The following is a 72,089-nucleotide window of genomic DNA, read 5'->3' on the forward strand; positions in this document are numbered from 1 at the left end:
CTCATTTTTTTCTCTATATTTCTTAAACTTATTCTGTTCAATTTCTGCAACAATTTCCTCCCATGTTTTTATTTATTTTTTTAAGAAAGTGCATTGAAAAAATATGAATAATATCTTCATAAACATTTCTATCCACAAAGGCATTTTGGTGCACTTTTCTCATATAAATATGTTTTCCAAGTTCCTAACCCTATAAATCCATAATCAAGATGTGCAAAACAAAATTTAAGCCAAGCAATCCTTTTGAAATTGCTTCCTACTGCACAGCCCATTTCTAAAAAGCATAGAACATGGAAGAAACCTTGGAGGTCTTCTAGTTCAATTCCCTGCTTGAGCAGGAGACCCTATATCATTGCAGACAAATGACTGTCCGGTCTGTTTTTTTGAAAGCCTTCTGTGATGGAGCACCCACAACTTCTGAAGGCAAGTTATTCCCTTGGTTAATTGCTCTCATGGTTAGAGAATTTCTACTTAGTTCTAGGTTGCTTCTCACTTTGGTTAGTTTCCAACCATTGTTTCTTGTGTTGCCTATTGGTGCTTTGAAAAATAGTTTGATCCCTTGGTCTTTGTAGGAGCCCCTCAAATATTGAAATAGTGCTACCATGTCCCAACTAATCCTTCTTTTCATTAGATTAGACATATCCAATTCCTGTAACAGTTCTTTGTACGTTTTTGCCTCCAGCCCCCTAATCATTTTTGTTGCTCTTTGCACTCTTTCCAGAGTCTCAACATCTTTTTTGTATTGTGACCAGAACTGGATACAGTATTCCAAGTGTGGTTTTACTTGGTAAAGCAGTACTAGGACTTCACATGATCTTGATTGTATCCCTCTATTATTGCAGCCCAGAATTTCATTGGCTTTTTTGGCTGCTGCCGCACACTTAACTCAAATTTAAGTGATTGTCGAATAGGACTCCAAGATAGAATAGGATAGAAAAGAGAATAGAGCTGGAAGGGACCTTGGAGGTCTTCTAGTCCAGCCCCCTGCTCAAGCAGGAGAACCTATAATGTCTCAGACAGGTGAATGTCTAGTCTCTTCTTAAAAATCTCCATTGATGGAGTGCCCACAATTTCTGGGGGTAAGCTGTTCCACTGGTTGATTGTTTTCACTGTCAGGAAGTTTCTCCTTAATTCTGGGTTGCTTCTCTCTTTGATCAGTTTCCAGCCATTGTTTCTCGTCCTTTATTCTGGTGCTTTGGTGAACAACCTGGCCCCCTCTTCCTTGTGGCAGCCCCTCAAATACTGGAATACTGCTATCATGTCTCCCCTATTTCTTCTTTTCTTTACAGTAGCTAAACCCAAGTCCTGTAGCTGTTCTTCATGTGTTTTAGTCTCCAGGCCTTTGATCATCTTAGTTGCTCTTCTCTGATTTTTTTCCAAGATATCAAAATGTTTTTTTTGATATGGTGACCAAAATTGGTTGCAGTATTCCAGGTGTGTCTTACTAGCGTTTTATGAAGCAGTACTAATACTTCATGTGATCTTGATTCTATGCCTCTGTTTATACAACCCAGGATTGTATTAGCTTTTTTGGTTGTTGCTGCATATTGCTGGCTTATAATCAAGTAATCATCTACTAGGACTCCAAGGTCCGTCTCACAACTGCTATTTTTAAGCCAGGTTTCGCCCAATCTGTATTTGTACCTTTGGTTTTGTCCACATTGAAACTCATTTTGTTGGATAGTGCCCATTGTTCAAGTTTCTCATGGTCTTTTTGGATCCTGAGTTTGTCTTCTGGAGTGTTGGCTACTCCTGTCAGTTTGGTGTCATCTGCAGATTTGATGAGTTCCCCTTAAATTCCCTCATCTAAGTGGATGTAGTGCCATTGAGGACTACTCGTTGAGTACGGTTTGTCAGTCAGCTACAGATCCATCTGGTGGTGATGTTTTCTATTCCACCTTTTCCTAGCTTACCAAGGTGTAGGTTGTGATCTACTTTGTCAAATGCCTTACTGAAATCTAAGTATACTACATCCACTGCGTTTCTCTGGTCTCCTAGTTTCGTCACTTTATCGAAGAATGAGATATGACTGGTTTGGCATGATCTGTTTTTAACTAACACGTGCTGCTACTAGTTATGACTTTGTTTGCTTCTAGTTCAGACATGTCAAACATAAGGCCCGGGGGCCGGATGCGGCCCGCAAAGTGGTTTCATGTGGCCCACGAAGCCATCTTGGAAATAATGAGGGAATGGCTCCTGCTGCCTTGGCCCTGGCCCAGGCCAGCTGGGAGGAAGCCAATGTACAATTTTGTGGTGGCCATCTATGCCGAAATGCATTCAGTCTTAGCTCCACAAGGCTGTCTGGAAACAGTGAGGAACCAGCCCCTACGTCGGCCCCACCCCCTGGGTGCATGCTGGGGAGGTGTCACCCTTTGTTAGAAATGAAGAAATGCATCATCACCTGAAAGTGGTCCTGGTCCCACACCCTTCTGCCAGAGACCCTCAGATCTGTCCCACTCTGGCCCAGCCCCCCACAGGCACCATTGACATGAACGATGTAGAGTTGGCCATGCCCACTCAGTAGGCCATGCCCACTCCATCCACGCCCACTCAGTGATGAAATTGAGTTTGATACCCCTGTTCTGTTCGCAGATCTGTTTTTTGATTATCTTTTCTAGGATCTTCCCAGGTAATGATGTTAACTGATTGGTCTGTAGTTTCCTCGGTCCGTTTTTTCCCTTTTCTTGAAGATAGGAACAACATCAGCCCTTTTCCAATCGTCAGGTACTTCCCCAGTGCTCCAGGATTTATGAAAGATGTGGTGCAACAGTTCTGAGATAACATCTTCCAGCTCTTTCAGAACTCTGGGATGTAATCTGTCGGGTCCTGGTGATTTATATTCATCAAGGTTGGATAGGTGTTCCCTTACCATTTTCTTGCTTATTTTAATTTTTGTTTCTAGTATGTCCTTTGCAGTGTTTTTTGGGGGTGTGTTGGGCTATATTTTCTTTTTGTGTGAAGACTGACACAAAGTATGAGTTGAGCAGCTCTGCTTTCTCCCTGTTGCCTGTAATTTCCTTGCCATCTTCTCTCTTTAATGGGCCTACAGTTTTCTTGACTTTTTTCTTGTTGTTAATATGTTGGAAGAAACTTCTTTTATTATCCTTGATTTCTGTTGCAAGTCTTTGTTTGTTCTGAGCCTTTGCTTTCCTGACTTCATCTTTGCATGTTCTGGCTGTCTGCTGATAATTGGCCTTAGTTATGTGCCCCTCTTTCCATTTTTTGTATTTGTCCTTTTTGTCTTTTAGTTTGTTAGAGAGAACTTTGTGCAGCCATGCTGGTTTCTTCTTGGATTTCTTGTTTTTCTTTCTCTGGTATCATGCTGCTCTGAGATTTTGTGATCACATTTTTCAGAGGTTCTTACGCTTCTTGGGTTACTTTCCCCTTTAGGATTTTCATTCCATGGGATCTTTCCTACGTGCTTCCTGAGTTTGTTAAAGTTGGCTCTTTTGAAGTTTAGGACATTGGTTGGATTGTTTTCTATTAGTTTGCATTACATTAAATTCCAGTATGATGTGGTCACTTTCACCCAAGGTTCCGGTAATTTCAATTTACTCTTATCATTTCTTCTCTATTTATAGGGATTAAGTCCAGTATAGCTTTATGTCTACTTCCTTCCTCCACCTTTTGAGTGATAAAGTTGTTGGCTAGGTTGGTTAGGAATTTCTTTGATCTCCCACTTACTGCAGTTTGTCTCCCAGTTGATATCTGGATAGTCTCCCATTACTATTGTCGTATGCTTCCTACATACATTTGTTAACTGGTTGGCAAAGAGTTCATTTATTTCTTCTGATTGGTTGGATGGCCTGTAATATACACTTATGGCAGGGGTAGGCAACCTTGGCTCTTTTATGACTTGTGGACTTCAACTCCCAGAATTCCTCATCCATGCATGCTGGCTCAGGAATTCTGGGAGTTGAAGTTCACAAGTCATAAAAGAGCCAAGGTTGCCTACCCCTGACCTATGGTAATGTTACTTTTTTTCTCTTTTATATTGACCTATATACATTCTGGAGAGATTTTATCTTTGATCATGTGCATTTCTGCAGATATGTACTATTCTCTTATATATAGTGCAACTCCCCCTCCTCTTTGTAGACCCGTTTCTTTTGAACAATTTGTATCCATCCATCAGTTCATTCCATTCATGGGTTTCATCCTCTTACAATTACTAGCGTTAAGCCAAGTTTCACCTAGTCTATACCTATATAGTTGGTTTTTCTTATTTAAGTGTAGAATCTTACTTTTATCTATGTTGAATTTCATTTTCTTAGATAGGGCCCAGTGCTCAAGTCTGTTAAGATTTTTTTGGATCTCGAGCTTATCTTCTGGGGTGTTGGCTATTCCTGCCAGCTTTGTTATTACTTTATTTGCTTCTAGCTGTTTGCAATTTTGTTGCTTGATTATCTTTTCAGGATCTTCCCAGGTATTTATTTATTTAGTCATTTATGAGACTTATATACCGCTTTAAGTGCAAGCACTCTCTAAGCGGTGTACACCAGTAAGCAATGTATATATATATATATATTTACATTGCCCCCAGACTGATTGGTCTGTAATTCTGCAGAACTGGCAACATTGCTTTGCTTTATTTTTGGAGAGTTTCTAGATACTCCATGTAGTTCCAGAAATTAGATGAAACAGAAATTAGAATCAGCGTTGCACCCCAATGAAGTGAATTATCCAACATTCAAAATCACCAGCATGAATGTTATCCTCACACTGCTCTGTAGTACAAGGGTTCCTGTCCTAAAACATGATTTTGGCATAGCTGTTCTTTTACTATTCACATCTCATGAATTCTGAACTGTGTAGTACAAGAGTTCAGAAAAATATCGATATTAGTCTGTAAATCCCAAAAGTGCAGATTAGGTAAACTTACTGTAAAATATAAACCAAATGCATTTCTTCTCAGCTTATTAAATGAAGAAATCTTCATAGGGCCTGAATGAGAATCTTTTCAATGCCAATCCAAAATAAAAAATAAAAATCTTTGGGCTCCTGTCTTAAACCCACAGTTCTAACATGAAACAGAAATTAAAAACCATCTATTTTTACCTTTGCAGGATAATGACTAGACCTCTCCTATCATATATTTCACTGTCCAGTGTTTTCAATCATCCTGCATTATGAAAATCCCAATTGAAAAAAAGTGTTCTATCTATTTTGATGTTTTCTTCTTGTTCTAACCTCGGGAAGTTCTATATAGCCTTGTGTGTGGGCTTCATCTTACCTCCCTGAGTTCCTGAGTTCTGGAATATTCACCTCAGGAAGGAAGAAGGGGTTGCTCAAACAGAATTAGGATAATGCTAATCCATGACAATTTCATTCTTTGTTTGTTCAAGTCAAATATAAATACTATTTATTTATACTTCTACTTTAGAAATAGTGATTACTGTAGTAGAGTAAGATTTTTTTTATGCAAGGTGTATTTCTTAGCTAACATGATTAAGTCAGAGTGACCTTTGACTTGTATTTCCAGAGTCCTGTTCTGTTATTTTTTCTAAATATTTGATGTATATTCCAAAAGAAAAGGAACCCTTCATTTAGCACAATGATGGTGAACCTTTTAGAGACCGAGTGCCCAAAAACTGGCCCTTCCCCCATTCCACCCCCTGCCCCACCCCCATTCTGCCCCCACCCCACCTGCCCACAGGGCCACTCACCGTATCCAGGGCCTGCCGTAGATCACCCAGGCAGCCCAGCAGCGCCATGGTGGCCACATCCTCTGCCCGAGCCCCGCAGCATCAATTGTGCGTGATGAAGTGTAAGGGCAGAGTCTTGTCTACGCTGCCTGGCTGCCATGTTCTTGGCTGTGCTGCTCCGTGTAGGCCATACTCGAGGGTGACTCTCTTCCATGGAAGCTGCTGATGAGGGAGTCGCGGGGGAGGCAAGGCTGGGGCAACAGCACATGTGCCCACAGAGAGGGCTCCAAGTGCCGCCTCTGGCACCCGTGCCATAGCTTCGCCACCACTGATTTAGCAAGTTATTTAAACCAAACCTTGCACTTAGGTCCAATATTCTATACATATCCACAAAATATATTCACAAAGGGAACCACAACATTTATAGGACAAGTTATGTAAAGTATCACAATTCTTTAGTTTTTGTGAATATAACACATTCTTCCCTATTTCTCACTTTAAATCTTGAGAATGATTTCTGTGATATAGTCCTGTATGGTTTCATGATCTGTCCTGTTCATTTTGTAAACTATTTGATGTATTCTCCAGAGGAAAAGGAAGCCCTCATTAAGCAGGTTTTTTTTTTTTTAGAAAAATAGAATACTGTACAAAAAGAAAGAAATGGTGATAATCCAATGTGTAAAAGCAACAGAAAATAATTAGAAATAGATATACATAGCAACTAAGCAATTAAACATTGATTATATGGAATAATATTATTCAGTCTTTATGTCAATAAAGATCCATTTCAAAAGCAGAGAATAACATGATCTTCAGTTCAAGATTTTACATATAGCAATATCTGTCAAAGCTGAACAGTCTTTTCAGGTACACTTTTTCATCATGAATCTAAAGGTCCTCATAAATCCATACATTCCAAGATTCAATATTACATCAATGTTTAAGCCTTGTTTTCACCAAATCATTTTACCAACAGTATGAATATTAAACCAAATGAGACAACCACAGAAGAAACAGAAATTATCTTTGTGAAAATCCCCAATATATTATATTATTGTGTTTCCCCGAAAATAAGAGCCACCCTGAAAATAAGCCCTAGACTATTTTTGGGGGGTTGGGACTAATATAAGCCCTACCCCAAAAATAAGCACAAGCAGTAGCGAGTGCATGGGAGCTGATGATGTCTGGCAGCAGCTGCAGCTTGATAACCCCTAGTGCAGCACAGGTATGTCCAAGCATGGAGGCAGAGATGGGGGGGAGGTAGGCAATCTGAATGCGCCATGCACTTTTCACCCAGAGGGAGACTGGAAGCTTTTTCTACTTGTGAATGGAGCGCTTAGAAACTGAGCGATTCGCTCTGTCTCCAAGCGCCTTATTTGCAAATGGACGAAGCTTCCAGTCTCCGTCATTTCTCCATCCAGGTGAAAAATGCTTGGGTGCCTATGGGGCATTTGAAAACAGACTTCTTCATATCTTAGAAGCTTCATCAGTTGTATTGGATATTGTGGGAAATGGGAGGACAGTTATTGACAGTTGAGATGAGTTGGTGGAAGGGGGAATGACAGGTTCTGACAGGATGGTGGTGGTGGTGGTGGGGAAATGGAAAGATTGTGTTTTCTTTTGCAGTCAACTGGTCTTAACACTCTGTGAGAGCCATTGTGGTTACTTGGGGTTTTATCTGTGACCTCAGGGTCACCTGAATCAGAGGTGTGAAATCTTCTTGGAACAGCCAAAAGGATTGCATTGTAAATTGGGGATAGGTGGTGTCATTGAAGTCACCTGGAGGTTTATCTGTGTCGTCAGGGTTGCCTGAGTAGTGCAAATGGGAGTGGAGCCTTCCTTGAACTGTTGACTGTGTTGTAGATTAGAGATAGATGATGTTGTATCCCCCTCCCCCTCTGTTGAGAGAGGGCTGCTCAATGTTAACATGTTACCCCTCTTTCAAACAAATGGTCCCCTCTATCCAAGAGTGACTCTTGGCTTCCGGTTCTGGGTCGCGGTGCTGTGGTCGTGCGAAGAGATTCGTCTCTTCGCCAGCCGAGTTTCCTCCACTGGTGGACCCTTGATTGGGTGGAAAGTCGCCCTGGAGAGGCGACTACCATTGAGAAAGCTCCTCGTTTGACTGCAGAAGGGCGTCGTCGTCTTCTGCAGTCTGAGTAAGCTCCTTTGGGCTGATGAAATAAAGATCGGTCAGTAAAATGGCCGATCACTTAGCTGCACCAGCCATAAGCCACAAGAACATCTAAGCGAAATAGAACCACTGTGGAAGATTCAGTGAGACCTTTCCTTGCCTCTACTTTTCCTATTTACTCCTGTGAAAAGCCTTTTTGGAACTATTTCCCTATTTTGTTAAAGTGGCGTTGTTGATGGGGGAAGAAAAGCATTGGAACAAAAGAAAAAATAATTTCTACTTTTTAATGGTTGATTTTATTTTTGGACATCTGAAGTTCCGAAAAATCCTGTTATAGAGACTTAATATGCTAGTTATTTGGAGAATATTGCTTTCTTTTATTCTTTACTATTTTGTTAATTGAAGAAAAGAAGGAAAAGAGGAAAGAAATTATTTTTACTGGGGGTTTGGAAAGATTGAATAACTGGTTAACCCTTTGGGGACATCTTGTGAAATTACCCACTGCAATTGTTATTTCCTTTTCTTGGACTCTAAGTTTGACTTTGACCTTTGAATTATCACAAAAAGGAAAAGATAAAGAAGCTGTACAGCTGGGTGGGGGCGGATACTGACTGATTGTTATTAAATACAGCCTCCACCAAAAGAATAATGGCTCTAAACATTACTGAAATGGAGGAACCCTGCCTAGACTTTAACTACAAGTATATATTGGATAAAATTCTTGAAAATACTGAGCTAATAGTTGCCTGTACAAAAGAGATTATTTTTCAATGACAAATTAAAGCACAAGGTATAAATGAGCACTTTGCAGGCCAAGAAACAGTAGAGGGGTTATATACCCAAGAGACCTGTCCTCAACTTTACTTACAACTTACTGAGATGGAGGAATTAAATTCACATCTGGATTATCAACCTACATCCTCAGAAGGGCAAGCTGATGTGCAGAATCCAACTGATTTCTTGACAGATAAAAAATCAACAGAAGAAGAACAAAATAACACTAAAAAGGATTATACATCATTTTATATACAATCCATTCAGATTTTGGATGATTCAAAAGTGACTGCAATTAAACTACAGTACATGCAACTTCAAAAAGGATGGGGATTGAGGTCCAATTACGAGCTATCAAAAATCACTACAACTTTGTTACTAGCCTATTAAAATGGACAATGGGAGACTCTCCTTTGGTTTACGTATTACGGCAAGAGATGAAGGGAGACTTATTTGTGGATCTAGAGTCTTTATTATGGAAACCTGTTTGGAATAGAAAGAAAGCTAGAATAAGATATAAATATGGAATTTAAGATTACAGTTATGGTTTGCAAAGGCTTTATAGAGACGTGGATGGATTTGGATTTGGATTTTTAAAAAGTGTTATTAGGATAAGATTTAGAATTTAGTATTGAAATATAGTAAGAATATACTCTTTGGAATAATAGATCTTCCTCCTTTTCTCTTGTTTCCTCTTGGTCTGTTTCTTTTTTACTATTTTTTTCTATTTTCTTATGTTTTTTTATTATTAGGCATGATAATTAATTTGTGGAGCTATAATGAGAAAAAGATTGCAATAATGGAAGAGATCAAATTAATAAATGAAGAATTACTGAATAAGAAACAGAGTATAGTTGAGAAATGTAAGAATGTAATTATGGAAATAATATGTTTAAATAAGAGAAGTTAGAGACACCCAAATGGTAAATAATATGTATGTCTAAGGCTAAGTTGGATATGGTATTTGGAAATTAATAATAGCTAAAAACAGGATTTTGATTTAGATAGGTAATGAGTTGCTGATAACTTCTATTGATTAATGGAATTTTTATTTAGGAATGTATTAACAAATGAACTTCATTTAGAAATGTATTAATTTGACTATATTATTCTAATTGATAGAGAGGGAAATTTTAAAGAATATTATTTGAGCTGTATATTTATGATGTTATTATATTCAGCTGATTATGTTGGTTCTTAAGCATCTTGGTGCAAAAATGGAAAAACCAATAAAATTGTTTGGGAAAAAAAAGAGTGACTCTTATCTTTCAAATGCAGATGGTCCACTGAACCTTGCCCTGATGGGTTGGATCTCCTATGTTGTGCCATGGGCTTATGAAGCGGTTGCTTTGTTTCACCAGTGTACAGATCTGCACACGTCTCACTGCACTGTGTTGCATATACCACATTACTCAGTTTGTATCTAGGTGTTTTATCCTTGGGGTGGACAAGTTTCTGCCTTAATGTATTCTTGGGCTTAAAAAGTACAAGTATGTGATGTTGGTTGAAAATCCTCCTGAACATTTCAGATATTCCAGCAACATATGGAATAACAACTTTGCTCTATTTGTTATTCTCCTTCCTTGTCTGTAGTACAGGAGCTCATGCTGGGTCTTTTTTTTTTTTTTGCATTTGATAAGGGCCCAGTTAGGATAGTCACAAGTTCTGAGGGATTCTTCATGTGTCTTAGTTCTTTTTCTTTTCCTTCTTTACTGGTAGGCAAACTTTCAGCCCTGTGGTGGAGGGTTCTGATCACTCCCAATTTGTGTTTCAGTGGGTGGTGAGAATTAAAATGCAAATATTAATCAGTGTGGGATGATTTTCTGTAAACTTCAATGTTAAGGCCTCTGTCTTCCTTAATTGTGCACAGCACACTCCAGGAAACCCAGATAGTTTTCCTTAACATTTTCCCATGCAAACCTAATGTACAGTATCTGTCCACAGAGTTGATGTGTTGGTGAAGGATTCCACTTCCTGTGTTTTAATCTTGAGCCAAGTATCATCCACATACCTGTACCAGTGAGTTGGTGAAATTCCTGGGAATGAGTTTAAAAACCATTGTTGATACAACTATTACCTGGATGACTGAGAATCTTCATAGACATTTCTCCTGAATACTTGTTGAAATGTGCAATGAGCATGAAAAAGAATCCTTAGTTGAAATTGTTCATCTTAAAATCAAAAGATACTGCTATTTTAGATCTGTTAAAACAATATTCTAAAGTTCTTGGAATTTCAATATTGACAACATTTTTGCTGTCCATAAAAATGAACTATGAAAATCTTCCCCAACATGTTTCTAATAATACAATAATTTGTATATAATTACTTATGATGTCTATAACTACTTAAGTTATTGTTTACACATTGGGGCCAAAAAAATGTTTTAATCAAATGCACAACCATTAAGCAATACTAGGCAGCCCCAAATTTTTCAGGTAAAGATAACATTACCCTAGACTGGAACTTGCTTCTATCTTCTCTTGCTATGAGAAAGTAATGATGTGTTTATTAAAAAAGGCACATTGTCTTATCTTCTATAGATGAATAGAATATACAACTTTTTTGGTCTCTGAGACTAAATGTTGTGTCTAAAATTCCAAAGATCTTAGAGGGCAATTCTACATGCATCATGCATGGAGCCATGTTTCACAGAGTTGTAAGTAGATTTGGTCTGATTTTACACACATTTTTTCTTCACGTTCTTGCAGTGATCAGAAGCATAAAGCCAGGGAAAGTGACCTATTTTGAAGTCTGCAGAAGGAAGATATGCATGACTGAAGCTGCGTAAAGCTTCCAGTAATCTCTGATAGCATGAAGGATAGCAGCATCAATAAACCAAGTAAGACTTTTCTTACAAAACGAGTTTGGAAAAAAAAAGGTGTTTGGCAGAATAACAAAGACATCATAGTAGGAATCAAAGGGAAAAATATTACAGCTGATGGGACATACTATAGAGCATTGTTATGATTCAATGAATCAATTTACATGAATAGAACTATGAATACAAGTCTATTTTAAGGTGCTTTGTTAATCCACTAACTTATTCTTTGCTAATAAAAAATCATTTCAACTATAATACTGAAGTTGGAGAAGGATATATTCATAATCTAAGTTTCTTCTTGATAAAATTTAATCTTCAAAATACACATAGCCCACGCTTGGAGAGGCAGGATGGAAGAATGGATATTTTTACTATATTAAAGGTTTCTTGTTGCTGGAAGTATAAGAGAACTCAATAAATAGCTTTGCAAAGCAAGGTTCTTCAACTTGTTGCTCCTTAGACACACTGTCATCTTTCTCATCCATTGTTTGAAACAATTTAAGTTTGATTTACTTGGATTATCATCTTTGTACAGCCACTACATACAGTCAGCTGCTTCACCATCCAAGTCCCTTCTCTTTATTCTGTCTGTGGAGAACTCCATATTCTCTCAATAATGGACATTGATTTCCAGCAAAAGTGACTTTCATTTTCTGTGACTTGTGCAATGCTTACAGGTATGTAGCATATTTACCATTTAAGAAGATGGCTGAATGGTCTTTTCCTAGTGTTTCTCTTCTAGTTGTAAGTATCTTATTAATGTGAAAGTCCCCTCCACTTGTTCACTCACTAATTACTGCATGTTTTGAATCCATTAGATCAAGGGTTTCAAACTGCCGGCCCGTGGGCCGGACGCGTCACCGGGAAACTGCGCCCACCCCATTGCCGGCAATAGGGAAAAAGTTCCGATACATTGCATGACGTCATGTGACGTCGCAAGTTTGACATGTCTGCACTAGATGTTCCACATAATTAGGATGGACCAGGTTTTGTTTTATTTTGATCAAGGTCAATATTTTTACAAAAATAATCTGTTGAGAAACACACTACAAGTTGGGTGGCTGGGTCATTATTCTACCTGACATTTTTTCCCTGTTATCCCTACTTCTTCACTCTAGCAACCTTCCCACTTCCCCCCCCCCCGCTAGTTGTGAAGAGGCAGATCAGATTTTTTTCATTCAATAGTTGATTTCTTGTAAAAGATATCTGAAATTGGACTGAAGACCATATAAAAGCTAACTGACAGCTGCATTTGTATCTAGATCCATAGAATGTCACTCTTGTAAGATAGAAATGCATTCCCATGCATTTCTTGATACTGTCTGAACTTGCTAGTTTTCTTGCAGATTGTTTCATTACCAAAGTAGGCAGTATCATCAGTTCTAGCAGGGAGTGGAGTTTGCTCTTATTTCGTATTCTGGAGGCTTGTCCTCTCAGGGTTGATGAGACTGGTCTTGGTGGTTGTTTGGTTAGCTGTTTACTGTTAAATTGTTTAGCAGTCCTTGATTGGGGTATTATTTATTGATTGTGTCTACTGTAATGCATTAGGAATGTTATGCATTTCTGTATTACGGCACATCTACACAGTTGCTTTCCTATACTTGCCTACCATGCCATACTATTTATGAGAATATATATGGAACATATTGGAAGTTTGAATGTGCTTCCCCACTCCCTCCCTTTATCTTTTGTGAACTAGGGAGGGGCTACTATGAAATATTAACTCTTACCTTGGAGTTGGACCTCATTTATTTGACCTTTGTCTTTGTAGCAGCTTTTTCTCCTGTCCTAAAGGCCAATCCCTCTACATTCTTTGGCTGAAACTCATTATAAAGCCAGCCAGCCAGCCACTGGGCTGCTCAGGAAAGTTGCAGGAAAATTATGTTTTGTTATTGTGGCTGCAAACTTCTATTTAGCAGTGATGAAGATCCCTCCTTTCTCAAGCTAGATCTAGCAATAAGCCCCTTTCCCCTTGTTCCTTAAAAAGGAACAGAAGCTGGTTTCATTCCTTTGTGCTCAAACCCTTCTTCCCATTTTTCCTCCTGGAAGCAAAGATCTTCAGCTATTTCACTCTCTTGTTCTCCCTGCCCCCATATGCATGTGTTTTCTTCCTTGCAGAAGCCAGCTGGCTGATTTTTGGACCAGTCATAGTCTCTCAGCCCAACCCACTTCACAAGGTTTTTGTTTTGGGGAAAATAGGAGGAAGAAGTGGTATTAGATATGTTCACCGCCTTGAATTATTTCTAAAAATAATAATAAAGGAAGGATATAAATAAATAAACGAAACAATGAAAAGGATGACAAATCTTAAAACCTTGATTTAAGTTCTCATTGCTGTTCAGCATAGCCAGCCCAGCCAATCTCAGTGAACCTTCTTTGATTCCACTGTCATCTGAGGGAGTTTCCACTGAATAGATTGATCAATTGACCTTTTATTTAAAAAAAATTGTTATGGAGAGTAATTAGCTGCCAAATCAGCCAAAATTGGCTTAGCATGGACACAGCTGCAATAAATAAGCTTATACCCTCTGATGAAGATCAATTTTATGCTTTAGAAATTTAACCAGAAAAAAGAGAAAATATAGCAAATAGAAAGTCAAAAAAGATAGTAGTTGAAAAGCAATGTAACAAAAAGTAGTTTGGGGAGAAAATATACCTTTTTTTTAAAAAAAAAATAGAAGTATTTAAGTGAAGCATTTTGAAAAAAATGAAACATCTAGCCCAAAGCTGTTGGCTACGTACCACTGGAAAGCAATGGTCCTATCAAGAACAATAATTATTGTCATTCTTTTCTGCACAGAATACCAATGGCACAATGGCTCTTTGAACAAGCCCTGTCAGCTGCAATTGATTTAATGGGAACAATACCAATAAAAGACATTACATCCACATCACTTCTCTAGGTGACAGTCTCCGGAGAAAACTGACAGTGCCTGAGCTGATAAATATTTTAAAATCCCTTTTCTGTGCAGGCATTCTGAAACTCTGCAAGCAACAATAGCAAGGACTAGGGGAAAGAGGCTCTGCATATCAGAATAATTCTATAAAGAAATCTTTGAGAAAGAATGTATCTTAATTTAAGCAAACATGAATAGGAGGTACAAGAGGGGTGGGGTGGGGGGATTTGAAAAACCACTATAATAATCTGTTTGCCTGAGATTCAGACTTTTGCTACACACATATACAGTATAATATTAGTGCAGGTCTATCTGCTCCACACAACAGTAAAATTGGAATAAGAGCTTTGCCCTTGCAAATGGGACAACATGAAAATATATAAATCATGTCGAAGGACCTATGCAGTGGATTCTTCTCATGGTTCACTCCAATAGTCACAGGGACACAATGTTGTAAGGCAGGTATGATCCTAGGGTTTCTGACATGACCCAAATGCAACAACCTTGCTGATTGCTACACCTTTATAAGGGCTACATGCAATTTTATAAAAGATAGTCTAAACAACTCTTAAAAGATAATGAAACTCTGGATGGCAGAAAGGGGCTATGGGAATATACGTAAGTAATAACTTATTTACTTATTTTGGTCTGAAAAGCAACAGTTTACTCCCTGTATTCTTTCAGAGTTTCTTTTTCATAGGCAGTATCTCTTCCCATCTATTCCCAAGGTTATCCACATACCTTTTGGAAGGTTTGAACTAGAAGGAATCCAACTGTCATTTCAAAAAGACTTTTGACTACAATAAAGGCTTTTGAGCAAACTGAATTGCTGGGATTACAGGACAGGATCCTTCATGTTTTGGCAATTGGTTAAAAACTAGAAAATGAGAGTAGAAATAAATGAGCAATTATGAAAATGAGAAGTTATGCATGATGTCCCACCCCACTGCTAATTCAGACTCCTGCTTTTTAAGTATTATGCCAATGATGTGGCGTTCGAACTGAGAAAGTAGCCATGATCCCCAGTAATAACAAATCAGCCATAAATAAATTCAAAATAGGATTGTGGAGAGTTCCAGAATTATCTCTCCAAACTCAGTGAGTGAACTTCAGTGACATATCCAGTTCACTGTAATCAAGTATAAAATAATGCATTACAAGATGAAAAATCCCATTGTTCTCCTCTTGGAGTTAGCAGGAAAGGGATTTTGATAATTTTGGCCATTACACCTTAAGGATATTCTAGAACTGAAGAAGGTGTAAAAAGGGGAGCCAAAATGGGAAGGGAATTGGAGCAGATGGAGTGTTTTTCTTAGTTAATTAAAATAATAAATTGGAAGTGGGTGGCACCTAAGTCAAACTAAATAACTAAATAAATAATACTATAGCAATTAGAGCTCTTAATTGTAGAATTAAGGAGGGTAAAGGAAGACATGGAGAAGGTACATTAAATCTTGAATGACATAAGACACAGCCAGATGGCTGCATTAAAGTGCTACCTAGGAGTTTTTGAGCTGTCGTAAAAAATATATCATATAAAATTTGTTACCGTTATTGTGGGTCCCAATTTTGCTACAGTAGCAAGGCTGAGAATCAGTGCTATTTTAATGTGGGATAGTTAAGGAAAATAACTGGTGAACTCCAGTTTCAGTTCCCCTGAATCAAGGGTCACTTTCTGATAGGAAAACAACTACTCTTTGTTCTTGCTAATAACGAGTGGGGAAGGATTGAAAAAGTGTAGGTCAGGCATGTCAAACTGCCAGCCCACGGGCTGGATGCATCATACTAAAACCGCACTTACCCCATTGCTGGCAATGGGGAAAAAAGTTGTGATACATCGCACAACGTCATGTGACATCACGGGTTTGACATGCCTGGTGTAGGTGGATGCTTCATTGGAGTATTTAGCTACTTGTCAAGTTTCCTGACTAATAGGATATAGACACAGAAATGTTCTGTTTCTCTGACTTGTCAGTCAAGCTATTTCTGAACATGGGTCCAGCATTCTGGGAAAGGGACCTAACCTTGTGCCCAGATTAGCTTTACTGATGGAAAACATGAGGTGAAATGAGAAGGAGTTGCTGATAAAAAATCCCATTGTTCACTAATACTATAAGGAAAAAGTAGGGCTGGCAGTTAGAATAGTTCTGTCCTTGAGATGGGCTCCCATAGATAAGTTTAGAACTGGAATGGAATAGGCAATATGGCAGCATTTCTTCTCCATCAAAGTAATAATTTGTGAAATCCCTTATTTGCAGAAGCAACAAAAAACATGTAGTTTTCTACATTACACAATTGGACCTAGCTTTTTTCCCAGTTCAGCTTGATCACAGACTTGTGATTGTTTAATAGAGCACTAAATCTGTGTCTGCATATTGCCCAATATGGAAAGCAGAATAATTTGGGAAGATGTCCAGTTGTCCTGCAACCCAAATCAAAATGGTCAGGGAGAGTTGTGACCAGGTACCATGGTACCTGTAGCTACTCCAAGTGATCAACAGAAACTGACTAGATCGTAGCTATGTCAAAACAAAAAGGCAATAAAGAGAAGTGGTAAATATTTCAATTGGAACAGCTAAAGATGATTAAGCCTCAGCTGTGGGAATAAAGGGCAATAAAGGCAAAAATCACCTAAGTTAGTGGAACTTATTCTGCCTTGGTTTTTTGAAGCCAGTTCCTTTAAAAAAAAAATGACCAGACTTTTGTCAGTTTCATTTCTACAGTATTCCATTTGTTTGGTTTACTGTTGAAAAACTGCAGACCTGTCAACTAATTATACACTTTGAACTCTAGGAACCAGAATTGAGAGGTAAAACAAAATTATTTTCAATATGGATACAGAGTCAAAACAAAGACTCAAACCACCTTATCTTCATCACTTTAGCTGATACACAGAGAATACTAAGCAGAGAATATGAACAAATTCCAAGACTTCAGTCCATCATTTATTACATAACAACACCATACATTTTGTGAGATTTCACAGCATAGTTGACCTTTATTATTGTTTATTGACTCTTTAGGTTTGCAATCCTATTTCCATTTTAAAGTAGAACTTAGAATTTACTTGACATATGCAATAATCCACTATAACTTCTATAACTTCTCAAAACAGATTTCTCTCTTATATTTCCCATATCAAACTAAAAACATTACCCATTAAAAAAAAAGACCAAAACTTGATTAGATCCTCTTAATCTTCTAGGACAGGGGTGTCAAACTGCCGGCCTGCAGGCCGGATGCATCATAGCAAAACCTCACCTACCCCATTGCCATCAATGACAAGTTGCGATACATTGTGACACATCGTGATGTTGCGAGTTTGATACCTCCGTTCTAGGAGTATCATATGAGGGTGGGGAGAAAGACACTTCACAAAGAGCTTTACAAGGATAAAGAATATTCAAAAACAAAATAGGAGAAACTAAAACATCAAAAGACATTTGACAACATTTTAAGCTTGGTATGGTCAAAAGCCATGCACCCTGCTTAAGTGTGGCCAGATAAAACTAACCATGTTTGTAAATATAATTTTAAATAATGAAAGCCTGAAATATGACAGACAAAAACATTATCTCATAAAGATACCTTGCTAAACTTTTAGACAGCTGCTATTAAATTACTAATTACTAGATGACTGATGTATTAAAATGGGGGTCTTTAATTATAAAGATCCTCTATGTGTTTTATCTTAAGGTTTCTTTAATTATCTCCTTCTGTTTATGCACAGAGCAGGAAAACACTTCATCTTACTTTACAGTAGCTGTGAGCAAACACTGTTATCTCAGAAAGCAAAGCATCTTGTTTGGTGATTGACATAATGATGCAGCACCTAATTGCAGAAAATATCCACTTCATTAAATGAAAGTGTTCATCATCATGACAAAAAAATATCTTCACTTGACACACACTATATCAGACTCAGACTTTCAGGGTGGGGAGCACTTGGCATGTCAGAACTCCTACCTTGGATGAGAACCAAACTAGGAGGACACATTATGGAAAAAAAAAATGGAGGACTTAGAATGATTCATTTTAGACTTCTTTCTCATAAACAAGATGTCCTTATAACTGTGTTTTACTTCACTAGGTAGGGGAATTAAAATGAGAAAGATGGTAGTCACAGGACCACAATAAAAATCCCTTTTGTTTTGTACAAATGTGGTTGTGGCACACATCCTTGCCTTGACCCTGACTTGTGCTCAGAATGATTTATATTCAAACAATAAAAACAGTTAACCTGTGTAACAACAAAAAGTGCATGAGGGCTTTTTAAACAGGTGGCAAAATAACCTTTCACACTATTGGCTGCTCCTTTTAGGGAAGTTGATTCTCACAAGATGATGTCACTTCATTTTACTACCTGTGGCTTCTATGCAAAAAAAAAATAAAAAAATGAAACCAATTCAGAATGAAGCCAATAATTATTCAGACTTCCTTGCCACTCCTCTACGTTTGCTGTATTTGTTCTTAGTGACTTTATCCCAGAGACAGATTTGATTAAGTAAATCCAATCTTTGTCCTTGAGATAAAGTGCAGGAGCTAGGGAGGAGGTTTGTTTTAATGCAAAATCAGCTGATCTGTGTTGAGTGAATTTTAAAGGAATACATCTGCAGTATAAATGATTGCTAGGGTGGGACTATGAGGAAGCATTTCAGTCAGAAATTAGAAAATACAATCTGTTTCAAGGGAGATCTGAGGATGGGGAAAGTGCCTGTATCAGTAAAAATTCTTGAGTGAGAGGGAATGCTTTCATGCAGATAATTGAAAGAAAGAGCTGGCAGGTTATTTTTTTCTTTTATTTTTCTCTTTTAATATATAAAGGTATTGGGAATGTTGACTATAATGGTAAAATCTAATGCAAACTAAAGAGATGAGAAACAATAAAACTGCAAGGAAAAAAGAAAAATTGAGAATATAATAAAAAAACATAAAAGAGTGACTTCCAACCTTCATCACAAGCATAAATAAATTTAATGATTCTTCACCCTCTGTATGGTAAAGATTACCAATTGCAAAACAATTTCTTCTTCATCACATCATCATAAAATTACTTCTCTTTTTTATGTCTTCCAAAAAACTCCAAAGATCTATTTTTCTTTTTTTTTTTAATTAAAGAGTTTTATAAATTTTACAAAAAATAAGAAACAAATACAAAAACAAAAAACAACATATACAAATAAAAAACAAACATTACCCAACAAAACCTCCCTTCCCCCACCCCTACCCAAACCCCCCTTTCCCCCCCCCCAGGACCTCCCAGAGCAGAATATAGGCTTAATTAAAGAAAAAGTTAAAAAAAATTATTAAAAAAGAATATAAAATAGAAAATATATATATATATATAAAGTTAAAAATTATGAAAAAACTATATATTTTTTTATATCAAATTTAAATTGTATGAATTTTATCCATTTATCCCAAACAGCAAGAAATTTCTCTTGCGTTTGTCCCTTTAAGAAAGCCGAAATCTTTGCCATTTCCGCCAAATGAGACACTTTAAGAAACCATTCCTGCAATGTAGGCAAAGATTCCTTCTTCCAATATTGTCCTACTAACAGCCTCGCAGCTGTTATCAAGTTTAACATCAATATAACCTCCTTTGTGTCACAATCAGTAACTATACCTAACAAAAATAATTGTGGAGTAAATTTTACCCTCCTTTTAAAAATTCTCTGGATATTCCACCATATCTTAATCCAGAATGCTTTTATCTCTCTGCACGACCACCAAATATGATAATAAGTAGCATCCATACAACCACATCTCCAACATTTAGGTTGTAAGTCAGGGTACATAAAAGACATTTTTTGTGGATCAAGGTGCCATCTATAAAACATTTTATAAAAATTCTCCCTTAAGTTCTGTGCTTGTGTAAATTTGACATTTCTCACCCAAATAATTTCCCAGGTGTCCAAAGATCTATTTTTCAAGATAATCTGCTTGTTCTTTATGCTTAATTCCAAAATTTTGCTATAAAAGTTTCAATATTCCAAATGTAGCTGAACCTTTAGTCTGTTATAACTCTTTTAGATCAACATTTTATTTAGTTTTTGGCTGTTATTTCAGAATCTTTAAGTTATATTATAATTTTTTATTCAGAGTTGAAGATAAATACTTTCAAATCTGTTCTTCTGAAGGTCTTTACTACTTTTAAAATGATTAATAGGCAATTTCTGAAAGTGTTTAGAAAGTGAGGTTTGCAAACCTAGTGTTCTTTAAAGTGCGCCACCATGTTGTGAGAAAACTCTACTCTCAAACCCATGGAAAGTCCTGCAGTGTCCTCATGAGGAACAGCCATCCAGAGCACATGTAGATTATTTCTCATCCTCTCCTTATCCAGAGAGATTTCCAAGAACTTGTCTACTCACTTTTTCCTTGTCTCTGAGGGGCTGCCACAAGGAAGAATGGTCAGTCTATTCTCCAAAGGACCTAAAGGCAGGACATAAAACAAAGGATATAAATGAATCAAGGAGAAAACCAACCTAGAACTAAGGAGATATTTCCTGACAATTAGAACAATTAATCATGGAACAAGTTGCCTCATAAGTTTAAGATTTTCCTCCCAGGGTTAATGCATGATCGGCTCAGTGCGATTGGCTACCTCTGTAAGAATAGCTCAGATGCTCTTACCAATCACAGGAACTGAAGTGAGAGCCCTTACTTGTAAATTTTCAAGTACCCTTTTGGATATTTGATAGCCACAAAAGAACACACAAACAAAATTATGGATTTAAAAATAATAAATATTTGTCATTTCCACCATCACATTTATACATGTGATGCATTTATAGGTGCATAACTATAAATATGATCCTCTGGTTGAAAAACTGAATGCTGGCAAACACATTTAACCTTAGGATAAGGAAGTATTGCTGTCTTAATCAGTTTTGAACATTCCTCAGAGTCTTTATGAAAATCTGAGGTGGAAATGAATTTCTGATTTTCCTAAATTCTTATTACCATTCCCAATTAAGATCCTTTCAACTAGAGACCTTCCACATGAGATCTCTGCACCAACCTGGTACCAGTTTAAAACCTATGTGATTAGTTGGTTTCAATAGCTGAGTCAGCCTCATCTGTTTCTCTTGAAAGTGGAGCAAAGCTGATACTTTTTTGGCAACCTGGCTCTACTGACTTTATGAAGGATCTTTTTATCTATTTCCAAGACACTCGCTTCACCCTTTTTCAATTCCTGACTTTCAACTATTCAAGCAGGTCTTTTGAAAGAAGGGGTGGCTTGACTGCTTTGTAATTCTCCTTCATAAGAACTTATTGGATTTTTGTAAGTATGGGAACAAACTGCAGTTTCTCGAGAATGGAAGTAAATTACAGATTTGGGAAGATGTGGATCATTTTTTACTGCTTTTGGGGAGTAGAATTGGTGATTGTGTAGACATGCCCTCAGTTGGTTAAATCATTCCTCCTTGCCTATTCAGACAGACACTTTCCATCTCTGTTGTGATATACTATTAGATAAAACATTCTGTGTTTCTATAGAACTATAAAATATACTTTCTCCCAGCTTCTTCCCTTCACAAATCACATGTTCTTAGTTCTGTAAAGCTTTTCACACTTTTTTCATCTGGATCAGCAAGTAATGTTAGGTATCACTCCTTTATCTCACTTCCCCTGCAGCAGAACTTAACTTGTTAAAAACATGGGTGAATAGCCTCCTAAATATTTATAAAGAGACGTGAGTGGAAATCTCCTTCAAATATAAACCAGATTATAAAGTGAAAGCATAAAAATGTTTCAGGCTGTTTCCAAAGCCCAAAACTTCCACTTCAGATACAAGCTGCCTTGACAAGCCAAAAGAAAAGTGAATTCTTCATTACAGGCCTGGCAAACAAAGGTTTGACAAGTGTGTAAAGAACTCCATAAATATATATTTGCTGAATGTATTATGACTTTATTTGATTGAGACAAAGTCTGTCAATTAAAATATCTAAAAGAAAGCTGATATAATGCAGCTGAGAATTGTAGGTCAAGGTTGTGACACAATTTCTCTCTGTCATTATGTAAATTCTTTGATGTTGCCTGAAGCAATGGTACAATCCCCTCATCTTCTGAATGTGATAGAAAGACATTGTATAAGATTTCAGTTTGCTGTAATAATATATATGGATGTTATTAAAGAGCAATGCCAACACCCTGGAGATTCTTGTATGCTAAACAGGTTTTTATGCCTAGCCCTTATTTCTAAACTGTGTATTTCATTTAAAAAGCATATACACTTTTAATAGGTTTTTGTTTAAGGAAATGAACTTTTGTGTATAAAGATATCCTTCTGAATTTAGCTATACAAATTGTTATCATTTCTCTCCCAATAGAAGTTATATCCCTGCAGTTAAGAAGCCCATAACCTGTTTCATGATAAATGATAAAAGGCTAAAAAAGAGGTTATTCTTATTAGAAATAAGGTGACCCAAGCAACAAAATTAAGGTATATACTCCCTCATTTTCATTGTAAGGTAATATCTGAGTATAAATAACTTATTGTTATTTATACTCATGCAAAACAAAAGATTAGATACTCTTATTTCTTTTCAATACTGGGGAAGTCTGAATAAAACAAAATTCAGATCTGCAGAATTTGTCAAATAATTCTGAATTTTACTGCAACTGTTCTATCATCATATCTACTATTATTAGTCATGTTTTATATTTTGTAAACTGTCCACAGTCATTTGTAATTGAGGTAGATAATGCATTTTATATTATATATTTTATATATTATGCAGTTCAAACTGGATATTCAAACTTTATTAGGGCAGTTCAGATGTTCGGTCTGATTTGAAAACAGCTATTTCTGCATATGAATCATCTTTGAATCAACATTCCAAAATAAGGAATTATATAATCCTGGTTTTGGGGTATTGTATGAATCTAAAAATCATGTACAGTATATGCCTATCCCCAATGCCAAAATAAGCTTAAATTTGTTTTATCTTCCACTTCTCAGAAGAGAAAAAGGGTATGTTTAAAATTTCCCACAAAATGCATTTTTTAAATAATGTAAACATATGGGACAGATGATACCAATGAAAATCAAAGTATACAGGATGTGAAAGGGGATATAATCATCATAGCTTGGATAAAAACATTTTTAGCAGCTTCCATTAATTCTATTAATTTTGGGGATTTAATAATAATAATAATAACAATAACAATAACAATAACAATAACAATAATAATAATAATAATAATAATAATAATAATAATAATAATAATAATAGTAAAGTTGGAAGGGACCTTGGAGGTCATCTAGTCCAACCCCCTGCTCGGGCAGGAAACCCTACACCATTTCGGACAAATGGCTGTCCAGTCTCTTCTTAAAAACTTCCAGTGTTGGAGCATTTACTGCTTCTGGAGGCAAGCTGTTCCACTGATTAATTGTTCTCACTGTCAGGAAGTTTCTCCTTAGTTCTAGGTTGCTTCTCTCCTTGATTAGTTTCCACCCGTTGCTTCTTGTCCTGCCTTCAGGTGCTTTGGAAAATAGCTTAATTCCCTCTTCTTTATGGCAGCCCCTGAGATATTGGAATACTGCTATCATGTCCCCCCTTGTCCTTCTCTTCGTTAAACTAGACATACCCAATTCTAGCAACCGTTCCTTATATGTTTTAGCCTCCAGTCCCCTAATCATCTTTGTTGCTCTTCTCTGTACTCTTTCTAGAGTCTCAACATCTTTTTTACATCGTGGTGACCAAAACTGGATGCAGTATTCCAAGTGTGGCCTTACCAAGGCATTGAAGAGTGGTATTAATACTTCGCGTGATCTTGATTCTATCCCTCTGTTAATGCAGCCTAGTACTGTGTTGGCCTTTTTGGCAGCTGCCGCACACTGCTGGCTCATATTTAACTGATTGTCTACTAGGACTCCGAGGTCCCTCTCACAGTTACTACTATTGAGCATGGTGCCACCTATGCTGTACTTGTGCATTTGGTTTTTCTTGCCTAAATGTAGAACCTTGCTTTTTTCACCATTGAATTTCATTTTGTTAGTTAGTGCCCAGTGTTCAAGTCTGTCCAGATCCTTCTGTACCTGAAGCCTGTCTTCTGGAGTGTTGGCTAATCCTGCCAGCTTGGTGTCATCTGCAAATTTGATGAGTTCCCCATCTATCCCTTCATCCAAATCGTTGATGAAGATGTTGAAGAGTACTGGGCCCAGAACAGAGCCCTGGGGCACCCCACTACACACTTCCCTCCATATAGATGCAGTTCCATTGAGGACCACTCGCTGAGTACGGCCGGTCAGCCAGCTACGGATCCATCTGGTGGTGGTTCTGTCTACCCCACATTTTTCTATCTTGTCAAGTAGTAGGTTGTGATCTACTTTATCAAATGCCTTACTGAAGTCCAAGTAAATTATGTCCACAGCATTCCTCTGATCCACTAATTTTGTCACTTGGTCAAAGAATGCAATAAGATTTGTCTGGCATGATCTATTTTTGACAAACCCATGTTGGCTTTTAGTAATGACTTTGTTTGCCTCTAGGTGTTCGTTGATTCGTTGTTTGATTATCTTTTCCAGGATCTTCCCAGGTATTGAGGTCAGGCTGATAGGTCTGTAATTTCCTGGATCCATTTTTTTTCCTTTTTTGAGGATGGGAACTACATCAGCTCTTTTCCAGTCCTCTGGTAGTTCCCCTGTGTTCCAGGATCTTTGAAAAATATAGTTCAGTGGCTCCGATATCACATCTGCCAGTTCCTTGAGAACTCTGGGGTGTAATCCATCTGGTCCTGGCGATTTGAACTCATCTAGGCTGGACAGGTGCTCCTAACCATTTTCTTGCCTATCTTAACTTGTGTTTCTGTTTTGTTTTTTATGGCACTATTTTTGATAGGTTGGTCTGTTTTTTCCCTTTGTGTAAAGACAGATGCAAAAAATGAGTTAAATAGTTCTGCTTTCTCCCTGTTGCTTGTCACCTTCTTGCCACTTCCACCCACTAATGGACCAATCATTTCCTTCACTTTTTTCTTGTTTTTTACATGTTGAAAGAAGCTTTTTTTGTTATTTTTGACTTTGGTCGCAAGCCTTAGTTCATTTTGAGCCTTGGCTTTCTTCACTTCATCTTTGCAGGCTCGGGCTATTTGCTGATATTCTGACTTAGTTATGTTCCCCTCTTTCCACTTTCTGTACTTGTCCTTTTTATCTTTCAATTTGTCAGAGAGTTCTTTATGCAGCCATGCTGGTTTCTTTTGAGAGCTGTTATTTTTCCTCTTTGTTGGTATTGTGCTAGACTGTGCTTTTATTATCTCATTTTTCAAAATTTCCCAAGCTTCTTGAGTTGTTTTCCCCTTGAGGATTCTCATCCATGGAATCCTTCCCAAGCCCTCTCTAAGTTTATTGAAATTAGCTCTCTTGAAGTCCAAGACTCTAGTTTGACTGTGTTCTATTGGTTGTGCTTCTATAATGTTGAATTCTAATATTGCATGATCACTTCCTCCCAGGGTTCCTATGGCTTCAACACCGTCTATCATTTCATCTCTGTTAGTGAGAATTAGATCCAAAATGGCTAATCCCCTAGTTCCCTTCTCTACTTTTTGGGAGACAAAGTTGTCTGCTAGGTTTGCCAGGAACCTGTTTGATCTTCCACTTGGTGCGGAGTTTGTCTCCCAGTTGATGTCAGGGTAGTTAAAGTCCCCCATTACTATTGTGGTGTGCTTCCTACATACCTTAGTTAGCTGACTAGCAAAAAGTTCATCTATTTCCTCTGTTTGGTTGGGTGGTCTGTAGTATACACCTATGGCAATGTCATTTCCCCCCCCCCCTTTTATATTGACCCAAATGCATTCAAGACAGTTTTTATCATTGTTGTACTCTATTTCTGTGGAGATGTAGTTATTTCTTATATAGAGAGCAACTCCACCTCCTCTTTTATTTGGTCTGTTTCTTTTAAATAATTTAAATCCCTCTAGCTGTGTGTTCCATGTGTGAGTTTCATCCCACCATGTTTCCGTAATGGCAACAATATCGTATCTGCCCTCGTTAACCTGAATTTCTAGTTCACCCTGTTTGCTGTTCATACTCTGTGCATTGGTGTATAAACATTTGAGTCCTTTGTGGGTGGCCCTGTGTTTCCTTTCTACATAACCTGTGTGGTGCCTGAGTTCCCCTATTGTCTTACCACCTATTTGGTTAGTGCACTTTATGTGGCACTCGCTATTAGAGGCTTCATTTTGATTGGTAGCAAGGTTGGTATTCTTGTCCACACACACATCTATGCTACATGCACTGATAGCCCTATAGTTTTTAAATTGCCGGGGACAGGGTTGTTCCATATCAATTAACTCCCTGTCCCTGCTGTTTAGTTTAAATTTCCCTCCAGAAAATCTGTGAATTTATAGCCGAGTAACTCAGTCCCTTTTTTTGATGGATGCAAACCATCTCTTTTGTACATCTTTTGATTGGACCAGCTACTGACATCGTGACTAATATATCCGAAGCCTTCCCCTTTACACCACTCCTTTAGCCACATATTGAATTGTGCTATGCGCTGGCCTTTTCCGTTTTGCTCCTTATACACTGGTAAAACCTCTGAGAAAGTAAGCCTACAGCCTATTCTGCTAAGTTCCTTCCCCAAGCTCTGGAAATCATTCTGCACAGAGAGTACATCTTTTTGGGACAGATCATTAGTGCCAAGATGTACAATAGCCTCCACATCACAGTCCTTGCTGCCATTCTTGATTATTTTAGAAATACGCTTCTTGTCCCTACTGGCAGTAGCACCTGGAAGACACCTGACCTCTTTCAAAGCCTCTGTGTCCTTTCCTAAATTTACATCCCTTATAATTGAATCACCTACCAGAAGGTAGCTTCTCTTTTTGGGAGCCTTTCTATTCTTGCATGACTGATGTGCAATACCTGATTCACACTTCTCCCTGTCAAAATCTAGTTGTTCATCTCGGACCACAATCCCCTGCTTATTTGAGTTATCTTCACAAATACCTTTACCAGTCTCCTTAATGTCCCTATTAAGGTCAGCAAGGGCACTGTAGCTGTTGTGCAGGGACACAGCGAAAGCTTTGTGTTTATGGTTCACAGCTCTCACCCTGCCAGATCCCACGGTTGTCCACACTGCCCTTTTCCTGCAGGATCTTTGTGGTAAAGGGGGCTGATAGCAGGGAGGCTTACTAGAGTAGAGGGGCTGAACTGGACACCTAATTTCTGCCCGAAGAGCACGGATTACAGACCCTAGGTAAATGATCTGTCCTTGTAGGCTAGTGATTTGTTTACAGATAGGACAGTTTCCAAGTTTGAAAAGGGTACTGCGAAAAACAGCTGCAAAGCAGGTGTTGCACTGAACTAAGCCGGACATCTTAGATACAGGGGATGTCAGACACACTTGCCCTGAATGTACTGCTACTGTTTGTGATTTTTAGTTATCTAATTATATAATTCGCAGCCCGACCGAAGTTGGAATGGGGTTTAAATAGAGTACAATACACTATAAATATAATGGAGATCCAATCAGGGCCTTGCTACTTTCCTGGTGGATTCTCCCAAAACTTACAGTTTAAGCAGCAGCTGGTGGGATGTAGCACGTTCCAGCAGCCCGACCGAAGTTGGAATGGGGTTTAAATAGAGTACAATACACTATAAATATAATGGAGATCCAATCAGGGCCTTGCTACTTTCCTGGTGGATTCTCCCAAAACTTACAGTTTAAGCACAGCTGGTGGGATGTAGCACGTTCCAGCAGCCCGACCGAAGTTGGAATGGGGTTTAAATAGAGTACAATACACTATAAATATAATGGAGATCCAATCAGGGCCTTGCTTCTTTCCTGGTGGATTCTCCCAAAACTTACAGTTTAAGCAGCAGCTGGTGGGATGTAGCACGTTCCAGCAGCCCGACCGAAGTTGGAATGGGGTTTAAATAGAGTACGATACACTATAAATATAATGGAGATCCAATCAGGGCCTTGCTTCTTTCCTGGTGGATTCTCCCAAAACTTACAGTTTAAGCAGCAGCTGGTGGGATGTAGCATGTTCCAGCAGCCCGACCGAAGTTGGAATGGGGTTTAAATAGAGTACAATACACTATAAATATAATGGAGATCCAATCAGGGCCTTGCTACTTTCCTGGTGGATTCTCCCAAAACTTACAGTTTAAGCAGCAGCTGGTGGGATGTAGCACGTTCCAGCAGCCCGACCGAAGTTGGAATGGGGTTTAAATAGAGTACGATACACTATAAATATAATGGAGATCCAATCAGGGCCTTGCTTCTTTCCTGGTGGATTCTCCCAAAACTTACAGTTTAAGCAGCAGCTGGTGGGATGTAGCACGTTCCAGCAGCCCGACCGAAGTTGGAATGGTTTATCTGCAAACTTTATTGTGTAATGTTTGTTCATCATTTAAATTTTGACGTTTGAAAACTCTAGAGAAAGTGAAATGATTTTCTAATTAATCTCAAAGTGGAATATGGGATGTATATTACATACATAAAGATTTGTCCCCATTCCTGAAGTGAATAGTAAAGCCCAACTAATACAAATAATTTTGCTCTTTTTTATTTCCCCCCAAAGGCTAATAGGAATTATGTAGAGAATAAAATAGAGCAGTCATAAATCAGTCTCCATTAGAATTACAAGGAACTAGACAGTCTCAGAGCCCTAGGTTTCAGCAAGAAGCCCACCCCAAACATTAGGGTTCAAAAAGCTGACTACTGCACACAGGCAAGCATAAGATTCATAGCTTCAAGGCAAATCTGTCACCAGCAAGGAATCTGTTTTCTTAAATGCTCAAGATTTTCATAGTCTTTATGTGGGTATAGCTGAAATTAAGAAGACTTAGGATCCATTCTTGTACCATCAGGAGCCTTTTCCTCTAGGCAGTGACTCATTTTCTAACTTCTGCTTTCCATCAGTTGGCACCTATTTTCTCAGGTTTTGAGGCACCTTTCTTCCAGTTTCAGGTCTGAATTCTCTGTATCAGAATCAGGAGAAATGGGCCCTGTGTCTTATTTTCTCCATGCTGATTCTAGAGATTGCTTCCTCAGCATTTGAAATGCTACATTCATCAGCTTGGTCATTTTCTGAAAAAGATTGTGTGTCTCACTAGACCCTTAGATGTTTATATAATACAAGGGAGAGCTCTTTTTTAGGACCAGTGAGTACAGGTGGAATGTTGAGAACCCCCAAAATCATCTGTCCTGGAATTTACCCAGAAGGCAAAATGTGAGTTTATGCCTTATCATTTTCTAGGTGATGCCTTTCTCAACAAGTTTTCTTGGAGAACCCTTGAAATAATGTTCATGTCTCAGGGAAGACATACATAAAAATAGGAATAAAGAGAGGAAAACTTGATACTCAGTCCACATTTTACAAAAGCAAAGCAGAGGGCTATCTGCTGAGGCACAGCACAAAACATTTCCCACCACATAAATTGCTAGCATAAACTATATTTATATTTTTAATTATGATTTCTCACAGAATGCTAGGTTTCTGTGGAACCCCAGCTGAAAAAGGCTACTCTAGTACCAGCAGTACTTTATCTCAGTTTATCTTTGAGTTGCTTCAAAGTGAGATGGGTGGCAAATAAAGCAAATAAATAAATAATTCTTCATTTTATAAAATCTTTTTGTATCATTGGATATACTTCCAAACAAAGCCATACACACCTGTAACTTATAAAATACTAAAAATGCCTATGAGTGCTGCTTTTGTGTATATAGGTAATGCTAGAGGCAAGCTTTGTTAGCATGTCAGCTTCTACTTAATTTTAAATATTTGTTTTTAAATATAACAGGTGAAGCAGAAGAACTGAACTGCTTCTTCAATGAAGAGCATCTCATCTCTGCATCACAAAGTGCCTTGAGGCAAAGTGCAACCTTACACAGTTCTATTATGAACTATTTATCTACATAATACCATTCATGTTGTGCACTCTATTTCATCATAGAAAGGTAAAGTATATATAATATACTATGCCATATGTTTTGTGGATTGTCTTGGTACTAACAGATTACTGCCCTTCCACCCCAATGAAAGCAGATCAAGGAAGTTTCATTTGGAGACATAGATAACACATTTTTATTTTATGTATAAAAGCAATATGTAACAAATTTAAGCTTGTCCACAGCTGTAGATCAGAGACATCAGCAAGTTGCTGAGGCTTTGAATATAGAAATCTGAACATTCTCAGCTTCCTTTTAAAACTAAGTTTTACTAAGAGTGTACCTTTTAAAATAGGAGATCAGAAAAATATACTGTATGCATTATCTGGAATTTCTAATCTCCTTAAAGCAACATAGGTAATGTGATTTGGAAATGTTGTTGTCATGGTTCCGACAGACAGAGATGAATAAAGCAGAACTCAAGGCTTGCAAATTCCTCAAAGAACATGTTTATTAGTTACAAAGTATTGGCATGATCAAGAGTGAAACCAAGTCTGGATACAAAAGTAACAATTTTACAATACAAAGTTAAATATCCCACCCATAAAAACTATACAAGCAACTACATTCTCCAATATGATTATTTAATGGATTTTTTATGCAACGGCCAGTCTCAGGAGTAGCCAATGACCTTGGTTCCCACAGGACAAAAGATTATTTTGACTAGCGAAGTACATGGGCAACCCCCTCCCCCATTCTATGTGGCAACCTAGAATGAGAAGGAAAATGGCTGCAGCCATGCTCATTTGTAGAGTTAACAGTTGTCTTAGTCACTGACAATCAGAATCAAAACTGGCAGCTCAGCATGTTGTCTTTACATAAACAAATAGGTGTCAGTCATATTGAAACAATTGGTTTAAGTATAGGAAATTTTTTCAGAAGGGCACTAGTGATTCACCTATATTAAAACAATTGACTTATGTTCAGGGAGCTATCTCAGGAAGGTACCAGTGCCTCAGCTACCCAGAATTATAGTCATCATACTTTAAAAACAAATAACTCCTGAAAACCCATACTTTTCCTACTAGCAAACACCATAATTTGTCAAATCAGAGAGAATCTACTGTGCAATATGGATAATAAGGATAAAAGAAGAATTTGTACTTGTTTTGTGTAAGTTAGTGCACCTGCTAAATGTGGGCTATTACTGCAAAAATGTTAATTTGCTCAAACATAATAATTTATATTGATTGTTATGAGTAATTTTGGTACTCAACATCATTGAAACTGCAGTTTGGCACAGCTATGTTAGTGAAGAGTGAAAACATGGTGCTTTGCACCTGTGCTCCTGATTAATGCAAATTTTAATAGGTTGTTAAAATTAGACATCTCCAGGCTATCTGGTTATTGACCCCTGCTGCTATGTGTTTATGTGTGCAAAAGTTCCTAGTATTGTTTTTATCTTTTTATCTGTTTACTAATAGAAAAGTATATTTATTATAGAAAGTATTCATGTTATATACATTATTGATTGGAAAGATTGGTATGCAGCTGCTTTGTGTTTTACGCATCATTTCAAGGGATGATTTGATCATTCTCAATTTGTTTGAAACTTAACCTTTCAATTTTTTTTAAAAAATGTTTTATTTGCACAAGGATAAAAAAGGAAAAGAAAACCACGGACATTTGCAACTCTCTCAGACTAATCAAAATTATTTTTAAGAATATCATCATATACATTTATATCAGTGGTGGGATTCAGCCAGTTCGCATCACTTCGGCAGAACTGGTAGCTAATTTTTTGTTGCCCAGGCCCAGAATGGACTTCTGGAAGTGGCATCCACACAGAGAACTGGTTGTTCACATATTTGAATCCCACCACTGATTTAATATCCTTAATTCTTAATATAATACATTTAACAAAACATTACATAGATAAACTATTTTATGGAATTTTAACAAATACATAGACAACCCAAGCAATAGAACACTTCTTCACCTAGAAAGAGAAGTCAGTTCCACCTTATATAACTGACAGAGAATGGTATCCTTCCAATCTTGTAGAATTATTATTTTGCAACCATGAAAGCACACAATATACAATTTTGTTATTCCTTATAATTTCCAAAATAAAAAATAAGTATTTATAAATCAGTCTTCTAGAACAAAGCTAATATATAAAATATCATACCACTTTAGTCCTAGGTAAGGAGCTTGGTTACAATAATAAGCGAATGGAGTTGGATGGGCAACAAATTTAATAAATATATTTTTTTAAAAAATAATCTCATTTTTTTCTAAATCAAATTAACTTCTTGGCATAGAAAATGCAATCTCTATTTGTAATGTAATGCATATCTTGCATCACACACACACATATACACAAACACACATACACACGGAGAGAGAGAGAGAGAGAGAGAGAGAGAGAGAGAGAGAGAGAGACAGAGAGAGAGAATTTAAAAGAACATTTTGTGTAGCATATTAACAATGGGATAGATGTAAGAACGAACATAACAAAAGTTCCAGAATCCTGAAATAGATTCTTTTTTTTTTTTTTTTACAATCCTAATGTCTTTCCTAGTGTAGAAACCCTCAGTATCATGATGTTAATTATTTATTTCTTACAACAGTGTTAAAATATATGTTTGGGCTCCAGAGAAACAAAGCAATATATTTCCTGTAATCTTAAAACAGTGTAGTCATATATCATAGCATACCAATTCTCCATGAGGCAGTCTCCTTAAAGTTGTGTTTCTCCACCTCAGTAATTTTGAAGGGTGTAGACTTCAACTCCCAGAATTCTGAGAGTGAAATTCTACACCTCTTTAAAGTTACTGAGATTGAAAAACATTGCTTTAGAGCATCCATCTTCAATCTTTTCTTTCAAATAGTATTGCACTTCTGATTTTATAATAATCCTAAACAATATAGTCCAAAGGCTGCTACACACTCTGAAACCTTTGCCAGTAAGGGCATCAGTAATCCTGACCACTGATTTTCTGGCCATCTATGAACTTGGCTAGTTCTTTCAATGGTTCCATGTTCCTGTAATTCTTTAAAGGATAGATTTTAATCTGATTTATACTGTTACTCCTATCTACATTTAAGGAAAAGGCTTGCAGAACTTACCATTTTTATCTGTCTTTAATTCATCTGGTGATCCTCTAATAGATAAACCATTGATTTCAGCTGTAATGGAGGGGAGAAATAGGGTATCATTCATGTATTACTAACACCCTGATACTGAAAACTGCTGATAAGTTCAGCACAATCACTATGGATACAAAGGGAAGCAATCTGAGAGATCATTTATAACAGGGGTGTCAAACTGCCGGCCTCAGGGCCGGATGCGTCATACGGAAGCCGCGCCCACCCCATTGCCCACCCCGGATGCTTATAAATCAGACATGTCAAACTCACGACATCACGTGACATCACGCAACATAAAACTCTCCTGATATGTTGCGTGATGTCACGTGATGGTGTGAGTTTGACATGTCTGATTTATAAGCATCCTTGCAATGTTTCCTGCATTTCAAAGCTTCTGAAGGTGATATGGCAGCATATGAGTAGAAGACGAGAGATTCTAGAAGTTGGTATGGGAATGAGTCAAGAGTTCTCCCAATAGGAAAATGTATTACACAGAAGCTCGACACTGTTCTCAAATAAACTGCTGGGCAACCAGAAAAAAACCTGACCTTGTTCTAATAAGCTAGTTGCAAACTTATATTACCACATGGGTCTGGAATCAATTCTGAATTGATATAATGCCTTCTTGTGAAGTCTTTCAATTATCCTGTTCAGTGCATCATCTCTTTATCTCCGTGTAGCTTCCTTGATGTCCCACAATTAATAAAATCCCAGAAGAAGACATAATGAAGGACCATTGTCCTACTTGACTGGGAAGAGTAGGTATGACTGGTAGGTTCTTAGAGTGGAAAGATATTATGTAATGGGGGGGGGGAAGAACCCCACAAGCAGTTAAAAACGATCTATCCTTCCCACAATAAAATAGAATCAAAGAGTTGGAAGGGGCTATTTAGGACAAGTATAATTTCAAAATGTGTTTTCTTGCCTTTGAGAAATGTTATATAACATAAAAGCACACATTAATGCCAGAGCAGAAGCCAGTAAAAGAAACCTTTTAAAGAAGGCTTGAACAAATGGCCTTTATATATGTTATAACCTTTGTGTTTTCACTCAATGTACAGCCATTAGTTTATACTAGGCAGCAAATAGAAATTTTGAGGGCTACTGAACACTTTGTGCTTTTCCTGTAACCTTTCTGCAAAGTTATTTAGTACTTGTGTTTCTATAATTGAGATGCATTGGGAAAAATCCTTTGCTCAATGGGTCCTAAAACTCAAGCTTTTGCTATGTCATTCTCACACTGGGAGGAAATATAATACATGCAGGGAGGGTGACTAGCTTGCAAAGGTTTATCCTACTTTTTGGGGGATTTTTTATAAAGAAATTGTAGCCAGGTTATGCACTTTTGCCCTATCTCAAGGAAGAATCAGATCACAGTTCTTGAAGGAACAAAAAGAATAATTATTGTAGCCTTTCTATCATTCTTTGAACACTGAGAAATTCCAGATGATTAAGAAAAGAGAAAATACGTTTTGTTCTATTCTCTAGACTATACATTCTGACTTTTACAGTGTACAAAGGAAACAATTTTAGTTCTTCCCACTTTATTTCAGATTTCATCAAAGGGAATGGAAATTGTTGGTGAATGATCGTTACTTTGGTAGGGAAAGTGGACAGTTTTGGTTTTTTTAAAAAAAATGATAGGAAAGACAGAAGAACAGCTCCTTTTCTGTACTTGACTAGAAGGTCTCAACTAATTTCATCCTTATTGTGAAGAAAGAGATCATTTTCTCCTCTCATTCTAGACATAGACATTAAGCAGGCTGTCAGCTGAATCTTGAACACTTGATAAAGCAATATAGTCTCTGTATTTGAAGGTAGAGGTTGGCCTAGAAGATGGATCTCAGGCCAAATGGCACTTGTGTAATCTCCAGCAACTACTTGAGATAGCTACCTCACTCTCTTCAATGGTAGGATGGGCTCTGGAGCTTCATTTGAGTTATATTTGTAACATCTATGGTTCCTTAGGAAAAAAAAAATCCACCTCCTTCTCTGTTGAAGTTGACACTTGTTTTACAAGAAAGTTGTCCCAACTGCAGGGTTTGGACAGAAAGTTTCTGCCTCCAGAAAGTTTCACTTCAATCTTTTTCAACTCAAATTCTTTTTTCAATTTTTTATAAAATTCTTTTTTTTTAATTTTAACATATTTTTCAGTTCATAAAATCCTTTTTTCAACTTTTTCAATTTTTTTCAATTTTTCAATTTCTTATTTCCCTAAGAAAAAAAAGGAGAATAGTGGTGATAGGAGATTCAGTTCCTAGGAGAACAGAAACTATAGTCTGCAGACCAGGCAGTCAGTCTAGGGAGGTATATAGTCTCCCTGGAGCAAAAATCAAAGATATAACTGAGTACTTTAATAAAATAATCAACCTCACAGATTGCTATCCCTTTCTTCGCCTACATGTGGGGACCAAAGACACAACAATGCATCTGAAAACAATAATGAGATTACAAACAGCTAGGGAAGAAAGTTAAAGAATTAGGAGCACAAGTGGTATTTTCATCTATATTTCCAGCAAAATGCCAACATCCAATGAGGGAGCAAAGGATTTTAGAAACAAACCACTGGCTTAAAAACTGGTGTCATCAACAGAGCTTCAGCTTCCTAGACCATGGTCTGCATTACCTAGATGAAGGGCTACTGGCGAGGGATGGACTACACTTCATAAGAACTGGAAAGAATATATTTGGGAAAGGACTGGCTCATCTTATCAAAAGCACTTTAAACTAAAAATGAGGTGGGGGGGGGACTTCATGACCTATGGAATCTAATTCCAAGCAAAAACCACTAGATAACTAATCACATAAGGAGGAAGAGAGTAAAGAGAAAAAAGAAATTAAAAAAAGAAAAACATAATGAAATAGAGAGTGATGGAAAGGATTGAAATCCCAATTACAAAGTAGAAGATACAAGAAACATACCCAAGACCAATTAATGCTCAAAGTTTAGGGAACAAGCAGGGTGAATTTGAAGTATTAGGACAAGAAGGCAAATATGATATAGTTGCCATTACTGAAACCTGGTGGGATGAAGCTGATGACTGGAATGTACTGATATAAACTATTCAAAAGAAACAGACTCAACAAAAGAGGAGGTGGAGTTGCATTATACATAAAAAATCACTATATCTCTACAGAAATACACAAAACCAAGGATGAAAACCTCCTTGAATCCATTTGTGTCAATATAAAAGGAAAAAAAGAATGACATTGCTATAGAAGTATACTACAGACCACCCAACCAAGCAGAAGAAATAGATGACCTCTTTGCTAATCAATTAACAAATGTATGTAGGCAACATACCACAGTAGTAATGGGAACTACCCTGATATTAACTGGGAGACAACTCTGCAGCAAGTGGGAGATTTCTAACCAACTTAGCTGACAACTTTGTTACCCAAAAGGTAGAAGAGGGAACTAGAGGAAAAGCTACTGTACACAAGACCTAATTCTTACTAATAGAGAAGAAGTGATAGAGGGAGTCGAAATTGCCGGAACCTTGGATGAGAGTGACCACATCATACTGGAATTCAATATAATGCAAACACAAGCAATAGAATATAATCCAACCAGTATCCTATACTTTAAAAGATCTGATTTTAACAAACTTGGAGAGAGTCTAAGCAAAATTTTATGGATAAAAATCCTAAAGAGAAAAACAACTCAAGTATGGGAAACACTGAAAAATACAATCATAAAAGCCCAGTCTAACACAATACCACTAAAAAAACACCAAGAAATCCAAGAAGAAACCAGCATGGTTGCACAAAGATCTCTCTGATAAACTGAAAGACAAAAAGGATAAGTACAAAAAATGGAAAAAAGAACATATAACTAAGGCAGAATATCAGCAAATAGCCTGAATCTGCAAAGATGAAGTCAGGAAAGCAAAGACTCAGATTGAACAAAAACTTGCAACAAAAGTCAAAGATAATAAAGTTTCTTTCAATATATAAATAACAAAAAAAAAGTCAAGGAAACAGTCGGTCCACGAAAGTGAGAAGATGGCAAGGAAGTAATAGGCAGTAGGGGGAAAAGCAGAGCTGCTTAACTCATTCTTTGCATCAGTCCTCAGAGAAAAAGAAATTATAGAACAACCTACCAAAAGACCACACCTGGAATACTGCAACCAAGATGTTGAGACCTTGGAAAAAGTTTAGAGAAGAGCAACTAAAATGACCAAAGGACTGGAGATTAAAACATATGAAGAAAGGCTACAGGACTTGGGTTTGACTAGTAAAAAGAAAAGAAATGGGCGACATGATAGCAGTGTTCCAGTATTTGAGGGGCTGTCACAAAGAAGAGGGCATCAAACTATTCTCCAAAGCACTAGAGGGCAAGACAAGAAACAATGGTTGGAAACTGATCAAAGAGAGAAGCAACCTGGAATTAAGGAGAAACCTCCTGATAGTGAGGACAATTAACCAGTGGAACAACTTGCCTTCAGAAATTGTAGGCACTCTTATCACTGGACATTTTTAAGAAGAGACTAGACATTCACCTGTCTGAAATGGTACAGGGGGCTGAACTAGAAGACCTCCAATGTCCCTTCCAGCTCTATTCTGTTCTGTTCCGTTCCGTTCCATTCCATTCCATTAATTTTCACTTTACTTTCCTAATAAGCTTTTCTAATCTTTCCTTTCATCTAGTAAAGGGACATTGTTTGCCTATCTCATATTCTTAAGTTTTCAAATTGAACCCAGCTGTTATATTTTCAAATCTTGCTATTCTTACATTTGTTGTGTAAATTAAAGTTCTACAAGAAGCATATGCATTATTTTCCCATTCCTTTTCTATTATGAATCACTCTGCTTTTCTAAATTAAATCCTTAACAGCAGCTTTTTACTGTGAGATTTCTCTTTGAAAAATCAGGTGTTCTGTCATATCTATATCCTTAACGCTTTATAGATTCTGACATGATCTGTATGAAAAATCATAATGTGGTCAATAAAGTAAGGGCAGATTTCAATTTCTCTTTATTTCTTCACAATCTTTTGTTGTTATCTATTCAGTGTTATGTCTTCTCTGTCCTTTCTGAAACCTGTTGTTCATCTCAGACTTCTTTTTTCAAATATGGCTATATTCATATTTATATGATCTCAAGCAAACTTTGCTTGTATGGGAATTAATGGTTAACACAAATATATTTGGGCAAATATATCATGTTGCATGTGACTTCATTGTGATTTTGCCAGAGATTTATAGCAGGAGATGTTGTAATTGACAGGATCTTACTGGGTAATAATGCAGAAATGATAACACCAATGTAGAACATATGCTTCTCTCCTATATATTTTTTTTCAATTTCCAAAGCTGTCTGGTATCTTCCTAGATACCAGGGCACTTGGAATACTCAGTAGTACAACTTGCCTCCAGAAGTTGTGAATGCTTCAACACAGGAAGTTTTTAAGAAGAGATTGGACAACCAGCCTGAAATGGTATAGGGTTTCCTGCCTGAGCAGGGGGTTGGACTAGATGACCTCCAAGGTCCTTTCCAACTCTGGTTATTCTATTCTATTCTATTCTATTCTATTCTAGTCTAGTCTAGTCTAGTCTAGTCTAGTCTAGTCTAGTCTAGTCTAGTCTCTCTTAAATAAGGGGTTCTTGGTGTTTTCTGAGCTTACTCATTACCTAGTTTGGGTAATGAAACATCTGCAAGAAAACACGCAAGCTCAGAGAGCACAAAGGATGCTTCATGTCAACCCTGAGCTACAAATATTCTCTTTTATTAGTGCTCTTTAATGGGCAATGTCTTAAAATTGCAGAGACTCTGCTCCAAATATTTTGCTAAAAGGGTTTTTTTTTCCAGCAAGGTTCCTGTCACATTAAACAATGACAGATGGAGGAACTTTGTGGATTTTGGTTAGCATTTCATGTTATTTATAAATATAGTTTGAGCAAGTATTTTGGTTTGACAATTGTTCCAAAAAGGAAATAAAAACCCTAATATTCATTATAGAAAATAATTTAATTTGCAGAAGATGCCTCTTATCCTCCAGCAAGTCCTTCCAGAGTTGCATTGGAGTTGGCATCTGTATCAAATTTAAATAATTAAACAGACAAATAAATATATATTATGTTTTTTAAAGAAGGCCAAAAATGATCTTTTCAACATTTGTTGCAAATGATTCTTCCAATGTACTATGATTAGAAGGGGCCAAGAAAATAATCACTATGATTATAACATAGACCTGATAGTTCTGTCAATCTTCCTTCAATTTTTTTTTCTCTTCCATCCTCTTTTGTGAAACAATGAAAATTATGCAGCACCTTTTTGTAGACCTTTGTCATATCTTTCTGTGGAGCTCTGAAGGACCAAATCAATTTGTCTCATTCTGTACTGATTCTACTTCATGTTATATGGCAACAAATTTAGTCCAAGCAGTCCATTTTGCCTCATTGTCTGGGATATGGCAAAATAGAATGATGCCAAATCAGTAACAATTTGTTTTTTATCTCATGAAACTCCAAATCAGGCATAAGGCTATATTCATATTTTGGAGAATTAATATTTATATAATCATAGAAAAAGCTAGCAATCTAATATTTCATTGTCATTAAAAATAGAATGAAAAATTCTGCTAACATTTCTCTTTGGGAAAACACCATCGCACTATTCTTAGAATATATAAATGTTTACTTAAACTTTCAAGAAGCTCAGGAAGAAGTCTTATTCCACAGTTTGTTTGTTTTTTGTAAAATCAGAACAAATTTTGACTAGAAAGTGAGCTCTTGGGAACTACTCCTTGTCAAAAACCTACTATGTAAAAAGTTGTTTCTTAGTGTCCCTACAGTCTATATGTTCAAAATCACTTTTTTAAAAAAAGACGAGTAGAATATTTCAGCACAGCATGTAATTTTATCCTTGCCTTCCAAGTAATTTATGGTTTCATTTCAAAGCATCAGTCCAGCTGCTAGGAAATGTGGGTCAGAAGTGGGATCTTTTGAAAATTTGCATTCAACTAATCCTAATGAGATTCTTTACTATCACTGAATGGGGCAACAAAAGACCAAGAACATCTTTTTCCCCAAGTTCCCTTCTTTGTGAAACTCAATTTCTGAATATACAATGAGGCAAAAGGCATCTGCATGAAGAATATTTTTGTGTGAATCATCGTGGCCCAGTCCTTCCTTGGTAATTTCTGATATGATTTGCTCTGACCTAGAAAATGACTGTAGGGCTGAAAAGAATGGTTGATGAAAAAAGTGACCAAAATCACTTCCATAAACCCTCAGGGAAGTTAGCAATTCAGAATTATTTGGAAAGGAAGTAGTGTTAAAAAGAGACTCAGACTGGCCCTTCCCTGGCTCATTGAGAGGGAAGGAAAAGAAAATTGAACTTACAATTGTATTAATATAGTTTATCTCAATGCAGCTTAGCTTTGGTCTTCTTGTGGCGTCTATTTTCTGATTGAGACATGCTTGAGAGGTTGCACATATACACAAAAAGCCAGCTGTTGCTTGGCACAGGGACCAAAACATCATCTATGTGATTCATGTTCCTTGCTTAAAGACAAGGTCATGTCATTCAAATCTTGTTTAACTTGGGGAACATCTGTAGATAGGAAGCATGATTATGTAATAGTCATTGGTAACCTTAATTTCTCTATTTTTCTTCATTTAAGCAATTTCAATAATAAAGGAGAAAAATAAACTATCTTTACAGTGTCATTAATTTCTTTCAAATATATTCTTTGGATAATATTTATTTTTGTTGTATTGCATATCTTCTTTTTACAACATCAGGAAACATTCTGTTGAATTCATTGATTGATTGATTATGTGCCATCAAGTTGAAGTCAATATAGATGTTCCTTGACCTGTTCTCAATTTGAACTTTCAGCTCTTCCAACTTGTATCCACCACCAGTGGAACTGAGTCCATCCGCTTCGATGCTCTTCTCATTCCTTCCAACTTTTTCAGCATTATAGACTTCTCAAGAAAAAATAGATCTTTGCATAATCTGTCTAAAATGTGGTAACTTGAGTCTCAAGTAAGAACTCTGAATTTATTTGTTTTGTTATCCATTTATTTGGGGAGGGTACTCATGGTATTCTCAGAAGTCTTCTCCAACACAAACACCAAATTTCAAAAGTATTAATGAGGAATTCTGGGAGTTGAAGTCCACAAGTCTTAAAATTGCCAAGGTTGGAAAGCCCTGGCCTACATGATTCTTTCTAGGTACTGTATCCTTGCATCTGGCTATTCCAAGAGCTCCAGGGCTACTTTTTAAAGTGCTGGTCTGTAGCATATTTCCTTTACTGTTGATAGTTGATCCTAATAGACAAAAACTATCCATTACATCAGTATCTACATTGTCAGTTCTGGTTGCTCTACCTGTTATGATTAATTTGGTCTTTTTTATATTTAAACATAATTCCACTTTTCACTGTGTTCCTTGATTTTTATGACTAAATCTTGCAGATAATTTGTACAGTATTTCCGGTTAGCAGAGTAGTATCATCAGCCTTGATGCAGGCTATCAATATTTCTTTCTCTGTTTTAAAAGTACATTTTTCTTCTTCTCATTCAGCCTCCCTCAATTTATTTTCAGCATGCAACTTGAATAAATGAGGAAACATGAGCATACAGCTTCGTTCTACTCTGGCTGACCTGGAGCCAGTCTGTTTTGTTCAGATTGCAACTCAGTCAAAAGTAACAAATGGATTTATGTAGCTTAATCATTACAAACACAGTATACGTAGAACTCAGCAGTTCTTAGCTATTTCATGTGTTCCTGGGTTTCAGCTTGGATTTGATTATTAGGAGGCTAAACATGCTTTGAAAATGTTTGGGAAGAAGTGCTTCAACTCTCATGCAAGTGTGAATATAGCTGCTCTCGGTGCCAGCATGGGGAAAAATGTGCTTTTGATTTTAGAAATTCATTCAGTGAAGTTGATGCATCTCTTGAATGTATGGCCCCTTTTGGGAGGTGGCTCATGTAGAAGTCTGAAAAGGTTGAGTTATTTATTTAATAGCAGACAGGTGTTATATTTCAGGCCAGTACCATGCTATGCCTGAAGCATGCACAATCATAGTTATTACATAATTTTATCTTACCTTAGATTAGTTTGTGTTCATGCAGACAACTTTTATGACTAATGTGGTTATTGACAATGGTCAGGCTTATAAAGCAATCAGATCTGGTCTGCAAAAATACAGATTACTGTATTTTAGATGGAAGTAAAGATTTAGATTTCTATAACTCTTTGTTGTCATCTAAAAATGTCCAGAGTTTGGGACTCATTCCCAAAGTGAAGGAACCAGGAAAAACTCTGGATAGATTTTTGCAGACCAAGAGCCAGGCTAAGATTCTTTTGAGTATTCTCTGTCTGTGACAATGGTGGTAGTAGTGCTTTGATAGCCAGAGGGCTAAAATTTCAAGAAGGCAAGCCTATAAGCAACACCAGTAGTATAGCAGACAATGGGATGTGCAGTTTTACCTGAAGGCTGGCTTACATAATGCACTGAAAATCCAGTTTTCCTTACTCTTGGCTTTTTTTTTTCTCTAGTCTCCTGTGGCTTACCCAGTACTGTCCCAGGTTTCTTTCCTCCATAGAAACTAAGCTTCATTTGATTTTCAATAAGGTCTAGGTATGTTTTAATTTATAAATATTCATAAAGACATGGTTATTTTTCAAATAGGGTGAAGGAAATGTTTTCCCCTCGTCTTTTCCTCCCGTCATCTTTCCCATGCATCCCCCCCAAACGCAGAAAAAGGGGGAGAGGAACGAACGGCCACTCCAGCAACCAACCCTGTGCACAACCACAGAAACACGAGAGAGGGGGGCAGGCTCAAACACACAATGCAGTAACACCCCTGTGAGGAGGGAACGTGTACGATCCACATTAGACGAAAGAAACAGACCAAGACGAGGGTCGCAGTGCGATAATTGGGGCGACGCAAATGAAATGAACATTAAAGAGGAGGAAGAGGAGGTAGAGACCATAGGAGGTGGTATATGTGCAGGGCATGGCCAGGGACACATTGGAAAGATGACATACCTTTTTTTTCTTGATCCCATCAAAAAAAAGTTTATCTGTCTAAGTTCCAGCCAATTCCTTTAAAAGCCATTTAAAAAAGTGATAGATCAGATTTTGAACTTCTATGCTGTCCAAAAGGAAAAAGGAATGTTTTGGGTTCTCATATTTCATACCTGAACAGTATTTCCAAGTCAATTTGAGCCGCATCTCAAAGCGCTCCCACTTTGTAGCATTCGGTTCAAGATCCATGAAACCTCATGCCATTTTCTGTGTTTGGCAGCTCTGCTAATGAGGTGTGGGGTGTGAGGTACCCCTTAGCTGGAAGACAAATTGAATGTGTTACAATAGTGGAAATAATGTTGTTTTAGCTGCAACGGCATTTGAAGGATTATAGGAGGGCGATACAAAAATGTCCAAAGTCAGTCATGTGTTCCTTCCACAAATACTTGAGTTGTGTGCTTGAGCTGAAACATGTGATTGATATGCAACATCCATATTTGTTGTTGGCAGTCTTAGTTTATGAAAGATTTATCAAGTCCCTTGAGCAGTGATCTCAGACTTTTTTGAGTTACATGGAGCATTTACAGTTTCAGAGCTTATTATGGTGTCCATTCTCTGATGTTGGTGCCTTGTGCAGAAGGGGGAAGAGGGAAGTTGCAGAAGGTTTTGGTATCCCATTCTTCCCCAGCACACACACTGATGCTTCTGTTTTGATTTCATCCATGCGTAGTTAATGGAAACATAATCAGCACTCTGTCTCATAATTGGTGTGCCCTTGGTAGATTAAAGTGGCATATGCTAGATTTTGGCCTGGTGAGACTAGAGAATTTCCTGGCTAACTGGACTTTTCATCTTCTCTATTTGCAGCCATTGGTAACTCATAATTTCAACAAATGTCATTGCTGCTGAAGCATTTTGCAGGATTTTGACTTGTTCCTGCATTTTTTGTAATCCCAATATTTGTCTTTTGATTAAAATAGTGCAAGTTCACAGATGTGTGGGTATGTTACATCTGAACACAATAAACATTCAGGAAGACAGCCTTTGTACTGGGCAGCCATTTAGAAACTAATTTACTTTGAAGCTTGCCATACTTATTTTGACTTTTATGTTTCGGAAAAAGAAAAAAAAATGTATTAATGAGAGAGTAGACAAGTGATGGCGAACCTTTTAGAGACCGAGTGCCCAAACTGCAACCCAAAACCCACTTATGTATCGCCGGGTGCCGGGTGGGTGTGGCCCATTTGGCGGGTGCAGCTACAGTGGGCTTGGCAAACTGGATGCATGTGGCCACTGGATGGGTGTGACTGCAGCAGTCATGGCAGATTGGATGGGCATGGCCAGGGTGAATGTGGCCACCTTAATGTTGCTTATGGGGAGGGACACCTGTGGGAGCTGGGCAAGGTTGGGGGAGATCCAGGGGGTCTCTGGTGGGTGGGATGGTGGGCTCCTCAATGGTGGCTCTAGGCTGGCTGGCCTTAGGCCAGTGATGGTGAACTTTTAGAGACCACGTGTGCTGGGGCGATGGCGCGTGCCCACAGAGAGGGCTCCGCGTGTCACAGGTTCGCCACCACTGGAGTAGACTATTCCTGACAAAAAGAAAAGTATCATTCTGTAGCCTTGACAAAATGCATGATGTACCACTTAGTCCCAAAGAAGTATTCTTATAAAATATTGGCCATTTCTTTCTACTTTTCTCTCTGCCCCATTTCATTTTAAGTATTTATTACTTCATTGGCCATATAATAAAGCATTGTCTAATGATATTTAACATAATTGTAAACTTTAAAAAACTTCATTTATTCATTTGTTTTCTGTAAGAAAAATACATGTATTTACTTACTTATTAGATTTTTCAATTGCCCTGATCAATTATTAGGATTAATTGGAGGTATTTATGCAAATATTATGCTTAAAATGCATAATAAGACTTTCCCAATTGTCTCTGCTGTACTACCTTACATCCAGCAGGAGGGCATATTTTGAGTCACATTAGACAAGGAATGGTGGATGTTGGGGTCAAGAAGGACACTCTTTTTTTAGAACAATGTCCCCTCTGAGATTAGGTTAATCCTATCCCTACTAAGTTAGTGTGTGTTTTATTTTTTTATATTATGTATTTCATGTCTTTTATTGTAAGTTACTTAGAATAATGAATTGGGCAGCTACATAAATCAAATCAATGAAATCAATCACTTGCTAAATAGAGCCATGTTCAAACTTCTTCAGAAAATTAGGAATATTCTGTGCTGACAGACAAGCATAAGCTTTAGTGCTTATGTTCTTTTGTTACTTTCTACTATAATTAAAGCCCAAATTTGCTCATGAAACTGTTCTAATTTCAAGAGGAGGAGGAGGAAGAAGAGGAGAAGGAGACTTTAATGTTTAGTAGAGGTATTCCTCAACTTACAATGAGTTGGACCAGAAACTAGGTCATTGAGTGAACTTGTCATTAAGGAAGACACTTATATAACTGCTTTGCTAAATGACCCCAATACCCGCCACCTGCCCCACCATGCCCAGCCTGGGTGTTCTGGGTGCCTGGATGCACTGCCTGCTTGACCAAGCCCAGAAGACCCAGATGTTCTTCACACCTCAACATGCTGAACATGGGTCCATCAGTCTTCGCCATTTTCTGTAGCCACAAGCATGCCCAGCAGATACAAGAATTGGTCTTCCTGTTGAGACTACCTCATGCCATCCTGCAAACAGGCCCATAATTACAATAATTGGAAGTGTCCTTCTCCAATTGTACAAAGAAAGAAGAATTAATTCCTTTTTTAAGAATGTTCATCAAAGCAGATTTGATGGCATCTCTAACAATCTACCTAGTATCAAATATTTTTGTAGTTTCTAAGATAAAAATTATCTGCACTTACTCATAATTACTTTAAAATCCAATAAAAATGGCCAGTTTCTTAAATGATAAATTGAATGTCTCAGGAAACATTATAACTCAGATATATTAAATGAACTAATTAGTTGAACATTTAATACTTTACTTGCACACTATTCCCACTATAACAGAACAAGAAATGTGAGAAATATTGAGTCTCCGTATTTCTGAAATACCATTTAAGCCAAATAGTGATTTAAGGAGAATATTTGTAGCTTAGGTTTGAAATAAGGGGTCTTTGGTGTTTTCAGAGCTAGAATATTTTCATGAATATGTTTCATTACCCAAACTAGGCAACATCATCAGTATTTTAGCACTGCACTAGCACTGATGATGTTATCTAGTTGGATAATGAAATGTCTGCAACCAAACAACTAAGCTTAGAGAGCACCAAGGACCCCTTCAGTAATCAAAGTGAAACAATTCTGGGGCAAAGAAAAGGCTTCATTCTAAAGTCCCTTTAATTGGATTGTGTTCCTTACTGAACATCTTTTGTTTCCCCATCATTTAAAAAGTTATTATACAGCTGTAAAATGTGTAGAGATAAAATTTTAAAATGTTGATTCTTGGTGCTGACACATACACTGAGATTCTGTGAACTGGACAAGCAGGAATATACAAAAACACATCTCCATTTGATTACCATCAGTGATCTTCCTAAATTTAAAGTTATTTTTTCCCTTTTCTTATCCTAAGTAGCATTGGTCATCATAAACACATGCTTCCATTTTTGTAAGATGGATTTTTTTTCTCCTGCACATAAAGCCTTGATTGTTCTGTTCTTGCTTTATTTTGAATACTGAACTCTAAAAGTGATACAGAGTTTTCTCATTTCTTTACTTGTGGATGTGAGGAATTGCTTTCTCGGCCAGCCTCAGTCAATCACTATAGTTTTATAAATCAGTGTGCATTTCAATATATTGTTACAACTTTTTTGTATTAAAAATAATCAGCAATTCCTTTGCCAGTTCACAATATATATTAGTCAGAAATATGATCATATCCCTGTCTTGTAAGACAGAATTGATGTATTAACTGGCTTAAACATTTTGTATTCTCTCCTTGTTAGTTCAAATGAGAACGTGTATCATAGAATATTTATTAGCATGCATTATTAACTTTTTGTTGACAGCAGGGACAGAGAGCTAGAGATGGCCAAGAATCTTGAAGATGTATATTTTGCCCTTTCTTTTCAATCAAAATTAAAATCCTCTTGTTATGGTTGTTAGTGCAGTTATGGGTCACAGCTATGGGTCATAGGAAATGGCCTGGTTCTGGCTTTTATAGTTTTCTGCTCTGTGTTCTTCAGATCTAACTGCAGTGAGTTTGCCCCTGGCCAGCCCCTTCCCAACATTAGACCAGTTGAATAGTTTTCATGTATTTAAAGAGAAAGGAGAAAGATCACTGGGTAACTTCAGTATGGAGATAACACTGAACCTGATCACAGTTGGTTCATTTCAGAAAGTCCAATATTTCTGTTGCATTTTGCTTATGGGGGAACATTTAGCCATCATCCTCCATGTCATCTATTGGTTTGTATTTCTGTCTGTCTGTCTGTCTATCCTTTATTAAATTTATATGCCACCCATCTTGTCTAGAGGCAACTCTAGGTAGCTTACAACTAAGTAAAAGCAACAAGATAAAACATTATAATATTAAAATTAAATTAAATATTAACATTAAAATTTACTTCAAATTAACAAAGATGTCAGGGAAGGGAGAAAAATGAACATGGGATGATGGTGGAATCTTATATCAATCTATTAACCAACTCCTGCATGACAGGTCTCCATTGGAGTCCTCGCCAATTGGCAGAGCCAGCCCCTTTTGGAAGGCCAAAATGGTAGGTATGGATCTCACCTCAGGAGGTACAATGTTCCAGTGGGTGAGAAAATCAAAATCAACATCAGTCAGGTGCAAAAGGCAACTTTTCTTAGAATACTTTGTATCTTGTAATATCCTTTAACATCATCAAACAATGTCAGCCTATCCCAGGTTCTTGGGAAAGACTTGATAAGTGGATAAAATTCCAATTCCAGTTTAAACATCTGGCTGACTGTGCAATCAACTATAATATAAAATATTATTTGCATCTTTCTGATTTGCAGTAAATTACAACAATATAAAAATATAATACAATATTAAGTTATTTCAAGCATTTGCATCAATAAGGAAACAATAATAAAGCTTTTACGTATTGAATCTTTTATAATACAATATGTCAGTGTTGCATTTAAGTTAAGTAACTGCGTAGAAAGCAGTTTTCTATCTCTGTTATAACAATAAAATACTGCTATCCTACATATATTGTTAGTTTGGTGTCTGATTTGCCCCTATATCCCTCTCAAAAGATTCATAGATTTGACTATTCTGCATTACTCCAATTAATTTAAATTATGAGTCTCTTTAGCACAACAGTTTCTCAAATTGTCTGCAAACCTTGTGATTTCTTACACTTCAATTAAATCCCACCGGATTTTTCCAAAGTACTTGCTTATGTAATTCAAAAAGGGAGAGTTACTTCCCTTCAGAAATTCTTAGAAAAAATATCCTTCTAATTCTGCCCAAAAAAATCCTTTATTCATTTTCTGTTTACATGCTCCACACTCACTGCCTTTATTCCTATTTACCATTCATCTGTTTATATTTAGTGGTTGTAAATTTAGAATAAACTATTCAGCTTTACTGCCTAAATGTTTAAAACTTAAGCATCTGGATCCATTCTGGACTCAACAACCTCAACTTTCAATGACCAGTCTATTTCAGGCATTAAAGAAGGCATCGTCCTGGGAAATAGTACACATTATTTTATGTATTATGCACAGAACTTCATGAATGAGATATTAGGTTGACTTCTCTAGTGACAAGATTCTAGAGACCATATTTCATGTAGAGTATCTAAGGCATGAATTAAGAGAACTATTAAACAGCTGCCTCTGAAAATAGGAGTCCCATGCCCTTTTTATTTCTTCTTGTTCTCTCACAAAGGATCTAGTAAGTAAAAATTAATGAGCCCTACCACATGCTGCAGAATCTCCCAAATGGTGTTTTCTTATCACCTTTTTAAGATCACCCTTTCTCCATTCCTCTTCAGATATGGGTGAAAACAATGCTGTCTTATGTTGGGGGAAGAGGGCAATGTGCATTTTCACCTAACAGACTGCCTGTAAGCCTGTTTAAACTAGCATCCATCTCATTCATACTCTTATGAGTTAAAAGAAGAAAAACATTAGGCCTGCTGACTTGCAGGAACTGCTGAGATGAGACTATTCACAAAGCTTGCTGAAAAAGCTCTATTGCTTTGCTTCACTTTCCTTCACTTGAGGGCAGTTTATTAATTCAGAGCACAATGGAATTCTCGGATGGCAAAGTTGAGGATCCACAATTTCAATTTTGTGGTGGTTTCTGAGCTACCAATTGGGCATCACAGCCCGAAAAAGGTTGGGCCATAGATGCTCCTTTTGAACATAGCATCGTAGAATATACATAAGGGATCCCAAAGTAGTGAGAACAAAGTTGGAGTAATGTGTGTTTGTGTTAAAATGCCTTTAGGATGACTCAGAAATGGAATGGATAGTGGTCTAATAGAATTCATGTTAGTTTCCCAACAGGCAGAAAAAAACCCCAATATATATTGATAGTGAACCTGTGCATTTCATACAAGTATTGAGATCCAATGAGATGTAGAACTACTACTACTACTACTACTACTACTACTACTACTACTACTTCTTCTTCTTCTTCTTCTTCTTCTTCTTCTTCTTCTTCTTCTTCTTCTTCTTCTTCTTCTTCTTCTTCTTCTTCTTCTTCTTCTTCTTCTTCTTCTTCTTCTTCCTTCTCCTTCTCCTTCTCCTTCTCCTTCTCCTTCTCCTCCCTCAAATTTGTTTCACCTATTGACTCCAATTAGGTAAGATAGCTTATTAAAATTTCTCTGAAATCAATTTTTTTTCTTTTGATTGTTGAAATGTAATAGCACTGTTGGGAGTAGTGTATTAGTCATTCTAACTAAGGCTGCTTTTTCATTGATGAAAACATGTTTAGAAAACAGTTATTTAAAATCTTCATTTACTTAGGCATTTCACTGACAAAGCTTTCAGTTTTCTACTGATGAATAATTTGTTTTAGGTACTTGTATTATTATGGAGGCTATATTTAGAGGCATGGAAAATAATGGGAACATTCCCTGACTTTAATGTAGAAACTTAAACCAGAGGTCTGAAATTCTAGATGTCCTTAGGGATGATTCAGTCACACTACAATTCTGTGTATTCCTAGATTTTATTCCCAATCTAGATTGATTGCATCTCCATCTGTTCTGCATCCCTGTTGGCTCCACATGCAGACTTTCATACATAGAGTGTGGAATCTAAATTGGGAAACTAATCAGATACTAATTATGTGCACTTTCATTAGTCATTTATGGATTTTGTGGTGGTCAATTATGGTCAATTACTTTTTTCCTTCATCTAATAGGGAAACTGAATTCAGCAAGGATGAAGGCAAATAGATTTTCAGATCTTATTCAACTAAGGGAAATACAGGGTTGGGCTTGCAAGGATGGACATAGTTAAAGGTTTCTTCTAGTCAAGAGAATGTTGAATAAAAGCCAATTTCTCAAACAGTCAAAGATGGGGACATTGCTAGACTTTTTCTCATACACATAAACTACTTTTCTTCTTAAGATCAGTATAATAAGAAATATGGAAAGCTCTAAACATGTGATTTGCCTGCATGATGACAACTAGATAACATGAATAAATTATGAACAATTTGTCATGTTCATAATGCCATCTAGGCAACAATGGGACTGTGATAGAATTTAATAATCATGATCTGGATTTCCTGCTCGCTCCAAGGCCACCTACTATTTTGAAAGGGCAGGATTGGATAACTTCATTCTCAGCCTGCACCTCACCTTCTGAGAAGGAAACCCTCCTTCCAAATGCTCTTTTTTTGAATCCAAACAATATTTTTCATCTTCTATTGTTATAAGCAGGACAGCCATGTCCAGCTGCAATGCTTCAATTCATCATATACAAATGCCTCCATTCCTATTGCTTTGGGTATGAAATTCCAGTCTTGCTCTTTGCTCTCAAGCCATTTCATTATGGATTGCTGGACTACATGCATCATCTCCTCCTCCTTATAATGGAACGGGGATTTCCCTTTTTTAAAGTAGGTTGAATAGACTTTGGCTACACCTCCCCCCTAAATAGGTGAAATTGACAAGTTAGAAATACAAACCTCCCCCACCTTTTTTAAAATTTGTTCTCAAAAGAGATGCCTATAGAAGGAAAAACAATTGCTTTCTTGTCATGGCTGGGAGAGAAAAAAGCAGTAGGGCAATTCACCAAAGCTAGCTGTGCTAACTGGCCCCAGAAAGTTCCACTTGGCCATCACTATGGCCAAAGAAGAGAAATATTTGAAATCCAGAACCGAAATTCTTAAGTCAGCTTCATTTCCAGGTAATACATAAACAGTAGCTAAAATGCACAGTGCAGAAAAACCTCTAAGACATAACATATGTTGAATGGAATTCCCTAGAAATAATGTCTGTATCTGTCTTGTGTAAAAAGGGAAATGGAGTCATATACATCATTATGCCAGTGGAGGAAAAAGAGAACTATAACTTGAGTTAGGCAAGGAGGGGGATAAGAGCCAGTTTAAACAAATTCAAATCTACAAGACCAGTTGTGCTAGACCAGAGAAGGGAAGGAATTACCGGAGGTGATTACAGAATTATTCTCAGTAATCTCATACATCCAAGCAGAAAACTAGGCAAATATATGATGTTAGTTACGGTATTTGATAAGAAGCTGGGGATAGAATATAGTTTGATTTCTCAAAGCAATGATTCCCATACAAGAGAGACAGAAGGACTGTAGATGCTGAGTAGGCATTAGAGAAAGAGTCTGAAATTACCAGAGGATCTCTAGGGAAGGGATTGAAACAAGAATTGGAAAATGGAAGTAATGGCTAGTGACTTGAACAGACATAGACAGTCCTGCCTGTTGAAGATTTATTGTTTTAATAAAGAAAAAATGTGGGGTGGTAAATCTGAATTGGGTTAGATAATGTTTAGACTGCTGAAGGTGTTTTAGTTGGAGAATGACCTTCAGACCAGAATGTGAAGAAGACATGATCCAGGTAATTATGGATGAAGATGAAGAGGAGGATGCATCATGGGACCTGTCTACTCCAGTCAGAAAACATTTCTGGGAATAGAACTTTATAGAAGATGAAAGATTTTACCAGTCAGAAAAACCAGTTTCCAACCTGATTAACAAAGGGAAAATTGCCACCAGTATCTGTAAGCCCTTACTTAAGCCTAAATTAGGAAATAGGTAGCATGTAGGATAATGCACATATAAATTATAGAATGCATACATATTTAACTAGAAAACATTTACAACACATTAATATTAAATAGAGAGAAGAAAGCTCAGTCTCTGCAATTTAGAATCTGAAGTGGCTGTTCTTATCTCAAAATGGATATCAGGCATGGGAGAATAATGGTGCTCTGGTTGTAAATTAAGCTTGCAAAACTTGGCCGGGAAATCAAAATTAAATGATATTTACTTAATAGAGGTGGAACAAAAATCTGAAATGGTGTTTTGCACTAAATTTCTGCAAAATCCAGAAGACCCATGAAAGCCCTGCTTGCAGCCCTTTCCAATCTAAACATTGCAGAAATTGGTGTTGTCTTGAGAGATTTTCTGACAGCTTCAGTGGTAGCTAAAAGAATCAGAAGGAGCTTTGCACATGCAGAGAACATTGATAGAAGCCCTCTCTGGCCTCAGCCTGTATCATATATCCATACAGTCCTGGGGGGGGGCGGGGAGTAGACTCCAAATTGTATTGGACAGAAGCAATGGCCTTGAGGGTCAGGAGAAAAAGATACTGACCAAGAAAATGGCCTGAGACTGGGACAAAAATGTAATGTGATAAACTTCTCAGATAAGCTCCCCATTGGGGTTGGGACATTCAGATTTGTAAGATTTTACTATTAATCCTTCATAGTAAAAACAATACAGACCAATATGATGTTGGTTTCCTAGTCTGATCCACCTTGAAACATTGACACTGATAAGAGTGGTGCAGATCAAAACAAATTTTCTTTGGTTTTAGCAAGAAATTTGAACAGGTGCTTTATAGTAATCTGTATCATGGATCTTAAGCTACTGAGAAACAGCAATTGAGTATTATTTTACAAAATGCAGAATGGTAAAAATAATGTGCAATATGTGTTTGCAACAAACCAGCATGCTAATCAGTTGCAGTTTTTGATGCAATATCTCAGAAGCTGATGACACCCAAAGAATGTAGCTTCTGCACTAATTCATAGAACTCACCTTCAGTAAATTGTAGAAATAAGAAACCGTAGTGACCTTTCTTGCACACATTTTCCTTAAAAAAATCTTGTGATAGTAAAACACTAGAGGAAGTGTCTTTTCCTTTTATTTCAGTTTTTCTTCTCTCTCTTTTTTCCCAGATGCTTGTGATGTCATTTAAGAAAGAAGCTGAGATGTCTAGTCATTAATTTAATTAGAAGCAGAGATCACACGAATGTTATCTTTTCATCCAACTATAAATTTAGTTGAGTATTTTATCACAGCAAGGCTAATAATAAGATTGCAGAGGACTTTTGTCAGCTGTGTCATATGAGAAATGCCACTAGACCAGCAGATGCCATCACATTTTTTTCTTTTTCTTTTTTTAGGATAAATGTTCAGAAAGCTCTCATCCTAGTGCATAAATGAAACAGAAGAATGAAAAATAATTGTAACTATCCTGCATGGAAGCTACTAGATGGAAAACTGCACAGAGGTTTGGGCCATTAAAATGATCTGCCACCGCTTATGACAAACAAGAGAGTAGATATTAAGAACCATGGCTAAGAAACCACTGAGATATGTGTGTGTCTATTTAGGGTTTTTTGGGTGGGATGGGGGAGAGAACCTTCTATATAAATGTCTGGGATGCTTTTATAGGGATGCTGATGCAAACAAATGGACCTTACCCCTTCACACTGCAAGTGAGGTTTTCCAGGTTTGGTTGCTTTCCCATATGTCAATTTTCGTTCCACAAGGTGAAACAACCCTAATTGGAATACATATTCTAGCCCACTAAGGCTGTCTTTCTGTTTAGAAGAAATGGTTAGACTTAGGGCAGGAAATCCTCAGTTTATGGGCTGTATGTAATTCCTCAGTACCCTAAGATTATGGGGCTCAAGTTCAGAACAAAAATTCACTGACGTATTTTGTTCTTCCTCCTCCACGTTAATGGTAAGAATGGGAGCAGACAGTGTCTAGGAAGCAAACCATTCTATTCTCATATATTTCCCAAAACTGGAAAATTACTTAACGTTGCTTAAAATAAGACCAAATAACAGGGCTTGGTAGAAAGTTTAAGTTGGGAATGAAAGTACTTTTCATCTCAGAGACATTCCATTTCCATTCCCAACCTTAAAACCTCAGAACCAAAAGATTTTGTCACTTGTTTCGGGTGATGTCACCACATCATTTTCTGACATCTGGAAGATTAAAAGATGGAATTGCAGCCTCTGACCTCAAACAGTTTTTGTTGAAAAAGGGGGGAGCATTCATAAAAAGATCTGAAGTGAAATTACATGTTGGACTGATCCATTGGTTTTAATTCTTGAATTATAGAAGTCTTATAAAGACCTCCACTAAATTGAAGCCTCAGTACCCTGGTTCTTTGTGAACCTTCCTTGGGCAAGCATCATCATTCAGCAGCAGGGAAGGAAAAGAAGAACAGTGCAGCAAGCAAACGAGAACAACAACATTGCCTTATCTTTTGCCAGAAGACTCTAGATATACTTCTATATATTAGAGGAATAAGCCATAAATTCATTATCTGCCATGTGCATCACTTATATCCCCATTTAGTAAATGAGAATAGCATATCTTCACAGAACAACAAAATACGAGGATGACTAACAGTCAACAGTATAGTGAGTAAGATTTGATAGAAATGTTTATATTAATATGTATTGGAGGTGTAAACTTGTACTTTATAAGGTTTGCTTCTTGACCTTCTTCACAGAATGAAGAGTAGCATACAAGAGGTAGTTCCTTTTATCACATCTTCATGAGGTAGGGTAGGCTGAGAATCAACAGTTGCTAAATAAACATCAAACCGAGCAACAAACCTGTTCAGAAGCATCTGAGGTCTGGGTGGGAAAAGGTGGGTACAACTGAGTAATTGAAACTCTGCCACTTTTGATGTGTCTGAGATGCACCTAAAAAGGAAATGCACCTCACTTATGTAGTTTTACTTGCCATCTTAATCTTTTTTTTACTCTATCCTCCCAGTTGGTGCTCCTGACCATAGCCTCACATTCCAAATTAGTCTTTTCTAGAATATTTAGTTATTTGTTTGTTCATTAAATTTGTTTGCCGCCTATCTTATCACAAGATGACTCAAGCATATAAATGTTCTCTGTTCCTTCCTTGAAGCTTCAACCAAATGAACTTAATTTCATGCCAGGATATCAAGTGGCAAATGCAAGTCATGAATCAGAACAAACTTGGGGAAAAGAAAATATATGTAGGCTTACATTTTTATCTTAAGACATGCCGTTTTGACTTTCCTTCTTTAGCTTAAATGACATAAGAGAATGGAGGGATAAATCACTCATCATCAAACTGTGTCTCCTTAGGTTGGCATCCCGAATAAACCCAAGTGAAGCTATGAGAACAATTGGAAATTATTCCAGCACTTAAACATCACACTACTGGTCAGAATATTGACACTTTTATAAGTGTCAACAAAATGTGGGCAGGATACTGAATGAACAATATAGTTCATACTAGTTCTTACAGTATTGCAGATTTTTTTTCATGTTGGAAACATAGGCTGAGAATATTAGTATAGATTCTACTTATAATGAGAATTCCTTATTAATGGCTAGTTAAAAGTCCCTTTATAATGGATAAGTCAGAAAAATTTTTTTAGGGCTACAACATCTGTACTGAAAAATCCTGATAATCACTAGATGTCAGAAATGTTATAAAAAAAACTTTCATTGCTACCATCTAATGGTTGTCCATATTTCTGCAATCATTGTATAGTTGTCCTAGAGTTTTCAGTGTACTTTCTTTCTACAAATAAATGGAAAACAGATGTTAGGGCAATATATTATATTACAGAATAATAAGAACTAATGATTTTAGATATAATGTAGGTATTGTCCATTTGTGACCCAAAGACTAAAGATATACTTTCAAGTTCATAATCATATCTGCTTTTTCCTTCATCCTTCAATCTTCTCCTTTACATTCTTTAATGAACTGGCTTCCTTCAGATTTTTTTTTCTTAAGTGTATCGAATTTATAAAAATAACAGTGAAATTCTGTTTGTTTGCAGACAGCACTCCGACCTTTATACATTCAACATGAGTTCTAAAAGAAATATTTATGTCTCTTATTTGTTCACACTCCTGAGAACCTTGCATAATTAGGCTCTAGGTAGCATGAAAAATCTATGAACTGTTTCAAACAGCATCGTAAGCTATATTGTAATTAGATACATCATTGTTGGTTATGATTTATTAAATAAATAAAAATTAGCTGAGATCCATTACACACAAAACCACAAAACATTGATTGTGTACACACAACATGCTAAGCTATCATACAGTTTTCTGAATTTTGCCTTAGTTGTGTGAATTCAATCTTTTTGCACACAAACATAGCCACATCACTCTATTGATATATAGAGAAATCTGTTCCAGACTTAAAACTTCTTAAGTTTTAAATAAATTTATAGAAGGGATATAAAGACTAGTGCAAATCCTCCACCCCGAATATGGAGAGGAACTTATAATTAAGTAACTTCTTGGGGGCAATATCTTGTAGCAGCTCTTGCCTTCTTCCTAGGGATGCTGGGGATCATTTAGTCATAAATATCTAAGGGTTACAGGTTGTTAGTCTTTGCTCCTAACGTTCTGTTTTGAAAGAGAAAGTATATAGTGAGGTTGTGACCATGTTATAATCCCAATGGGATCAGCATTTTTTTTCTCTTCACTAATATGAACACAGATCTCTCTCTCTCTCTCTCTCTCTCTCTCTCTCTCTCTCTCACACACACACACACACACACACACACACACACACACACACACAAAAGAAAGGAAAATTGTCCAGTCTGATTGTGCTTATGTACTTTAATTGAGCCATCTGGAATATATTGGACCATGTAGCATCTTTAGATACTGAGTGGAATCTTCAAAATTCAGTTTCCTGGGGGTCTTTGAGATTTTCTTTACAGATAATCATGTCAAAGAATAGTTGATTGCTGGACGGGGGTGGGGGAGAGAGGAAGCATCTTTCTAATTAAGTAGAACCCCCCAAAATTGCCTTGTTTCAAGAGAGCTGGTGACAGTCAGAATAATGGTAGTGCCTAGAGAAGACACTGCCATTATGGGAACATGGAAGGAAAGAAAAGAACAGAACAATCTGCAGCTAGGTAGATGGGCTTTATTATTGTGGTAATGCGTATAACCATTGAAAGTCTTGAATGACCAGGCTGGTTCTATTTTACTTGGTAAGTAGACTTGTCATTGTCATTGCAGTGATGAACGGCATGATTCATTGTCATTAGTATTTTTCTGCTCTTCTTGTCCGTGGCTTTTAGTTCTGCTTGAGTTCAGTCCACTATTCCATCTGTGTATCTAATGCAGTAGGGCAATTTTCTTTCTGCTCAGGTGGAAAGAGCTTATTTTCAAGTAGACGGTGTTGGACTGCATCAGCTGCCACACCAGTTAGCAATTTGAAAGTTGTTGGTAAGCAGATTTATTGTTTATTTAGAATACAGTGTTTGTACATTGGGTGCCACAGAGTCTACAATGTTATTGCAGAGTATTTTGGCTGCCTAAAATTGTTAGTTCGTTTAGTTGAGGCTCACATGCTATCCAGGGTGCATTGCAGAGGATGAACTACCTCCACAGGCAGACTGGCTAATGACATTCTGCAGAAGCATTGGTGTCATCCGGGACTTTTTCTCCACTGATTTTGCCTCACATTTGGGCATGTCTGGCATCAGTTGGTTTCTTGCTGCCACATAAACTGCCATTAGCTTCCCACTGGAGTGCTACCTATTTATCTACTTGCATTTTGCATGCTTTTGAACTGCTAAGTTTGCAGAAGCTGAGGCGAGTGAGGGGACCCCACTCCATCACTCAGTGCTGGGGTCTGAACTGCTGGAGTACAGAGAGCCAACTATTTCTGGATGGAAAATCTTTAAGCCACTGAGCCACCATAAGCAGGTAACTGGCCTGTAGTTGCCTGGTGCTGCCCCTTTTGCTGGATATTTCATTATCAGGTAGGTTTTGCCATATGGTAGCCATTTTTCAATTTCATTTATTTGCAATATATGGTTAAACTGCTTGGCAGCCAGTGAGTTACACCAGTCAGATGTTTCAACTGAAAACCATGCAGTTCATCTTTGTTTGGTGCTGACCAATTCTTGATCATCTTTGCTTTTTTCTCCACTATTTCTACTGCTATTATACATTCTTTCATTTCAGCTTCTTTTTTATTCTGATCAACCTTTTTTGGCCAAGCTGTGTTCTTATAATATTTCTTCGGGTTATCGAGATGATTCTTCTTGCCTACCTGGTGTTGGGGGGCTTGTGGATAACTGCGGTATTCTTGCCTGCTCATGTTGAAATGCGCTCTGGTTGTCAATGTAGGCCTGCGTGCGGCTATGCTGATTCTCAATCTCCATTCGTTTCAAATTGTGCAAGTGTTTTCTGAAGGGTTTTCGCTCTTGCCATTTTATCTGCCACTTCTCGTTGGCTTTGTATGAGCTCAAGCTCATCTTGAGTGGCCTTTAGTTTGGTCTTTGTTTGAGCTGCTTCAGCTTTTCGTTTGGCCTCCATTTGAGCTGCTTCAGCTTCTCATTTGGCTTCCAATTGCGCTGCTTTAGCTTCTCGTTTGGCCTCCAATTGAGCTGCTTCAGCCTTTCGTTCAGCCTCCATTTGAGCTGCTTCAGCTTCCCATTGCGCTGCTTCCACCTTTCGTTCAGCCTCCATTAGAGCTGCTTCAGATTCCCATTGCGCTGCTTCTGCCTTTCGTTCGGCCTCCTTTTGAGCTGCTTCAGCTTCCCATTGCACTGCTTCTGCCTTTCTCCAGCAGGATGGCTGTAGAGTCCAATGGATGGGTTCTGTGACAGCCTTCCTGCCCGGCAGACTGGGTAAAGACTTTGACCACACCCTTCCCTTGGGCGTGACCCCAGTTTTGACTCAGTCTCGAAGCCCGTTAGCAGCTAGAAATTTAGCTCCTGACAGAAAGATTTCAATTAGGCCTAAAACCCTCTCTCTCTTTACAAATTTCCAATTTTATTAGCAAGCTCTCAGGGAGGCAGGGTTTCTTCCTTCAGCCTTGGCTCGGGGCTCCGAGCAGTTGACGGATCGCCGTTCTGGGCAGGCGTCGCCTGCAGGTGGTGAGAGTATAAAAAAAAAAGGATTTATATAGCCGAGGGAAGCGGCGAGAGGCAGCAGAGAAGCGCCGCTGACCTATATTTGCTAGGATCAGCTGGGGCGCGCAAGACCGAAGCCCTCAGACAGCGGGAACCGCGCCAACGGCTTAGGGAGATTATCGGCAACACGGCCATTGCGCGAGTCGCTAGATCCCCTGGGGAAAAGCTGTCCGTACCCGGGGGGATCGTTAAAACAACCTTATTACTAGCCTCTGCCACCCCAAAGTCTCCCCAGCCGGCGGAGCGTCCGTTGGGCCCAAAACCGCCATTTTGAGCGGCGGAGCAACCGTTGGAGCCAGATCCGCCATTTTGAGCCTCGTGTTTCTCCTTGGCAGTGAGTGGGAAGGCGTGGTCTCCACCAAGTCTCCATTTTGGGTGGTTCCTTTGTTCGTATAGCCTCCATCTTAGGTGGCCACATACTTGCAAGGTCTCCACAGAAGGACAGAGTGAGAGAGAGGGCGAGGAGAAAGAGTTTATTAGCACACCCAGTGGACTGTCTTTACAGCCACATAGTGGGGAAATCATATTTACAACTCTATCAAACCATTGCCCCTAATCCGGGCCATTACAATTGCCATCGGTGAAGGAGAGGGAGGAAATAAAATTGGTCCACTGTTCCTCAGGGTGACCTTTAGTCACTGCTCCACAGGATCCTCCTGGCAAGGGACCTGTCTGTCCGGCCATTGTTTCTTCTGTGCAGAATAAGCCTTGCAGGCTTGATTCATCTGCAACCGATCTGCGTACAATTTATTCCCCACCCCAGGTATTGCCTACTCGGGATACCTGGTCACAATGGCAGACACTGTCTCGCATTCAGCTATGCAGGGCCCCCAATTGCCTCCCCCACAACAACAAAAATGCAGATCCTCAGAATCTGAGGTGGGGGGAAGAAGAAGGCTAAAACCAAGCACCTGATCCAAAGGGGCCCATCCAAAACAGCTGAGCGAGAGGCATCAAGGAGACATTTGGCTCTAGAAAGACAATTTGCCAGGGCCCAGAAAATCAATGCCAATGGGACAAGCGTGGTTTCCCCTGTCCCATTGGTGGGCCCTAATACAGAACCTACTTCCCCGGAAGTTCTCAGGACTTGGTCTCCTCCGGGGGAAACTGAACAGTTGGACTCCTCCTGCTCCTCTTCACCTGCCTCTTCACCAGACCATACTCCCACTGTGGCTGCGTCCACGGACAGACCTCAGGAGGACATATGGTCTGCCCAACTTCAGGCATTCATGCAGGATGCCTTTTCCCAGTTTATGACCTCTAAGGGCCAAGTAGCCTTTCATCCGTCCCTTAAGGGACGAAGTAAGGTTCTGGCTACAAACATTTCTGAAACTTCCTCTCAAACAGGAGAGGGAGAATTACTAGACCTAGACATGTCTGATATGCCCCTCTCGGAGGACGAGGGGACCGCTCCTGAGCAGACAACAAGCTCTGGCCTCTTTGATCCAGCTCTTCTAAAATTACTTTTGATAAAGTCAGTCTTTACGGTCAATTTGACCTCAGTCCAGGAGGAAAATCCTTCTACTAGCAAGGAGGCAAACCCTCTCTTTGCCAAGAAAGTTCCGCAGGACAAGTACATTCCTTGTCCTGAGGTCTTCCGCACCACGGTAGAGGACCAATGGGTTTCTCTAGCAACACCACCAGCACCTAACAGTGTGGAAAGGAAACTATTCAATGTTTCTCCTTCCTTTTCGGGCATGTTAGATGTGCCCGCAATAGATAGTCCCTTAATCTCATTATTCTCTACTTCTGCGATTCCAGCGGACATGGCAGAGGCCTTGAAACCAGAGGAAAAGAAATTTGAGCACTCCCTCCGTCGTTCCCACATGGCCGCAGCCTGGGCGGCAAAGGCGGCAACATCATCCTTCTTCGCCAGGGTGTGTATTATGTGGCTTCGCGAGCTACAAACCACTGTACCCCCAGATCAGGTCAGAGCTCACCAAACTTTGGCCAAGATACTGGCGGCCTCACAATTTATGGCAGACACCTCAATTCACGCAACCAAGTATGCGGCAAGATCCATTGCGGCCACAGTGGCCTCTCACAGATTATTGTGGTTCAAAAATTGGAAGACAGATCTGAAGGCCAAGTGGCGTCTTTCAACGTCCAAGTACAGTGGGTCATTTTTGTTTGGATCCATTCTGGATCCACATGTAAGCGAGAGTAGGGACAAGAGGAAAATTCTAGTCCACCCATCAAAGAAATTAGACAGGAGAGGCAGTCAGGAATTCCGGAGGCAAAGTTTCCGCCCAGGCAACTCCTGGGACTGGGCACAGCCCTTTCGATCAGGGCAATCTTGGGACTGGTCTTGAGGCTCACGATCCTTCTATTCAAGACAGGATCGTTCCCAGGATCGCCCAAACAGGGGAGCCAGAGGCCAGTTTCAGTCCAGGCGTCCCTTTAGAGGATCGGGAGGCCGACCCTTTAAACGCACCAAGTGACGCCAGACAGGACACTCCCATAGGAGGTCGGTTAGGGAATTTCATCAAAGTCTGGGAACAGACCACTACCGACGCCTGGGTCCTGGAGACAATCAGGCATGGCCTGACCTTAGACTTTTGTTCTCCCCCACCAAACCGATTCATCAGATGTCCCATCTCCAGAAAGGCACACAAGGCAAGGTTGGTAACCTCGGCCATAGCACACCTCCTGTCAATTCAGGCCATAGAGAAGGTACCAAAAGGAGAGGAAGGAAGAGGATTTTATTCCATCCTCTTTGTGATCCCAAAGAAATCAGGAGGGTGGAGAGCAATATTGGACCTAAAGGGCCTGAATTATTACGTAACTTACAGGAGGTTCAAAATGCAGTCCCTGAAATCCATCCTAGCCAGTGTCAGGAAGGGCGACCTCCTGTCCTCAATAGATCTCACGGAGGCGTACCTGCATATTCCCATCCACCCCAAATACCGAAAATTCCTCAGATTTACCTACGCACACCGGCATTACCAATACAGGGCTCTGCCCTTCGGTCTATCCTCAGCCCCAAGGGTATTTACCAAAATTCTAGCAGTAATAGCGGCCCATCTCAGGTTGATGCCGGTGCATGTACAGTTTTATCTAGACGACATCTTGATTCAGTCCAGCTCTCACAAGCAAGCAAAATTAGATCTCCAGACCACAATCCGCGTTCTACAGGAACACGGGTTCTCACTCCCGCAAGGAAGCTACAGCATCTGGGAACGGTGATAGACTCGTCCCAGTGCAGGGTCTATCTTTCCCTGGAGCGTCGAAGCAGCATCTCCAAGCTGGTCCATCAAATTCAAAGAGACAAGAGAGTACCTTTGATACAGCTCTCGAAGCTCCTGGGAAAGATGATATCTTGCATGGACATTGTCCCATGGGCAAGACTCCATTCAAGGGAGTTGCAGTGGTTCCTCCTCCCCTATCAGAGGAGAAGCCTCAGTACCTCCAGCAGGAGGGTCTTGGTACCAAGATATGTGCTGAAATCACTGAATTGGTGGATATCCCCCATGATGCTCAAGGGGAGTATATTCAGGGAGCCGAACCGGATCACGCTCACGACAGACGCGAGCCTATTCGGATGGGGAGCCCATCTCGGAACTCAGATAGCTCAGGGCCAGTGGAATCAGGAGGACCTCTCTCACAACATCAATTGGCTGGAGCTTCGGGCCATTCACCTGGCTCTACGTCAATTCTCCCACATAGTAACGAGAAGACACGTTCTCGTTCTAACAGACAACATAGCAGCCAAGGCCCATGTCAACAAGGAGGGAGGAACACGATCCTCGGAACTAATGCAGGAGGCATCAGCTCTGGCTCGGTGGGTAGAAGCAAATGTGAGTTCCATCAGAGCGGAACACATCTCAGGGGAGACAAATATCCAGGCAAACTTCCTGAGCAGAGCCAAGGTGGATCAGTCGGAATGGCGTCTGGATCTGGCTCTGTTCGAGAAGATCTCCAGGAGGTTCGGACAATCACATCTGGACCTATTTGCCACTCCGAAGAACACTCAATTCCCCAGGTTCTTCTCCAGATTCCCGACTCCAGGATCGGAGGGAACGGACGCCCTCAGGTGTCGGTGGCCGGTGCAACTCCTGTACGCCTTTCCACCGCTGCCATTAATACCGGCAACCATAAGCAAGTTGATCCTGGAAGGTGCAGAAGTAATCTTGATTGCTCCACATTGGCCACGGTGCCCGTGGTTTGCCGACCTCGTGGATCTTTCAATATCACCCCCATGGAGGATTCCCCCGGACCGAGTAATACTCAGTCAGGGCAAACTTTTACATCCAGATCCTCAGTGGCTACAACTAGCCGCTTGGCATTTGAGCGGCAAAGTTTAGCCAAACAATCCTATTCCTCAGGGGTGATATCGATCATACAAGCATCAAGACGACCTTCGACAAACAGGATCTAGGATGCTACATGGAAAGGTTTTTGCAGGTGGTGCGTCCTACTTCACCTAGATCCAACCTCAGTATCTATTCCCAATATTCTAGATTACCTATTGGAAGGACTTAATAAGGGCCTATCAGTCAAGACCCTGCATTCATTCCGAAGGTGAACAGCATCTTCCACAGATCTCAGGAACTGATTCTTCCTGATTTCTGCCCAAAACCCAGACATAGACTAGAACATAGATGGCACAAGCTGGATGTACATAGAGCGTTGTGTTCCTACGTAAAGCGCACTTCGTCCTTCCGTAAGATGGAAGCTTTATTTGTTTCCTTCCAACCATCAACTATGGGAAAGAAGGTGTTACCTTCTATCATAGGTAGGTGGATCAGAGCCTGCATAGCCCAAGCCTACGTCTCGCAGGCACTCCCAGTTCCCCCACACGTGACGGCCCATTCAACACGCAGCGCAGCCACATCTGCTGCGTGGTCCACACAAGCATCGGTGGAAGAGATTTGCAAGGCCGCAACCTGGTCTTCTCCCTCCGTATTTATTAGGCATTACCGTTTAGACTCCTTTGCCGCAGCGGATGCTGCCTTTGGTAGAAGAGTGCTACAGCAAGTTGTCTCTGCTCAGGATCCAGTGGCCTAGACGCTCCCTCCCAGGGGGAAATGAGGGCTTTGGTATGTCCCATCCATTGGACTCTACAGCCATCCTGCTGGAGAAGGGGCGTTGTCTTACCTGAACGCCTTTTCTCAGCAGGATGATGTAGAGTCCAAGCCCCCCCAGGTATTAGGTCTAGGCAGGTATTGGACAAGGAGCTACTATATTGAATCCAACAAACAGATCTCGCCTCAGTCAAAACTGGGGTCACGCCCAAGGGAAGGGTGTGGCCAAAGTTTTTACCCAGTCTGCCGGGCAGGAAGGCTGTCATAGAACCCATCCATTGGACTCTACATCATCCTGCTGAGAAAAGGCGTTCAGGTAAGACAACGCCCCTTCATTTGGTCTCCATTTGAGCTGCCTCAACTTCTATTGTCACCAATTCATTTTTCCGCTGTTCTGTTTCTAACACGCGAAAGACTGTGTTGGCGGCTTTAGCTTCGATGATTGCTTGAATGACAGAGCTCTCTGCCTTCGAAACTCGGGACACTTGGTTATGACGAGAAGACGCTTTTGAATGGCGGGAGGCGCCTGTAACGTGAGATTGTTGTGACATGCTGGAATACGCCTGGGATCATGGTGAAATATGGCAAAAGGGTGAAGCTTTTCCAGAGGCATGAGAGGGGGCCACAAATAATCGCTGGGATGGTGCATTTGAATAGCGGTAAATTTCAGACTTGGCCCTCTTGACTGGTATGTCTTTTGGGTAAGGCTCGGTCTCTGGGAGGTGGTGTATACTCTCCAGAAGCTTTTTACGTTCCTTGATTAGTAGCTTGAGGCTTTGCATCCTGCTATCAAGTGTTGGGTCTCCTAATTGTGCCTGTAACCTTTCGAGTTGGCGTTCGGAGTCTGTCCATTGTACAAAAGCTTTTCCCCTATCATCTTCCAATGAGCGTGCACGTTTGGGGGAGAGCTCCTCCTTAGGCATTTGGTAGAGTTTGTGTAATTTCTCCCAGCGCCTTTCATGGCGATTGTGGAAGGTGTCCCATTTCTCCAACAGATTCAACCACATGGCTTCAGTCAGCTTTTTTTGTTGCCTCAGGTCATATGGTACCTGGGATGTCTTTGGCTTCACTGAAGCTTGGACATCAGCTTCTGTGTATTGGTCAAGGTTAGCTGGTTGCAGCATTTCTCCTTGGCCAGCTGGTAATGGTATCTCATCTAGGCTGGTTTGTTGAACCTCTTCTTCTAAATCAAGGAGACTGTTACGTCGTCCTAGCTTGGTGCTCTGTAAGAAAAAAAAGCCACAAACAGGAACGATGAACAAACTGAAATTTACTACGATGCGTAGACGGAAAAAGTTGGCACTGAGAGTCGCCTGTTCTCCGTGCCTTTACATAAGGAGCCTACCCGCCCCACCCACACCGGATCCAACTCCACCCAGCCAACACCCAGTAAACCACCATCCGGTCGGGACAGATATAACTGCCACATCCACCGCGCCCCTAATCCTTCCCCAGGCTGGCAATCCATCCAGCCCCATGTCCAACAACCGTCTTCAGCCTTTTGCCGGGTACTGCGAGGTTCCAAAGCTCCAAAGTACAGTATCTTGGCCATAATGAGGCACTGGGAGATGACGTCATGTGTGCTGCAGTGCCGTCGGGAGACCTGGGGATAGCCGACCCACACGGGGGTGGATGGGAAGCAGTTGCATTGTCGGGAAGCAGAGAAAGGCCGGCAACACCGTACCGGCCCCTTTCAGTCGGGTTTGCTGGCGGGCGGCGGAGTTAACTGGCGGGATCCCTACCACACCCTGACGGCCTCGCAGGGCACGACATGCCGCTCCCGTACCAGGGTTCACCCTGGAAAGCAAACAAATTAGAGTTAATGGTGTCACATCCCTAGTTTTGGTTCTCCCTCCCGGTTTTCCAGGATATTTTCTATGGTACGCCTGGATCAGTCAGGGTGCATTCATATCGGCCTCTTTCACCCAGGATGCTTCTGACAGAGGGTACTCTTTCCATAAGACCAGATAATACACACTACCCCATTTCTCTCGTGAGTCCAGTATTTCCTGGATCTCATAGTGGCCAGGAGTTACAGGCCCCGGGGCTTCCGTTAAGCAGTATTGGGAAACTGGTATCAACAGACTACTGTGAAATACGGGATGGATTTTACCCAGAAATCGGGGAAGTTGGAGTCACACTGTTACTGGATTAATCATTTGGATAATCCGGAATGGACCGATATATTTTGGTCCCAGTTTTCTACAGGGGATTCGTAGGCGTATGTACTTTGTAGACAAATACACCATATCCCCCACGCTGAACGGTTTATGGGGTCTGCGGTTTTTGTCTGCCTGTATTTTTGCATTGTCTCTTGTTCTTACTAGGGCCTTCTTGATTACACTCCACACCCCGCTAACTCGGGATAACCAGTCATTAGGCTGACAGGGTTGGGATCTGTGACTGCTGTATTCGAGGATGGGTACGAACTCCCTGCCAGAAACCACCCGGAAAGGAGTGAAACCGGTACTGCTGTGTACAGCTTTGTTGTATGCTACTTCCGCGAATACTACCAGCTCCACCCAATCAGTCTGCTGGTAGGAAACATAGCTCCGAAGGTATCGCTCCACTGTTGCGTTCGCCCGTTCATCAGTGCCATTTGTGCTTGGGTGGTACGCCGAGCTTAGTCTTTGGGAGGAGCCGAGTAGGCATACAAAGTTCCACCAAAATCGAGCCATAAATTAAACTCCACGATCCGATATAATCCGACGTGGGGTCCCATGGAAGCGATAGACATGAGTCAAAAATATGCCAACCTCCGGGAATGAAATGGGCCTGTTTAGAAAACAGATCGATCACTGTCCAAATCACCGTATATCCTTTACTGTCGGGCAGGTCCACAATGAAGTCCATGGCTATGTCTTGCCATGGATGGTCTGGGTCGGCCAATGACTGCAACAGTCCCATAAGCTTTCCCGGGTTGGGCTTGGAAGTGGCACACACGGGGCAGCTCCTTACATATTTTTCCATGTCTGATCTCATTTGGGGCCACCAGAATTGACATCTGGCTAAATGCAATGTCTTTAAATAACCGAAGTGGCCTGCCTGTTTAGAATCATGGCAATGGTAGAATATACGGTTGCATAGCGTCTGTGGAATATACAATTTGTTCCCATAGCAGGCCAGACCGTCCCGTTGGGTTAACAACCCCTGGTGTTCCCCTGGGTCGTGTGCAAGGGCCACTTTTAGTTTGTTTTCAAGTTCTATGGCGACCAGACAGGACACCGCCTTTGCGACACATTGCGTATATGGAGGCATGATCGCCTGCACCACCTCCTCCCGTTTACTGTCATATTGCGGCAAACAGGATAACGCATCCGCGAGGAGGTTCCGACCACCTGGTACATGTTTAAGATGAAACTTGAAGTGCCGAAAGTATTGTGCCCAGTGCACATGTTTAAGATGAAACTTGAAGTGCCGAAAGTATTGTGCCCAGTGCACATGTTTCATTGACAGTCTCCTCGGGGTTTGCAGCACCTCTAAGTTTTTATGATCGGTCCAGACCTCGAATTCATGTTTCGCCCCCTCCAACAAGTGCCACCATGTGGATAAGGCCCACTTCACCACGAAGGCCTCCTTCTCCCAGATGGCCCACGCTCTTTCGGCTTCTGTAACTTCCGTGATGTATAGGCGCAGGGCTGTAATTTCCCGTTCAGGTTCTGTTGGAGCAGGACCACCCCCACCACTACATCACTGGTATACGCCTGTACCACGAATGGTTGTTCCGGATCTGGATGCAACAGAACTGGTTCCTTGGCAAATAAGGCCTTCAATGTTTCGAATGCAGACTGGCATTCGGCAGTCCAGGCTAGTGGTTGTTCAGGTCGTGGTCGTATGGTATCGGCCGGGTCCGCAGCAGGTTAGCAAGAGGCAAAGTCACCATAGCAAATGAAGGAATGAATTGCCTATAGAAATTAACAAAACCTAAAAAGCTTTGTAATTAGCGTCGGGTTCACAGGGCTTGCCATTCCAATACACTTTGCACCTTTTTCGGGTCCATCTCCACCCCTGCTGCGGATATCCTGTAACCCAAATAGTCGAGGCGTGTTTGGTGGAACTCACACTTTGATAACTTTACAAATAGCTGGGCATCTAGCAATTTACGCAACGCATCACGTACCCATCTGACATGTTCTTCCATTGTGTCCATATAAATCAGTATATTGTCAAGATACACCAGCACCCCATGGTATAGATGACCGTGTAGTACCCCATTGATGAGTTGCATAAAAACTGGGGGCGCCTTGCAACCCAAAGGGCATAACCCGAAATTGATAACTGCCCAGGGGACAGTTGAATGCCATTTTCTACTCATCACCAGGTTTGATTCTAACCCGGTAATAGGCCTCCCGTAGATCCAACTTTGTAAAGATCCTCCCCTGGGCTAGGTGGGCTAAAAGGTCTTCATTATAGGAAAGGGGTACATATGTTCTATACAGACTGCATTAATGCCTCTGAAGTCCACACAGAGTCGGAGTCCTCCATCTTTTTCCTCCTGGAACAACACTGGTGCTGCTATCCGAGACTGTGCTGGCTGTATGAAACCCCGCGCCAAATTCTTGTCGATATAACGCCGTAATTCCTCCAACTCCCGCAGCGTCATGGGGTACATACCGGGCTTCGGCAGTTTAGCTCCCGGCAATATATCAATGGCACAGTCAGTCAGACGATGGGGTGGCAGACTGTCACATTCCTGCTTGCTAAACACCTCTGCAAGGTCATTATATACTGCCGGGAAGCCCGGAGTTCAGTCTGATTGGTTTACCACTATTTTAGCCCCTTCCTCTACTGTGTCCTTTGCGTTAACCTTCCTCCCTGGTGGTCCACTATCACTATCATCCTCCAACCTTGGCGGGCAAGGACTGACACCAAGACGCATATGGCAACAACCACCCTCCCACCATATGGTAGGTCTCCACTTGTCCAGCCATGCTAACCCTAAAATTACTTCCTCAGTCATGGACGGAACCACAATAAACGGGGGAACCTCCCAATGTTCCCCCATCTCCAACCTCACTGACTCCGTCACTAGTGTAGCTGGAGCCCCCCCCCCAGAAGGGACCCGTCCACTTGTTCAAAGCAGATCAGGCGAAGCAGGCGCCTGACCTTAAGACCTGCTTTCCATAAAATCCCCCTGCTGATGAGACATCTGGTACAACCTGAATCAATTAATGCTTGGTATTCGCTAGTCTGGCCTGTGGTTGGACTTGTTAGGGAGATTGGGATAGCAAACAGTGCTATTGGCTGGCTTACCATAGAATCTTCTTCCGGGTTCATATTGTCATATTCTTCCAGCAGGATATCGGGGGTAGCCGGTGTTGCCTCCCTCGAGGGCTGTTGGGGGGGGGTTCCCTTTCTGCCTGCCGCAGTGCTCTCGAACGCTCCAGGGTCTTCTTTGGAGTGGCTCCCAGTCTCCCCTGGATTGCTGAGGTGCCTTGTCCTGCCAGAACCGGGCACTCGGCTACCCGGTGTCCTGGCCGGTTGCACCTGAAACATCTAAACGTCCCTTTATTAGTTGGTGCTGAAGTAGGTGTGAGGAGGTAGGTGGCTGGCACCCAAGCTCTTTTGGTCGCTCCCCTAACTGCAGAGGGGTGGACTGGTCATTTGTAACCTGCCGAAACTCCTGCAATCCCACATCCAGTTTGGTCACAACTCGGAACCAGTCCTGGAGTCGACATGGTACACCCCGTACGATTCAGGCCTGTCGCAGGTCTTTGTCCAGCCCATGGCGAAAATGATACACCAGGAGACGCTCTGGCCACGCCCTTAACCTACCAGCTGCACGTTGGAACTCCCATACATATTCCCGTACGGGCCTCCCTCTCTGCCTCAGCCCTAATACCTCCGTTTCAACATGTTGAACTCGGGTAGGGTATTCAAATCGAGCTCTCAGTGCGTCAAGGAATAGCCCAACATCACCCAGCTCCCGGGCATGATCGCTAAACATGTCAGCAGCACAGGCAGCTGCTTCCCCCTGTAAGCTTACTGTTATCGCCATAACAATTGCCCATTGAGAAGAGTACTGTGAGGCAAACCCATCCAGATGGCTCAGAACATGTCCCATAAACATTGCTAGCCTATTCAGATCCCCATCAAACGATATTACTATTGGTAGTGGAACCCAAGTTATGCCTGCCGGCCACAAGGCCATGGCCTGTGCGGTCCGCTGGCTGCTATCCAGCGTTGTGGTATGATGACTATTTGGGCCTGGGGCCCCTGACCCTAAGGAGCCAGAAAACAGCGTGGAATGGCCAGTAGGTAAAGCTGTTGAGGCCACACTGGTTCAGTCCTCCCGCCTTGGTCGTCCCTGGTCCAGCCTGGGCTGGCCAACCGAAATCCAGAAGAAACTGCTGGGCGCCGGGAACCTGGAGTGCCACCTGACATGGGTAGATAGCCTGTTTCCCCAAACCTATCACGAAGGACATCGAAGATATATTGCCCAGGGGCTGTAGAATAGCTCCACTCCTCATTGTCATCACTGGTAACACGTCTCTCCCGCCATCCAGACAGGGGATCCCCCCCGCCAGTCACACATGGCCCAACAGCCTCCGAATGTTGCAGGGCCGAACTCAGCCACCAATCCCCAGAAGTGGCTGCAGAAGTCTTCTGTGTGGACTCACCCCCGCTGTCCACTGGCTGCTGGGCACTCTCTTTAGTCACACTGCTGGCAGGGCCTCCACCACCTTCATCTCTAGGATTATTCCCTTCTCTGTGGGCGATTCTGGAAGTTCCCCCACTGGATCAGCGTCCTGGACTCCACTCTGCCATGACCGCCCTGTAAGCACCCTTGCTAATAGGAACAGGGAGATGAGAATGTTAACAAGAAAAGTATGAGTGCCGACTTACTGTTACGTCGTCCTAGCTTGGTGCTCCGCAAGAAAGAAAAGCCGCAAACAGGAACGATGAACAAATTTGAAATTTACTACGATGCATAGACAGAAAAAGTCAGCAGTGATAGTCGCCTGTTCTCCGTGCCTTTACATAAGGAGCCTACCCACCCCACCCACACCGGAACCAACCCCACCCAGCCAACACCCAGTAAACCGCCATCTGGTCGGGAGAGATACAACTGCTGCATCCACCGTGCCCTTAATCCTTCCCCAGGCCAGCAATCCATCCAGCCCCATTTCCAATAACTGTCTTCAGCCTTTTGTCGGGTCCTGCAATGTTCCAAAGCTCCAAAGTACAGTATCTTGGCCATAACGAGGCGCCGGGAGATGACGTCATATGTGTGCTGCAGTGCCATCAGGAAACCTGGGGATGGCCGACCTCACGGGGGCGGATGGGAAGCAGTTGTGTTGTCGGGAAGCAGGGAAAGGCCGGCAACACTGTACCGGCCCCTTTCAGTCGGGTCTGCTGGCAGGCGGCGGAGTTAACTGGTAGGATCCCTACCACACCTTGATGGCCTCGCAGG

The 72,089-nt window shown here is 39.7% G+C and overlaps 1 long non-coding RNA gene across 1 annotated transcript; it reads left to right on the top strand.

Annotated features, from left to right (window-relative positions):
- Window positions 1-11,263: 11,263 nt before the first annotated feature.
- Window positions 11,264-54,041, top strand: LOC120318091. The gene is made up of 3 exons (XR_005559408.1): window positions 11,264-11,392; window positions 30,026-30,182; window positions 53,869-54,041. It is a non-coding gene; the product is annotated as an uncharacterized LOC120318091 (long non-coding RNA).
- The last annotated feature ends 18,048 nt before the right edge of the window (window positions 54,042-72,089 follow it).

This window comes from Crotalus tigris, unplaced genomic scaffold, assembly GCF_016545835.1.
Source record: "Crotalus tigris isolate CLP2741 ecotype Arizona unplaced genomic scaffold, ASM1654583v1 scf7180000020061.372373, whole genome shotgun sequence".
NCBI lineage: Eukaryota > Metazoa > Chordata > Lepidosauria > Squamata > Viperidae > Crotalus > Crotalus tigris.